This window comes from Lagopus leucura, unplaced genomic scaffold (genome assembly GCF_019238085.1).
Source record: "Lagopus leucura isolate 7727_CA_CO unplaced genomic scaffold, USGS_WTPT01 Super-Scaffold_100009, whole genome shotgun sequence".
NCBI lineage: Eukaryota > Metazoa > Chordata > Aves > Galliformes > Phasianidae > Lagopus > Lagopus leucura.
Window position 1 is genome coordinate 16,965,186 of NW_024962266.1, and position 72,089 is coordinate 17,037,274.

Here is a 72,089-nt window from a genome sequence, read left to right on the forward strand (position 1 = left end):
TCAACATATCCTGCAGTGAAAGAAGATGACCTGTGGATTTTACATGACTATTTGCTATTCAGTGAAACTTGAGGGTCCTACTCTCCCACTGCAGGATGCATGTAATACCCATTGAAATCAATGGGAATTACTCTTATGTCCTGCAGCACACCAGGCCTCACAGCTACAAGTCATGAACTACGAACACTGGCAGGTAGACAAAGTGAGAGATGTGTTTGAAGACCAATGCTCACTTGAAATTATCCCTTTTCCTCATAGCACGTAACTGATTCAGGAGATCATGGAGCTTTTCTTCCAAATCTTGAAGTATTTTGTAAACAAAACAATGAATGGAATGAAAAAAATTTGTCTAGAAATGAAAATGAACAACTCATCTCTTCTGGTTTTTACTCTTGTTTGCTTTTTTGTTCATTTTCTCTCCATCTTTGAAAATTAAGAAAACAGCTAGAAAAAAAGACAAAAAAGCCTTAAGAGGACAGAAAGGCAGAGGTAAACATCTGGATCATGTTTGTTCTGACACTTCTTTTCAGAGCCTTTTCTACTGCATTGCTGCAGGGGGCAAAGAGGAGATGTTTCTTGTGTTATGTTTGAAATCAGGTACAAAAGTATTCAGCCATCTAAATTTAATCAGTGTGTTGCAGCTTTCTGTTTGGTTACTGATAGATAGTGCATGTATCTTGTATATGATTTCCACACTAAATGTCACTGGATGTGTATCACCTTTTATCTCATTATTATTGTTATTAAATGACAGCATTTCTAAACAAAGAAAAAGGAAAATACAAGACTGGAAGTCAGTTTTAGACTACATTCTGTATTTACTATTGTCCCTCACTGAATAGCCTGCCTCTGGAGCCTAGGCCAAACCATAAATCCCATCAGCTATGCTGATAGCTAAGGAATATATTCATAATTAAAATTCATCAGAACTGCTCTGCAGGGCCGGATAAAACTTCTGAGAGTCACTGTTCACCATTGTGAACAGGCAGTGCACAGCCTGACCTTTTAGTTTTCCGGCCTTCTCCTTGGAAATAAGGCAATAGCTTTTCCCTGACTGCATGGTTTACTCCATGAATACATTCCTCCGTCAGGTAATAGTCATGGACACAGTAAAAATGAAATGAAAAGGACTGTTAGATTTCTGTTTGAGAAGATTTGGTTGATGTTGACAATTTCCTATCAGTCTGTGAGTGACAAAAGAAACATAATAAAGGCAGGAGTGGTATATGGATGCATTAACTGTGTAATGTGTTTTCAACTGGGCTTTGTAAGAATAACGTGAGTTTCTTATAGTCAAGCTCTAAATTTAGGTTGTTCATTAAAAAAAAAAAAAGTTATAAATAGACAGATTTTATAAGGTCTGGTGCAAAGGAGGTCTGCTTACCACACAGACTTTGTACGGACAAAGACATAAGCAGAGATTTTTCAAAAAGTCACTAAGAGTATTCCAGCCTAGTCTATGAATATAGCTTATTCCTATTGGCACCAATGTCCCAGACAGGTAATATACCTCACATCCCTATGGGAGATCCCATGTTTTTAACTGTTCCTGTCTTTTAGGAAGCATATTAGGCAGTTCCCATCGCACAGATGGCATGCAGTGCCTGACTGAACTAGCAGACTTGGTGCTGTCTCAGTGCCTTTTACTGGCAAGAATTGATTGAGTAGCCCTGATTGATACTCCTAATACTAGCTGGACAATCTGCCTTGCTATGTTTAATCCAAAGACCATGTGGCTGTTGGGAGACACTTTTTTTTTTCTTCTTTTTTTTTTTTTTTTTTTTTTTAATAAAAACAGCTTTTTAACAATTTACTTTGGTGGTTTTTTTGGTAAATTATCTTTCCTAGTTTTAACGTGTTGCTGTCTCTGCACATCCTTTGGCTATGACCAGATTTTCTATAGAAACCATCCCTGGTGTCTTAGTGTATATTTTCGGATTTTTGAAGTTTTAGAATAATTCAGAAATCCTGTATAATAACTTAGTGAAAAAGTGTCACGAATGCAGTCATGAAAAAGTATGGATACACATATCACCTCCTTGTCACTGAGAGATCACATTGCTGAAAGTCTGTAACAAAGGATAAAAGCCTCAAACAACACATTAGAATAAATTAAACAGACTAAGGACATCCAGATTGCTGTTTTGGCCCACCTTTACAAATACTCTAAATTCACACTTAGGCAAGACCTGACTGTCAGAAGTGCCCATATACAGACCTTTTAACACAGAAATTAAAGATGAAAGTTGCCTATCTTTCACCATTGCTCTTTGAAAAAGACTGAAACCTACAGCATAGTTTTGAACTTGTCAGACAATTGTTTTATTTAATGGAAGTCAGAAACACAATCACATTTGGCCTGCTGCACAATAAGCAATGTAACCTGCATTTATCGCACAGCTAGGAAAATTATGTACTGCTTTTTCTTTTAGGAAGATACTCGGGTAGAGTGAAAGAGACAAAAAAAAACCCTGATCTTTGTTATCTCTGTTTTCCACATTTACAGTCTTCATGGTCTTACCTGCTCTCACCAGGTAATTTCCAGTTATTCACTAGTTCCCCTTTAGCCTCAGTAAGGAAATCTTCAAGTAAGGTTAGCGCAGAAGATTAAGACTGCATTAAGATTAAGTCTGAAATGTTCTGCTACCAATTAGCCCTCTAGTATTTCTGTAAGCCTTGAATTTTTGATGCGATCAATGACACCAAGTGGAGCCATCTTCTGTGGAGTGGTTATTAAAGATATAAAAATCAATACAAAGATGATACTTGGAAATCTATATCACAAGATAATGAATCACCATGAGAGCCAACTAAGAAGGAATGTCAGCAAACCAAACAGAAGGTTTGTGCATAACAAATTATTTGATGCCAGTAGAGTTTAAACTAAATTTTGCATGAGACAGGAGTCTTCAGGCAACACTTATGATACATTTGCATGGCAAGACTTTAATGAGATGAAGACACAAGACCAACCATGCAAGGGGCTTTTTATGCATTAAAGAGACAGAAGGAGTAGGAGATGATTGAGACATATGGGATTAAGGCAATAATGCTACAATTTGACTTTAATGACAAAACAGCACCAAAAACTTTCTCTATCAGTAATCTTCATTCAATTTCTTTTAAATGAAACATTATTTGCCTGCACCTTAAGTGCTGATTGTTATTGGAGCTGTGTATTGGAGCTTCACAGGATACTCCAATTTAATTTAAACTGGGGATTGATTTAGTTGGCTTCAAAGCCAGCTTTTCCTTTCCAAAATTGAGCTAGTGCATGACTTTGCAAGTTCATTTGGGTTTACTGCTTGACACAATTGTATGAGACTTTACAGCATTTATGGTATGTTTTGCCCTGCATGATCTCTTGTTCGCTCACATGTACAAACACACGCAGAGAGAACTATTAAAACAAATACTTTTGCTCCATCTCCCTGGGAAATACATTTCTTACTAAAAGTTACCAATTCAAAAGACTTATGCAGTTCAAATCCATATTATATGAAAAATTCTACCGCTTTGAACTTCTGATATATCACTAAGAAGGCTTTTAAAGCATTTTACTATCATTAATTATGCTGTAATTTTCTGAAAGATGAGAACAGCACACTCTCATTTTAGTGAAGAGGGTAACGAAACTAATATAGGACAAGGAGTTAGGCAGCCAGAATTGTTTTCAGCTAAGGGACATTTACCTGCCATTTGCTTATCTTGTCTATTTAAACTGTGAGATCTTTGGTACATGGCTAGATTACTATGAATGAGTCTCAATAAGGTCCTCTGAACACTAATGGTATTCAAATGAATTATATTAATAAAAATCAGGTAACAGTATCCCCTATGAAGTCTCTCAAACATTCCAAATGACAGCCAATGCTATAATGCATTTTATTCTGCTGTAGCTACAAAGCCAATCTTACTCTAACGTTCATATAGTTCTACTACTTCAAAAACAAGGAAAGTATCAATAGGAACAAACTATCTCCTTTTAGACTATTCCTTCTCAAAAGTTATCTGCTCTTTCTTAGCAAAATTAGTGCACCTAAAACACCTGTTGTGATATCACAGAATACTTGTTTCCTTGTTTTCCTTGACACACACTGCTTTCACATTTGCAGCTGTTAAGTGGTAACATAGATAATCAGACTCACAATCACAGCTTTTTGTGCTTTTAACAGGGCACTAATTGTAAGCCCTGTATTCTTTGTTAATCAGTAACTTTTTGTTGTTTGACAGCCATTAGGTATTTCTTTTGCAATATTTTTTTCTTTCAGTTTGCAGTGTCTCACTTATGCCAAATTCCTATCTCCAAATCGGAAGATTAAAGAGCAACAGCAGCTCAGATCCTCAGCAGCTCAGATCCTCAGAATCGTATGCGCATACCTACAAAGACTCCATCATCTGAGGATTGGCCCTTTGTCCCTTAAGCAAGATAAACACTGAAACATTACAGTAACTCTACAGCTATCTGCTAGAGGTTGGCTGGCAAGTTCATGAATCAACCATCTAAAGTTGTATTGCAGAACTACTTCAAAACTAAATAGAGAAAGAAGAACTGTGACATACTTTGTGCAGTTTTCACCAGTTACTGCAGTTTGGACTTAATTTGTTTCCCGACTTCTTTGCATCTTGGGTCTTTGAAGGCAAGTGAACCATTCAGTGTCATAAAACAAGAAGAACTAGAACAGTCTTCAGTAAAAACAAAAACTAACAGAAAAAGCAGATGCAGGCAACATTTCATATGGCTCAAAATGTCTTTGCTGCAGTTTAAATTCTGCAGCCTTGAGATTGTTCTGACACCTCTTTATTGTTCCTTTTAAGTGCAAATGCTTAGGTAGCATCACTATAAATGAAACAGTAGTTTTCACAGATTGCATTCAACGGCTGTTAGAGCTCCCTCTCCTTCATCTGCACAATTTGCATCTATTACAGACTCAGGAATATAGTTTTGCTGCTGCTCAGTGGCCTCAGAATGGCACAGGATCCCCCCACCACTTCAGGACTGCAGTGAGGCTGATCTTTAAAGCCTTTCCCAGAAGCAGGCCCACTACACTGCTTCTTCTAGGTGAGGGGGGGAGGGGGGGGAGGTTGGGATGGAGGAGCAGCTGGTGCTGTGAACGCTGAAGGACACCACTATGATGTTTAAGGCAAGTGCTCCGAGGGATGAGATCTCGAGATTGTAACCACCACAAACTTTAGGGTTTTTAACCTGAGTTGCTAGTAAAGATGCTGGGCCCTAGACTGAGATTCTAGTGTGGGTACTTGTGCCCTCTTGAGCATGTCTCAGCAAGGTTTTGCACAATGATTTGTTCAGTCCTCTGCCTCAGAGGTGCAAGAAAGAGCTGAGGGAATACATTTCTTACCTATAAAATTCACATTTTTTCTTTCACGGCAGCTCAGGGAAAAAGAGGGCACTGAGAACAGACAGTCATCTTGCTTATTTCCTTATTATTAGTTAAGTACTGTGGATGTGTTAACAAGGGGTTCCATCAAAAATTAACCACTATGACCTGAGCTAAACCCCTAACTGGTAGCAGGGAATTGTTTCCATACAGAGCAGTATAAAATGAAGTTGATGCTTTGGGTTTGCTTTCTGATTGTCCAAGCCAAAAGAGGAGACAATTGCAGTCCTACTAGATACAGGAAGTGCAGAAGAAGCCTATGACTTATTTCTGAAAAAATACTCAGTCTCATGGTGGTTTGGCTGCTCTTCTTGGACTGAAGAAAAAAATGTTGTAGATTAGATCCAGAACCCTTTGGCCTTTTGTGGAAATGTTTACAATAATTGACAGGAGTTGTCCAGAACGGCACATTCCAAGAGCTAAAATACTAAAAGTTATGGTAGTTATGTACCCAGAGTAGACTTGAGTTAGGGAGATCTTTAAGTATGGTAACAATTATAACTAAATTAGAGGTGAATGACTATCAAATGTGTTTTTACTACTTTCACAATTATCACCACACAAGTCCAAACTTTCACTACAGAATTAGGCTACAGTTTGTAATGCCAGTGCTGCTCAGGAGATACACAGAACCACTGTCCTTTCCCTCGAGCAACTCCAGCGTTACAATATTTATGTTAAGATTAAAAAAAGAAAAAGACTGCTGCTATTATAATTTTCCTTTGTTGTGTCTCTCAGGAATCAGAATATGAGCCAAAACCAGAAGAAGGGAATTCAGTGTACTAGGCCACCCTGCTGATAAACTAAAACAAGAAGTTATCATGTACTTTACCTCACTGACAATGCAATGGGATTATAATATTTTATTCCACTAGCAAGATACAATCGTATACAGCCTCCCCACGTAGTATGCAAAGTATCGAGTCTGGGAATTTGAAAAAAACAAAAAAAAAAAAGAAAAGAGCTGGTGGATGAAAAGACTTTCTCCACTCTGATCAACAGAATGAAAATCCAAAGAATCACTGAGACACAACATATTTCATATTCTCATTCTTTTCTTAAGTAGAGAACATATTTCACGTACAGAACGGAACTATTACAAACGCAGTTGGAGCCTACGTTATGTGTCCTTTAAACCATCACCTGTGTAAAATCTTTGTCATATTTACTCCTTTTAAAAGTATTAGGTAGAATCTCTGCAATTACCGTAAGAGTTTCTAAACAAATATTTCATTTGTGCATCTAGCTTTCATGCATTACAGAGTAAATCTCTCTTTAAGCACATTAGAGACACATTTTCCTGAAGACAAATAGTTGTTTCAAAAAGATGAATCTTCATTACATATCCATACAATCTTGGAAAGAAGTAAGCTAAGTGATTACTCACTATTCTATTTTAAATTGACATGTGTCTCTTACTGCCTTACATAGCTTGTAGCATGACTTCACTATAGATATTCCATCAGACACATTACTATTATTCCTCCAAATTTTATAGCAGAGACAAAAGAAGTACAAATCACATTGCCTCGACCTCCTAAGCAATGGTTATATACAATACCAATTGTCAACTACACTGAAAATTTTACAAATTCGTTTTCAGCTGTAATATTTACTTTCTTGGCACGCAATTAATACATATTCTTTGAGCATCTACATAAACTTATGTAAAGACACTTTTTCTTCTATTAACACAAGAAAACTCAAATATATTGAAAATGAAATTACAGCAAGATGCTATTAATAAGCAATCTAAAGAGAGTACTAATGTAGCTTACACAAAACTGTAAAACCTCTTCAGAAAGAATTCAAGGCCTACATTTACACCTAAACTCACTTGCTGTGCAGTTGTCCCTGTCCAGTGACTCAGAGATTGCTCTTCATTACTACAAAACTACAGTTGAGTGCAGACATCACATGACACACAAAATGAGTGCAGTATGCATTTATGTGTAAGGCTCAATTTCATTATAATATTTGCCTGCATTTACCACTAAACCAGTATTTAAATCAAAGTTATTTAATAAGACCACTGATGGAACACCAGGAGAGATTATTTCATTCATGCTGAAAAATCCCTGCAGCTTCACTGTTACTCAGTTGCATCCATGCAGCCTGAGAGGTGAATACAGAATAAACATGCCAGAGGAAAGAATAACTACTTGCAAAATTAGCACAGTACCCAGGTAAGTACAATCATCCAAGTAGGTTGGGGAGCACAGAAAAAGGTTAATTAGGAACCTCTGCAGAGCTTTTCAGCCCCAGACAGCACTCTTTTCAGCTCCTTAACACCAAACTTACTGACCTATCTCTCAAAAGCAGTGTGTTTAATTGCTACTCTTAGTGCACAAGCAGCACTAGGAGCCACCCCTCTCACTTGCCTCATGCATCCCACCACCTGGCAAAGTTCCATTGGCAGCCAAGTCAGTGGGATTTCACGTTTCCTTGAAACTTTTACAAAGGGCACAATGTGGGTCCTTGTCACCATACATATAATCAAGTGCTTAAGTGGCGGCATGTCACACTGCAGTGCTGGGATCTGAGCCTGTGTCCTGGGCTAACTTGCAGGCTCAGAGAACTTACAGTAGGCATTGCATTAATTACCAGCAGTGAAAATTGCCAAAAATAGAAATAATTCAAGTTAATTTAGTGGATAAATACATATGTGGAGTTTAGAAGGGCCTAACTTAATCTCAACTTGATCATAAATGCTCTAAGAAAAGAATAAAAGAAAATAATAAAAAGTCCAATTTAACTCTCCCACAGTAGAATCCCGGTTTCTTTTCAGATTCTCTTACCTAAGCTTAGGTCTCACTGCTTACAGCTTCAGGTGAAGTTATGTCCTTTGGGTGCAGCCACCTGTAGGATGAATAAAACCAAAACCAAATGAGTGCAAGGTGACAGTGGATTGAAAACACAAGCATTAGAAACTAATCAAACAAAAACAATCCCTAAAAAATACCAAGGTAAACTCAATCATATTGCTAACCAGAAATCAATTTAAGTCTGTTGGGCAAAGAGAATGATGTGGGTGGACCTTTTCCTTGGCCAATGAACCTTAAGGGTGAAATGGAGGAAGGAAAAAACAGCTGACCAGTCCAGGAGCTCATTCCGTTAGCTGAGAGGAAGCGAAGAATCCCAAGCAGCAGTGAAGAGAGTTAATAAAACAAAGCAATCGATTCTTAATCTTGAGCAATTAGTTACTTGGAGAAAGCATTGTTGCCACCTGCCTATATTGATCACGAAAATTAAGGTCATTCAGTGGAAGGCTACAGCTACCATCATTAAAACTGAATTTCTTTCTCATCTAGAGGGAAAGTGGCTGTCTTCAGAAACTGAAGAAAGGTCTCAGTTCTTCCTCTATGGTCTGTTCTTCCCCAAGCACGTAGTCAGTGATAAAGGTAAACGGTTTATTTTGATTTGCACACCACTGCTTCCTTTCATGCTTTATTTCTTGAAGTGGCATGTGCTCCTTTAAAGGCAGCAGGCTCACTTTCCCATGGGACCCCATTGTTTTACGTGTGAGTTAGAAAAAAATCATGAAATATGTTTGTTTTTTCTTAAATTTCAAAGTGATGGTCAACAGTGAGCTGCAAATAGGTTCAAAGTAATTTTAGCTGTTTTTTGTGAAATAAAACACAGTGAAACCTCTCTCAACATCATAATCTGTGAACTTCTGGTCATGTTTTCATTTCAGAAATCCTCTTTCAAACCTGAAGGCGTTCTCTCAAAAATCAGCTCAGCAAGCACTAGATTCTACCAGGTAAAGCAGATAAGAAAATTTCCCCTGGAGTCAGCATAGTTACACTCCAGGATTTGACTCTGTGGCTAAACCCATTGTTGCACAGCATCCCCACCCCTACATAATAATTAAATTTGCCTCCTTCTCTCTCACTTTCTCTTCCACTCATGCCTGGTATTTGATAATAGCCTCAGACTTATTCTTTGCCAAATGAAGCAGACAAGTGTTTCATTACTCATTTTTATTATTTTTAAATGTGTTTATCTTATTTGTGGTTCTGTCTTAAATAATAATAACAATTAATAAATAATAAGGTACTTTGAATGTGTCTGGGAACCAAGAAATGCTTTCAATTCTTTCCAACATTTCTGATCTGATGAAAAATATTTTATTAGAAAAAATCACTAAGAGAGGGACATGAGGGAACGGACCACAAAAGTGGAGTTACTAATAAATGAATGCTCATGAAATTCTCTAGCCTAAATTGGCTACAAGAACTTGATTCTAATCTGAGACAGATGATCTTAAATATAATCAAAGGAGGGAAAAAGAGAATAACAGCTTTGTAGGAAAAAAAAAAAAAAACACCATGAAAAAAATAATCCTATTTTGGAATTAATATTCAAGGTACTAAGACACTAAATTACCTTCACAGCTAAGACACAGGAGTTTACTTTTGTATCAGTTTTGATCACTGTGTGGACCAAAGAAATGTATTTAATATGTGTATCTAATGGATCAAATTGAGATATTGATACTGTTGCCTTTCTGAGCTTTGACATTCTCAATGCTAAGTATTATTATTATTGCTTGTCTGGATCTGCAGCATGATTTCTGAAAGCAAAAGTTGCTGGTTTCCAGCAGAGAAGTAGCATATGTTCAGTTTAAAATTCAAATGTATTTATAACTGAATACTAATGGCAATGTCATTTACACACTTAACAATTCTGCATTAGGCCATATGAGGCAATTCATTTTTCAATACATTTATTGGTACCATACAGAGAAAGAGGAGTTAAGCCGTAGCTGAGATTCATCAGTTGCAGCGTACCATAACGTGGTGAATGCTGCCCTCTGGCTCAGGTTGGCAATGGTCACTTATTTAGAAATCTTTTTTTCAAAGTGTAGTGGCAGACAAAATAAGGTTGGTGTTCAAGAGTTTTCCTTAATACTTTGTTCTTTAATAATTAAACTCTAAATGATTAAAACAATATCATATTAGAATGTTACTTTATCACGAATTCAAGATTGTTGATATTTTAGAATTATGTTTTGCCAATATCTGCAACACAGAAGAACTTTTTAAATGCATTTTTATCTTGAATGAACCATATAAAAGAGTAGCATCAGCATTAAACTTAGAGGTCTGTAGAGAACAGTTTCTTGAATCTTTTTTTTAATTAAATCCATAAGGAAAAAAAAAAAAAGAGTACGTATAACTTGTTTTAGCATGGGATACTACAGATTTAGGCAAGATAGAAAAACAAAGGAAAGCTATAGCAATCTTCATTCATTCACAGAGTAAAAGATTATTTACTCCATTTCACTGAAAGACAGCATGATTGAGATGTTTATATTTTTGTCTTAAATGTAACACCTTATCAGTTCACTAAAGATTATGCTTGCTTTATTCTGCTATAGACACAACATTGCCTTCTTTAAAAACCTTTTGTGAACAAGTCTTTAAGAAATAGAATAAAATGATTTATTGCACTCACAGATCTAGAAAATAGGGGCCACATTTTCCCTTAAAAGCTGCAACCTACCATGTACTGCCCATCCCCCTAGTACTGGAAATGCTCATAATAGAAACGACAGAAAAGTAGTGAAATTAAATGATTATTTCTACTACAGAAAGTAAATATTAGGCATTGCTCCCCTGCCACTCTTCCCAAAGGGGATCTGCCCTACAGGAATCCCACAGCCTACCTGCCTTGCTGATGGATTGCCTGGCAGCTTGATCCCCAGTAAAGAATTTTCAGCAACCTTTTGAGAGCAAGATGCAGTTTTATTTTCATATCTTCTGCCTAAATTAGGCATTGCTGAGGGTAACAGAGGAAGTGTGGAATACAGGAGATGGTTTCAATCTAGACACACAAGAAGTAGAATGTTTCCACTACCATCCCCTGCTTTGGTCTTTTATAAACTCACCTTACATTCAGACCAATACGGTACAACCATTTTGGTATGGTAGCACTCTGCATCCATATTGCACTCACGTAAATGACTGAGTAGGGTTTAGGACAATAGGAAGTCCAGCCCCGTGACTAAGTCGTAAAGCTCATCTTTTCAGAATAAAAGCTGGAAGACAGACTGAGTGTCTGTCTCTCAAGATGATAAAATGCAGTGTTCTGAACACGAGACAATATTTCTTTAGGGAATATTTCATTTTGGATAAGAGAACAGTAATCCAGTAGTCATTTTTCCATAGCTTTCCATAGCTTTCCACAGCTGAAGGGAAAACGTTTAAAGCAGCTTTGAGAACAACCATCTTACAATTAAATTGCAAACATAAATTGATAGGGCTTTTTGTTCACTGGTCCTACACACTGATACAATTTAAAAAAATAATCAAACTTTTAATATACTAAAGAAAAAAAAAAGAATTAAACCAAAAGTCCAAAGGAAGGATTTTTAGAAGCTATGAATGTGATACTTGGATTCAAAAGACCCAGTGGAAGCAGGTAGGAAGAGCAAAGTATCCTGGGAAAGCTTATAATGTGCACTCAGCTGCACTTAAGAGTGAAATTTGCACTCCCAAATTGAGACCTAAGAATTCCTTCGTATAAAAATGTTAAAAATCAAGGCAACTTTCAAATCTAATTTAAATTTTTGTTTCTGACAAAGACAAGTGTTTCATAATAATTTCATATCAGTGTAAATAAGATACAGAAAAGATTTTAGCATGCAAGACAGCGCCTTTCCCTAGCTTTTCTTCCAGCAGAGCATAGACAGAATCAAGTGGAAATTACTCTAAGTGAATCTGTGAGTTTTCAACAACAGAAACAGCTGCTTGGTACACTTATTTTCCAGGTCTTTCGCAACTTACATGGCTTCTGAGAAGGAAAGCACCTGTTTTGAGACACCAGGTAATCAGAACTGATAGGAATGTAGAAAATCCTCACTGCAGCAACACTGTGGCTTTTGAATTTCCTGCCTTGCTTTGAGGTCATAAAAAGCCTTTCAAAGATTTGCAAAAACAAAGTGTTAAAGTAGCTGTTACGAGACTCAGTGTAACCTACTGGATATGCTTTATTCTGACCTGAGATTTTTTGTGCTGTATTTTGCAGAATATAAAACTGAAAGTAGGTTACAAGTTTCCCAGTGCAGGTCTATAAGATATAGAAGTTCCTATACTGGGATAGAAGTGCGTGGGTTTTCATAAGACTGCATGTATTAGCTTATTCTGCACATGATATAGGGTCCTTCAGATCAAGCTTTTCTTTAGTGATGAAGACAAGCTCAGCCAGGCACTGTAGGACCACTGGAATATCTGAGGTGCTGCTTTACTGAAAGATCAGTGTATGCACGTACCCAAACTGCACCACAGTGGTTAAAGGAGCCCTTGGAAAGCATAGGGACTTTGGAGACTATACAGATGTGTCTTCTATTTTCATATTATTAAAGGCAGATCTTCCTCATGTCCCTTCAAACATGCAGTACTTTCTTCTATTTCCTTCCACACACATATTTTTTCTGAAAAACACAGGGCTCCTCCACCTTTTTTTGCTTCTCTCCAGCAGCCCAGATTCACTCGTATACATCTCAGTTTCTGAGAAGGAAAGACATCGAGAGGGAAAAGGGAAGAGAGAAAGGCTAGGGATTTGACAGGTAGCCAGGGACAAAAGGGTCAGTAGAGGGAAACCTTCTAATCCTAGTCTGCAGCCAAATGGTGAGATTGCTGCTGAACCCATTGTACTTGTGTCTGAAGCCAATTACACACAGTTTAATTCAGGAATGATACAGACAAATGATAAGTCTCTAGGGGACTTCCACTTCTGTAAAAAGCTACCCCTGTAATTTCTCCCTTACAGGCAGAGTTGCTGAGCATTGCAATGGAAGAGAAAAATGACACAGAAAACCCTCTGCAAAGTATATATTTTTCATCCAGTTTCTTCTAGTTTTAGTTCACTGATAGACTTTTTCCTTTGTGGAGGTCATAGGTGAGAGAGGAAAGCAAGGGGATTAATATTTTGATATATCAATTTCCAGAAGCAGCCACATAAAAATAATGAAGGAAATCTTTTTCCTATCTCCAGCACCTTTATGCTCCAGCTGGAGACTCTCCAATCTTCTAAATCAACCCAATGCAATTTATAAACAGTATATTGCTAGAAAACTCTTATAGTAGATTTCCTTTCTAAAGACAAAGGAATAACTAACTCTCAAGGAAGAATGATGAAAAGTGCTGCTGTCATGTAGAGTTGGTGCCTATTCTCACTTCACGTTACATATTTCTACCATCAACTTGACAATTTCACAGCCATAAGTGCACAAAATTCACATAGCGGCAATTTTCCAGAGGAACTGAGTGGCAAGGACCTCATCTCCTTCCAACCAATTAACCAGAAAAACATTCCAATATATTTTTCCATTTACTTGAATAAGAATAATACAGTCTAAACTTCTAGCATCTCCTATGAAAGTTGGAAGACTCGCCCTATCTACAGTTGAAATAGAAGGCAAAAGTGAAAAATACATGACAAATAAAAAACCTTGATTCGTGGTGATTTTAGAAGCTGCAGTTCTTTCTCACTGTGAATCTTCTCACAAAGGCATTAGCAGCTCTTTGCTTACTGATAATACCTATAGGATTGAGGTTTCTAGTGTTTGCTTGTTTGCTCTGATGTAGATCAAATATGATCAGTTGTAATCTATCCAGGAAGTATAAAATATTTCACTGAGAGAAAGCAGAATTTCAAGTATTTTTCATTAGGAATACTTGTGAGCTGTATAAAGGAAACTACTTCATCACAGCATCAAAAATTGACTGTTGTAAATTTTGTTCTGTAACATTTTTTTGAGCAATTTTGCAACAAGTTCGAACAATTTCCAATTGCAGAAATTGAAACAGTAAATTAGACTACGAAAAATAAAGAATACTACCTTTGTTAATGAGTATCAGTGAAGGGTACAATTACTAGGAATTTTCATATGCAAGTCTGCTTCCAAACTCATGAGATTCAAAAATCTGAGCTCTGAAACAGTAGGGTAGCTTGAATATATGAACTGTATCTGTCAGAAAGAAATGTTGCGCATCTTATAGATGGAGATAAAGCTTTTAATTTCAAACCATGGAGAAGAGATAACACATAGTGAATTACTCATTACAGTGTCAAGGGAAACTGAGGACATTTGCTTAAATTATCAACAGTGTCATGACGAAATGTTGAAAGTGCTGGAAGTTGGAAGTTAATAATAGATATTATGGTCCTTATAGGAGTTTTTATTTTCAAAATATAGCATGGTTCAAGGGTGTACTTTGAAATGAGAGTAGTAAGCAAGTAGATAACACCATTTAAATTAGATGATATTAAAACAAGTTTATCTGAAGTGAAGAAAAAAATATGCATTAATATCTGGGTAAAAGAATGTGGTAAAAGACAGCTTCCTAACAAAGATTTAACCCCTAGACTTGAAAGGAGACACCATAGTCTGAGAAGACAGAAGAAAAAAAGCTTGAGACATATCCCTGTTTGCTGTGACATTATATCTAAGTTGGCCCAGGAATACTTGGCTGAAAATTAAGAAAAATTTCCTTTTAACAAGATGGCAAAGGTTGACTGACAGGTAACTGAGCTAAGAGAAAATGAAAATAAAGAGAGGAATCACAGTAAGCATAACATATATTAAGTATTGTATTCACACTTTAATATCCATTATAACAATTATCTCTGGATCAGTATCTGGATTAATACTTCAGGACCAGGTCATGTATGCTAGTAATAAGAATTCAAACGAAAAACGATACAAAAGTGTTAATGCTTTCCCTGTCTGGGTTCTCTACCTGAATCCATATTACCTTCACTTTTATATAATACCCCTGGGTGAACTGGAGACTTCTGGGACATAGAGTCACACCTACTGAATCCACAGCAAACATGGAAAACTGCTGCAAGGAGTGGTACCTTCCCAAGAAGGACAGAATATGTTGAATTGAGTTAATTTTATGCATAATTATCCTGCCAAAATCATATGGTGTCTGAACTTGATGTAAGGTAAACATGGATGGAAATTATAGTGTCAGCCAGCAGTTGCTCTGAATCAGGTATGATGTGAAACTGCACTGTGAGAAGGGAAAAGTCACTTCTGGGCTTCATAGAGAGCAGTGAAATGCCCTCCCAGCTTAAGAGAGAGGAATGAGGCTACAAGCCTGTCAGAAGAAAAGAATTTAAAGTGAGGTTGTGTCTGAGGGGAGGGCAAATTCAGTCAGTGTAGACGCAGAGTTTGATCCACTGCTCTCTGAAGTCAAATGTTTTAGTTTACGTCAATGGCCTTTGATTAGGCCCAGAGAGAGCTGTAAGATCCAAGGGCTGCCAGGCTTGGTTACAGTCATCAATACTATAAATCCCTGAGAGAGTTTCCTTGCTAAACTCCAGGCCTTTTTGCTGCAGGACGCTAACTAAGGGCATGATCCTGAGCAAACTTAGTACCACTGACTGCAAAGGCTATAAATTCTTTCGGCCATCTTAGAGCACACATGCAGATCCCCTGGTTTGCTGCAGCAGCTTACTGCAATCACTAAAATGGGGGAGAGTAAGAGACAGTTCTTATCAAGACAGAACTATTCCTGTAGCCAGAATCGGGGCTTCCTCTGGCAAAGGGTGGGGTTGAGTAGGCCCAACCTGCTGGAGAGGCTGGGTCCAGGTGCTAACTCAGAGGTTCAGCCAGCTGCAAAAGGAGCCTTGGCCAGGGCTGCTGGAGCCTCAGGCCTTCCCAGGGGAAGCCTTGAGATGCTCTGGTAAGTCATTTTGCACCACTGAGGCCAGCAAATGGATCACCGACTTCATAGCCTAAGATGGTTTGCTTCATTTTTGTAGCATATTGCAAAAACAAACAAACAAACAAACAAAACATAATTGCTGAAGTTACTAATCCTTTCTGAACAGGGACATTCTCAGATGGAAACACATTGTCCGAGAAAACAGATGCTGTTACAGCAAGGAGAGTTACGTATGATCATTATCTTGTTGTACACTTGGGAAATCCTTATCTGCAGACTAACCTGAAAGCTCCCCCTCAAAGCTCAACTCATTACTTAGCTTTTTTTTTAATTTTATTGGTAAATTTCAGAAAATATTTGCAGGATGAACATAAAATAAATCAACACTGCCAGAAAAACAACAACTTGATTGTTTCCCTTTGCTTCTGAAACAAACAAACAACATAAAAATCTCAATTGTCCTCCCAGGACTCCTTGGAAGTCTTAACAAAAGTCTCTAAAAAGAGTCTAAATGAAAGACCAGTGAGTTAGCAGCAGGGCAGATCCATCACAGACAAATCAGACAAAACTCTTTCCTTCTGACTGTATCTGGACTTAACTCTGATCTCCTTACTCACACTGAGTAATAATTTACACCATAACTAGCCCCACTGGCATTGCTAAAATCAGAATAAGCCATAAACCTGTTAGACAAATATTGGTCTGAAACATTAAGACTAAAAATTGTATGAGCTAATTCAAATATTTTTGTTATTATGTGCCCTGAAAAAAAGGGTTCTCTTTGTTGTTGACACAGTTTGTTGGTTTCCAAAGAAAGATAGAAGTTTGTGATTTTTCATAGTTACTTTATTTTCTATCTTAATCCAACTAGAAAAATCAATGTTTTGTCTACCCTAGAAAATGCAATGAATGTATAAAGATGTATGAACTACTGGCACCTTTTTGACAGAGATATTAAAACAGTAAAACCTGAGGCCAAGTCTATAGTACAAGCTTCTGTCTGGAAAGGACATTAGTCAGCAACATAATAGGACACAATCTCAGCCATTAACCCAGGCTGCACACCTTATTCAGCCTACACTGTGATTAGCCTGATGCAAAGTCCTCTTTTATTTACTGCGTCTTTGTGTTATGTCATCCACCCATATGTACAGGACAGCAATACAACACTGGCAGTTCCTGTGCTGCTGCAGAAGTGCATGCTATAGATGATGTTTGTTTATTTGTTTGTTTTTTAAATACCTTTGTCTGCCAATCTCTTACGTTTCTCTCACTGAGTTGCAGGAGAGCTTATCCACGTTTCTAGACACATGAAGCGCAGGGACTGGAAAATACTAGAAGACTATTAACAAAGTTTTCCTGCATTTCAGTTTAGCAAGGCCAGGCACTAGCACAAACAGAGGCACTCCTGAAGCTTATCAGTATCCTCAGGAAGGCTGTTCTGCCTCTGTTCTGCTCTTCTTTAAAATATCAAATTCCTGTGAGTGGGTTCAGTGCAGGCACAGAGCCCAAGAAAGTCCCTACAGTGCCAGCAGCAATGCTGCTTCATGAATGCATTGCACAACCTGCCCAGCCACCCAGCCAGACTCCTCCTCCAGCAGGAAGCCTGGCAACGAGGCACTTAACCAGTTGAACAAAAACTACAAGCTTTGCACCAGGCAAGCAATTTGCCAACATCCAGTAGCCTGCAGGCTGGATACTGTTACCTAGTTATTAATGAATGCTGTTGATTAACCTTTTGAAAGCACTTTGCCCACCACACCTACTGATGGGAACTTACTGTGTTAATGCTCAAGGGACATCACAGTACAGACCTTAGGGGTAGTGAAGACAACACAGTGACTTTAAGAGTTGGATAGGAATTTGGTAGTTTTTTGAGAAGAGGGGACATGAAGGATAAACTCCCTCAAGTACATAACTCTAATAAGAGAAGAGTATACACATTACTGCAATGTCTGTCTCAGGCTGATGTGCTCATCTGTGAATAAAGGCTCCTGCAGTAAATTTAGCACAGGACACCACTTCAGGTATGCTCATCCATGTTTGAAGCCCCAAACTTTTCAAAGTAATGCATTGGTGAAACTTAAAAGAAAACTTGAGCACTCAAATATCATGTGCCGGGCTCCTAAGAATCATGAGACAATACTTTAAAACTCCAGCAACAACAACAGAAAAAGCTATTACATGCACACACATGTATATACAGAAAGTCAGTCCTTCTTGGTAGCATGGCCTAAGAATTTTTGAGCTCACTTTTCTTTAGGAAATATCAAAAAAGCAAGAAGTCAAAGACTCAATGAAAAGGTCATGAAATAATATGAATCCAGTAGCAAGAATATCAAGAAAATGCAAAATACTCGAATAATACAGAAGTTTGCACTAGGATAACAGAGTTCACTATAGAAAGGGTGCAGGGATGTAAGCAAATATGAAGGAACAGCCTGAATTTAATCATGGAGAGACATGATGGAGAAAAAGCAATCAACTTGAAAGAAAAGAGTACAGAAAGGACAAAAGTGGATTTGCACAAAAAAGCATAGCATAAAAAGAGTTAAATAAAGCTAAAGTCTCACTTTACCTATTCAAAAAAAAAAAAAAAAAAAAAGACTGTTTACACACACCTCCACTGAAGGAGCTGCAAAACGAAGTTGCTCTGTTTTCTCAGTTTAAGAAAATTGTTACTTTTTAAGCTAAAAGAAAAATATATAAAAAAAATCCTGCCTAAATCATTTTTTTTTGCTTGAGATTTCACACAACAGTTGAGCCAGTTTGACAGCTTGCTGCTGCTGCTGCTGACTGGAGAAGCAGCCTCACTCCCCTGCTTTGTTCCCAGCCATGCAGTCTTTCTTCTCCCCTTGTGCTGAAACTGGCACTTGTCTGACACCTCAGTGAAAGTATTCCACTCTGAGCAAGAAAAAAGAATTCCCACAGAAATTTATTTGTTCTTAAGGAAAAATGTGTATATATATATATTTTTTTTTTTGAGGAGGGAGGGGGGAGACTTCTTAATAGTCCCATGAAACCTCACCCTTAAAATATCCCTGGAACTGCAGGGAAGACAGATGTTAGTGTTCTGTGACTGTTCTGCTCACTCTCCTATTATCCATTTATTTTTATTAAATGCACATATTAGACACAGTGTCATTCTCCACAAATTAATTAAAATGATGTAAAGAGGTAGGTTATAGCCCCCCTACCCAAACTGCCAACAAAAGCAGAATGCGAGAACTAAAGCTGAGTCTCTCTGACACCACACCGAGCACAGATCAAGACAGGCTATCAGGCAGAATCTGGACTAAAGGCTAGGAACAGAAAAAATTACAAGTGACTTGCCATATTCTGCTTTCATTTACACTCTTGCAGCCTGGAACCTTGACAATTGCTGCTACAGCTTCTCCTCCAAGTTGACTTTGGGTTGGTGTATACAGATCAATTAGGCTTTCCCTATTTTCATAGAACTGTTTGGGAGGAGCAGATTTCTTTTTGAATCCTTCTTTCACAGGATGGAAAAATCTGTGCTTGTGCTATAATTCGCAGATCACAAAAGGATGCCAGTTACTTTGCATAAAAGTAATGCTGAAAATAGAATTCAAACTGAATTCTTACACAAGTAGTCTCATTACTATCCATGGTACAAACAGGACATGGCAGATTTCAGGCTAATTACAAACAGATCATTCAAACATTAGCACGTTTTCTTATTTACAGAATGGAACAAAAGGGAGCACAATTCAAATAGGCCATTTAAATAAAAACGGGTATATTGTCTGCATAAATAGTATACTATGTAGATACACACGTGTGTGCACGCTCAGCCACAGCATCCAACACTGTCTGCTGCTGTTACTATGTACAGGAACCCATAGAACCCCCAAAAGCCCAGTGTGTATGCTGTGATGCTCTGGGTATCCAGGCTCCCCAGACCAACTGGAGTCACCACACAAAAGAAGCGTTTGTTAAGATGGAGCAACATCCTCAGCTGCGATTGAGGGAATGTGTCTGTGTTTCATCAAATCCAGCGTATATTCCTCAGAAATATTTAAGGGTATTTGATGAAAACGTTTCCCTGATCATTTCCATTATTGTTCTCCTTTTTAAGAGACAGATGAAATTATTTAGATTGCTCATTAAAAGAAACAAACACAGGAAATGAAACTGGATGAAAATAATTTCCTAATTTTGAGAGTGCACTAAGGGTGGAGCAGTCCTTACTGAAGATAACTGGAAATGTAAACACACTGATTTCAATCAAGAGCACTTTTCATAAGAATATTTCGCTCACTAGTTAGTACTGATGGCTCCCTGCTCCTTTCAGAGGTGTGTTACCCATTCTGGAATACATGCACAAGTTCAAGTGTTGCATAATTACACAAAACAGGGCCTGTACAAGAATATCCTGTTTTGCTTCCTGTACACTCACTGGGGTGGCTCAGCTGAATCCTTGACAACATCTAGCTCCACGAAGAAAACATCAAGACTCCTTGCTGATAGAAGTTTTTTTACCTAGAGCTTCTCAGCAGTTGGGCTGCTTAGCCCCAAAGTGTAAGCAGACAATCACCCTATTATTTACTTTCTAGTCAGAAGGAGCATTACTGCTTTTCTTCACTGTCCACAGCCTCTGTAATCCTAGCAGTCATGTTCACTCAGCAGTAAGTCTAAATATGTGCTTCCCAAAGGAGTTTCAAATCCATGACACAGATTAGCATCGCTGTGGTTCAACGCTATCTGACTCCATAGTAATTAACATTTTAAATCATGGTCAATACAGAAATTATTTAATGAAGACTCATTCTATTCCCAAATCGTGAGAAATTAACAAATTTAAGCGGCATTATTATTATTAGAGTGAATAGGCTGCAGAGGACAATGCGTCTTTCAAAAACCCTGTCAGCACTGCTTTATCTCATTACATATCACTATATCTTAAAAAAGGAGCGATTCAATTGTGTGATGGTGAATCATGAAACTTCACAAACATTCAAGGAACACATGCCACTACAAATTAAACATTAGCACTGCATGGTATTCATCCTTTCTGTCACACACTGTGGGAAGCACGCCCTATTAGCATGGAAGCATGGAGCAATAGTATCTCAGTGTGCTTAACATTCGCTTACCTTGGAAAAAAGAGCATACAATTGCAGCCTTAAACAAAAAAAAACAACCACTCAAAACATGCAGCTCTGTTTCTTTCCACATTTAATTCCAGGATTTAAAAAAAATTACACAATTCTAAAACCTTTTCTTCCCCATCTTCCTGTTCACTGTTTTTCAAAATAATACACAGCTTTTCCATTTTTAATCAGCTTTAATCATAAACAAGGCAGGCATCACAATTGCTGCAGTTACAGGGTTCCCCCTCACACACTAGTTTGGTTTTGAATTTCAATAGTACCCACAACTGGGGGTCTTCCTGGATCCCAGATGTCAAATTACATGGTCTGTCCTATTCTTCTCATGGCAGCAAAACAGTTTCTTGTTCAGTTTCACAGGAATCTGAATAGCTGCTCTGAAAGTACCCATTCCTTACTAAATTATATTACAACTGAACTTTCTTTTGTTATATTAATAATAAAGAACTATTTCTCCTTTACTTAACAGCTTTGTAGAGATAACTGCTTTTTTTCTTAAACCTATTGAAATGTGAAGCACCACCCCACACAAAACTAAAATATCTACACTTCGCATCAATGTTCCTGTCTGAGGTCCTGTGCGGTCTATAAAATCTTGAGAAAGGGGCCCACTTCCCATACCTATCCTACTTACATGCTGTTTTATTTAAGAATCAAGAGTAGGTTTTACAACCACTTCGCCATGTTAAAAAAAGGAGAAACATAAAAGTGACTTCCAGGAGGAGGGAAGACTTATGTTTTGTTTTACAAGCTTCTTTCAAGGTAAACTTGTAAAATAAAAAGTTAAAAATGCCAAACAATTTTGTAAAAGCTAATGTAGCAGTAAATGAAAGCCTCCAGCTGACTTAAAAGCTGAACTAGTATTTTAAACCTGTTTTACTTTAACAAGCATATTATACATATTTGATTTTTTTTTCCTCATAAGTGTAACCCAACACTACAGCATCACACATCTCAGAAATTACTCCTACCCACTCTTAGTTCAACCAGTAACAGGTTTGCTGGCAGATAAGACATTGTGCAAGGAATTTGAACTACCAGTGTAGTCTAGATATGTAACACTGCATTACTAAGCTAAATCACAGACTTTGGCACCCTTGCTCACACCATTAAGAACTATGCATTTCCCCACCATATTAAGGTTCCAACGGATATAAAAAATAAATAGCGCTGCCCTAAAGGATATTATAGACATACTACAACCTGCTTTCTTGCTGGGATTGATGACAGAGGAACCAGACACACAAGTGACCTTTGGCTTGTACACTCTCAAGACAGTAATGTTTTTGGGATAGATTACATGGACAATTGTTATCTGGCTTTGGGAGGGATAATTTCTTCAAAGATGTTGAAGACCCCTTTGAGCTCACAAAAGAATTCTTTTGAGGCTCAATCATATCAGCAAATCGAGTTTATTCATGAATCTCAGGCTACCTGTAGACTCAGGTATACCTGTGTTCATTACATTGCGATTGTCAACTTGCTTTTAAATCACAAGAGACTAAAATCCCTACATTGAACATAACTGAATTTTCATCATCTCATCCAACTTAGGAGCTGAAGTTTCTCAAAAGTTCTCCAAATTTGCATGTGAAGTTGTTCAGTTGTAAAGTTATCTGAAGTTGAAAAAGAGTCTCAGTACCTTAGTTTAAATATTTTCAGTGACATCTTTAAGCAATTCTGTTTCCCAAGTAGTATTGTTTATTAGCATTCTAGAAGGATGAACTAAACTCCCATTGTTCACACTGTAGTGGTTTATAGCAACATCTGCTGGGTAACCTAGAGCTGTAATAACAGAGACCCTGACATACTGAAGTGACAGAACAATATGAGACATAGCTATGGGAAGGCAAGGGTTAGATAAGAGGATAAAAGAAGGCTTTCACATCAAAGACTTTGTTTCACAATGACACCTACCCTTTGCTACTGCCTGTGCCATTGATTTCATGATTTGTCCAGGTTGCCAGTTCATCCAGAACTCCTCAGCTTATGAGAGGTTGTATCAGAAACAAAGTTAGATAGTATTTGTGTATGCCTTGGGCAGGGGAGAGGAGAGGGAAGGTAGATCCATATACTAGAGAAAACGACAAAAACTAGAATGATTTATTCTACACTCATTTAATGTTTTAGCTGGCATTAAGCTTAAGTGCTCCTTATAGGGTTAGTACCTCAAATTTGACAGCTAAGAATTACCTCCTCTTTAAGAGAAAGAATGTTTAAAAACCCCACATTCACATTAGTTAGTCAATAACAAGAACAGTTGCTTTGATAGTCTTGTTGACATACAATAGTTGAAGAAGTTTTATTATGGCCAGAGTATCTTTAGGGCAAAGTCTCTGGGGAAAAAAAACAAAAAACACACCATTAAATACTTAGCCAGGACAAAACCTTCTTGCAGAGGAATTTTCAATTGCTTTTCAGCTGCACTGTGGTTTACCGTTTGCTTTAAATCAACCCTCAATCTAAGCTACATACCATAGAGTCTGTTAAAAAAAAAAAAAAATCATTATGGTACAATTAAAAACAACATTAGAAGGTGGAATCCCACCCTCCCTTCTCTCTGTACAACTGCTGGTATGCTTCCTCTGTGCCTTTTATGATTATCTACACCAGCTCTGGTCAGGAGATACAGCTGTCATGAAACACTCAACAGATGGCAGTGGCTGGGTGATGCTTCATCCATTTTTGGATGCTCTACTGACATTTGAGCTCATGCCTTCTATAAATGCTGTCATGCCCCTGACTCCTTTTAGCTAACACAAGCCTACAACATGCAGTGACAATATTAATCTTTCCAAAGGAATAGAGATAAATTGATCTGCCCTTATGAAAAAGCAATATAAAATACTTAAATTTAGTGTCCTTTAAAACTTTTAACCATTATAGATAGATATGACTAGAAAATAGATAGACTGATAAATTGGTAGATGGATCTCCTTTCTTACTGCTGTTTCATCCTTAAGCTATTTTATTCTTATAAGACGCTTCAGAGATTGATTTAGCTTACAAAGAGCAGCAATTTCTCTCTAGTTTTAGGAAACTGCTAGGAACTAGAGTGCTTTGAAAAGAAATTGATTAGCACAACTTCTTTAAAAAGAATGGAAAACAGCTAAAAGATTTCCAGTATCTTTGAGCTTTTCAGGTGGCAAAGACTGCTTAGTGCTCTATCTTAAGTTTTTAAAGCTCACTTTATTGCAATTTTGATAGTCAAATTGGAAGCAGTAGCAGCTTGTAGAATAAAAGAAAGAATTGCTTTTTTTATCCTCCTCCCCCCAAGGCAGCTGTGTGATAGTACTATCTAATATTATTGTTTGCTATGGACAAACTGTGACAATAACTGTATGCATCCCAAACCGGCAACACCTTTTGTACTTCCTAAGGTTCAATCCCTGTCACTGTAGTTCCCAGTGTTAAAAACAAGTGAGAGATAAGAGACAGAATAGGTGGGTATATTCAAGTACTTAATCATAGGGATTAAGACAGACTTATTGGGAATGGCTAGTAATGGTATTTTGTCCGGACACAGGAGGGCTGGCTACATTCTCCTCATGCTGTTTCCAGCACATCTTGTTCTAAATACAGGACATTGACAGATTAACACTGCAAGCACAGCTTATATGTTTAATTTCTCAAACCTGATGATGCTCTTCACTATGAGGGTTTTTTTTTTTTTTTTTAATGTTACTGAAATTCCAGTAGTTATGGAAGAACACGCAATAGCTACACCATTTTGTCAATAGCCCCTGCTGAACTGCCAGGAGATGTTTAATCATATATTTAGGTAAGGAAGCCACATCTTCTAGTGTGATGAAGGGGAAAATGAAAGGGAAACTAAACTTGGAAATTATGATCTCGTTCTTCATGCCTAAGCTCAGGTTTAACACCGGAAATAACAGCAGGAGACTGTGATTGTACAAGGATACTGTCAGAAGTGGGACTCAGTTCTTATAGCACAGTAGTAGATCATGTTCTGAGTGAAGTTATAAAGTTAATTAAGATCTCTTAAATGATCTTAATAGAGAAGCTAACTTCTACAAACAAATTATCTACTAGCACTAGCCACACCTGGCTATCACTGAATATAGCTGGGTGATGTAACTTCTTGTAGATTTTGAATTCATCAAAGTGCCTTCAGATCTGCCTTTTTTGCTCTGCCAGGCTAATAGGCAATGACTGGTGATAGCCCAATTTCAACCAGTTTTCATACTGTATCCTTTGTTATTCTTCAAATGTAAGATAGTAAGGGAAAGAAACACTCAATCTATACCTAAGTCTTTAAGTGATCAGTAAGGTTACAGACACTTTCAACATAAACTACATGGATTGCCTGTAAAAAAAAAAAAAAAAAAAAAAAAAAAAAACCAACAACGTAATTTGTTAAACATTTCATTCCCAAATAGTAGCCTACTGTTTCTGGTGTACAAAGAGAATCTAAAGCATCATTTCAACTTAGCAGTGCCTATTTTTTATCTATTCATAGGCAACAGTCAGACAACATCCCTGCTGATCAGTGGATAGTCAGAGATGACCAACTAATCAGCACTAATCAGTTAATAAGCCTTCAGGCCTCAGAAACATACATGGTTCAGGCTGAGCAGGCACACGTATAACTGTATGTCTGAGCATTAAAAATTTAAGACTAGTGCTGAGACCATGTACCAGAGGGTTAATCTTTCTTGCTGCTTAGAAGCCCACTGGATTCTATTTTGCACCCATGCCAAGAGCACAGTCAGCAATTCCTATGACTTTCTGCCTTTAAAACAGCACGTTTCTCTGATACTTCAGTAAGAATAGAATAACTAATATCTGTGCTTGCCACAGGCTCATGCCCCTTTAAAAAGCATTTACATCATGCTCCACAATTGTGTGTTCTCTACTCATAACCATATCTTTTTAATTTTCTTTTAAATATTTATGTATTTACTATTTTGTGTCATTGTGTTCAGTAACTAGTATACAAAAAGTGAAGGGGAAAACACAGTTACCACAGCACTGGCTTCTGCATGTAGAGGACCTTTTATTCTAGCCTCAGAGCCTGGGATTTTACATCAAGAATGTTACATCAAAAAAGAGCAGATTACGGAAGTAAGCATAAGAGGGCTTTGAACTCTTCTCCTGCAACTTATAAACTTAAGTTACAGAGAAGAGTGCAGTTTATCTGCACATCTGTAAGTCTGGATAGCATTACTGTTTCGTGAAGCATTTTCCATCTCATCTGTTTATTCCAAACTGTTCCGTGGAGCTGTATTAATGAGTGGAACATTACTAATGGTTATGGTTGCAGTCCGAGTTCAAAACCCAGGAAGAACCTGTTATGCACTTATGCATAACACTGAAAGTTTTCACGCAAATTCTAGCTATAAATCACTTCCTAAGACAATTTTCCTTGTAAGCAGGGTAAAAGTAATCCTTTTTATTTTACATGTATATGACTTTGCCTGATTTCAGGCATCATTAGACAGTGGGCATTTCATGTTTTACTTGGCTTTCTCATATAAGTATAAATGAGAATATGGAAGTCTGAGTTACAAGCTGCATGGTAATGCAGCATCGTTACTCCTTTTGTTACACCATTCCTAAGTATATGACAGTGCAAAGTGATAAAGGTCTGACAGCAAAAACACTGGAGAAAGCAGTAACACTCACACTGCAAACAAGCAAAACAGCAAAGCTGAGCAAAAAATTCTTGCCACAAAGATTCACAAGCCACAGTTGATCTCTTTCAGCACTAAGCGAATACACACAATAGGGATCTTTCCAGCACTAATCTGTTCTGACATTTTATAGAAACTAATTCTTGCAGACAAATAAAGGTCTAGTTTAGAACAATTTTATTCAGGCCATCAGCATCCTTCCTGATTTGATCTGATTTTCAAATAGCGTATGTTTTTTTCCTGTTTGTGGATGTCACAGACTACAAGAGAAAACAAAAATGTAGTATTCACAATAAAGCTAAGATATGAGGCAGGTGCAACTTAAAATTTTATGAGGAGAGATCAAATAATGGAGAGAAAGTTGAACAAGAACAGAATTATCAACTTCTACATACCTGATAATAAACATTTTTACTCATCTGCACGCAGAAACACCAAGAATTTTAACAAAACATTGTTTCCTATATTTTCTAGCTAGATATCATCAGTCACCCACTGGCTGAAACCATAAGAATGCTACTTGAGGGTTTTTTTTTTTGTATGGCTTGAACACTGGCCATTCAGTGTTTCACTGCATTATCACAAAAAGCAACTCTCTGCATGAAGAGACAAATGCTGGTGGTTTAAGCAGGCCAACACACCACAGTGCTTTTACTCAGCGATATTAAATGATTTACCATTTGATACAGTTCATCTTTCATAACCTGGAGTCAAACAGCAGCAGCTTCTATTAGAGATGCAACAATATTGAACTTTCAACCAAATTTATAGGAGAGCTTCTTTCCTATCTCTAGTTTCTGGACCCACCTGGCTCTACACTTAAGAACTACAGATGAAGAGAAACACTTTGCTTCCCACCAGTGAGGTCCTGAGAAGAATGCGTGATCATTCCAAATAAAGACTTTCCAGACAAAAATCAGCTGCATTAACAGCATGTTCTCAAAATTTGAAGGATGATCACTTCCCTGTGGAGCCTATTCCAGTGCTTAACCACCCTTTCTGTGAAGAAAGTTATCCTGATATCCAGCCTAAACCTCCCCAGTGCAACTTGAGGCCCCTCTCCTGTCACCTGTCACTTATCTAAAGAACTCTAACGAAATTAGGACCATTTAAAAAGGTAATACATTGGTATAAAAAATGATTTTGAGTACATGTCCAAAGATGTCAGATTATGGAGAGTCTTAGGGGCAGTGTTTCTAAAAGAATTTCTTCTGGAAAAAGTGATTTCTTGATTCACCTTCACTTTGAAGCAAGCAATAGGAAATAAGAAATACCGAGCATTCAGGCTTACAGGACATAGTAGAAGCTGGCATATGATTTCTTTCTAGTAGCAAGCTTGCATTTCCAAAATAGGATGCTTATTGTTCCCCAGTACCTCAGCTGTGAGTACAGGGCAGTTGCTGTTAAGTAGTATTCTCTAGTAACTTAAATGATATTCATGCATTCAGAAGGTGCTTTCAAGTTTTCTTTTTCCATCACTTAAAAGCAGAAAACCTGGAAGTGCTTGAGACATTTCATAACAGGTTGCTTTAAAAAAAACAAAAAACATTTTAAAGCAAAATCCTCTCTTACACAAGGATATTTACTTCCATTTTTGTTCTTGTGGAGACCTAACAAAGTAGAGTATGGAAGGACTACATTCACCTCAAATTCCTATCATCTGCAAATTAGGATTTGCAAGAGAAGGAGTACATTATGATATTTCATTTAAGTCACAAGGCTACAGACAATTGCTCCCCAGTTATGGTTATAGCTAATGCTATCAATGCCTGCATCAGACAAAAGAAATTTTTATATATCATCCGTAAAAGAGGCACCTCCTTCTATCAGTAGATTTTAGAGCCAATGTGTCCACATACAATGCAATTAAGAAATAACAGGAATTTATGTCAGGACTGGTGTACAACTTTTGTTTAGTTTCTACATCTAAGAATATAAGCTCAGTTTATAAACAGTACAGGATTCATTTTCAACATGGAATGTAGTTTTGATGATGCTGTTTTTCCTACTGAAACTCTTTAGACCATAAAACAGCAAGCATCAATAGAACTCCTAGATGCCAAGATGAATTCTGGATACATTATCCATCGTTTTTCCTACTCATTATTATTGCTATAGCACATTGGAGAAGTGGAGCCAACTCACCATCTTGTCTGTTATTTATGCATTTTCAGTTCTTCCTTTACCGCACAAATGTTAATTCTAAATAGCAGCATTTAACTCAAGGATATAAAAATTTAAGGACTTGGAAACAGTTCGACTAAGTCAAAAGTTTATGCTGAATAAGCAGAATATCTTTTCTTAGTCTAAAGAGGACCTTAAACGTATTACTTTATTTCCCAGTGTTGATTTCTTTTTCAAGTTAAACAGAATAACTGCATGTGACTCCTTCCAAATTCTCAGTTTTATATTTCTAGAAACAAATTATGCTAAATCTTAGCCACTTTCTCTGTATGTTGTAAGCCTCTCCTTGTCATTTTTTCATTGGAATGTCATTCTTTAAGCACATATGCCCATGAACAACTGGGGGTCAGAAGCTGGATTGTTTAGAAGCTTACATTATGTTTACAGGAATCCCTGAGATGCTGGGTCATTGTTTACTTTCAGACTGATAAAAACCCACATAATCTTTTTAATGCCACTTGTGAACCAGGTCTTTTTAAAAAACAAAAACAACAACAACAAAAAAAAACCTGTTCTAGCTGAAGTCCTCTGGTTGCTTCCAAAAGGCAGAATTGTGTTAATGAAATCAATCATTTGATTTTTTGTGTGTGTGACTAGTGATCTTCAACTTGATATTTGCAGTGCAAGAGACTCTGACACTTGCCAGTGTTCGTAAATGAACAATGCAGAAGAAAGCAGATCCTTTTCTCCTTTCTCCTGCTATTGTTTGGCATCCTAAGGGTGTTACGTAGCCAGTTCTTCCATGCAGAATGTGCTAAAGAATAGTTTCAGTTCCATGTTAGTTATTCTTGCACGAACTATTACTTCTAAAACCTGTACAGGTTTTCTCTAGCTTAGAGCACCAAGTCCAGAAGTATTTGCAGGTTAGGCAGCAGAGCTAAACAGATGTCATAAGTCTTTCCTTGCATATGGCAGTAAACAGCAAGTCCAGACAAGGATTCTGCATCTTTCAGGTTTCTAGTCAAGGCAACTCATGAAGCTCTTCCATGAAAAGTTGAAAATTTAGGTTGATAAGGACTTTAAAGCAACAAAACACCCTCAGTACAAAACCAATGCCTATATCCAGAGCGTTGGAAACTTTGATGCCAGAATTCTTGTAAGGTAAGCAGACACCATGTATGTTTTGCCAGGTATGACTTCATTAATTGATATGAGCTTTTTCAGCGTAGTCACTTCTCAATTTCATAGCTGAGCAGGTTAGTCTTTGAGAAGTCACTTAAGAGTGCAATAACAACACTGCTCCAATTTTAACAGTCACCAAGAACATGTCAGGGGGCAGTTTAAGGCCTCCGTGAAGAAGTTCATACCTCTGACAGCAACTCAAAGAGAACTTAAGATTTTATCCAGAGAGAGGATAACCTGAAACTACCAGCAGGAAAAGGTTGCCGTACGCATGGAATAGACTTGCTTCTAAATCTATGGCCTAGCCACTTCATCCCAGAAGATGAAACAAAGTTGCAAATCCTATCTGGAAATAACATCTGAGATCTGGATTACCTGTTGCAAGCTAGGACGCAAGTATGCCCCATCAAATGAGTGCCTAGGCATTCACTAGTCACCTGATTTGACAAACATACCAACTGCTATCCTGTGACAAGAATTAATACACATCATTCATCAGGATCTCCTCCCACGAACATTTTATTCACGGAATCATGCATTCATTTCTGCAATAGCAACAGTTCCTACAACATACTGGTGATGGGGAAGATAGGTAACATACCACAGGCTATCAGCCTGGAAGAATAACTAGTCCAGTCCACAGCTTTTCCCCTTTCTTTCCTGTGAACCTTTCAAAGAGCAGGCCAGGAGGGTCTGGAAGGCAAGGCAGTCTATAATGCAGAGGCCTGAGATATCTGTGATAGAACAAGTTATCACTAAGCATGCACAAATTCTCCTTCAGATGCCTTCTCATTTGCTAATGTATTTGCTGTGTTGATTAAATAGTTTGGTAGCTGTAACAGACACTGTCACGCCACACAGTCCTTCTACACAGATACCCATATGTGGGCAGGAAGAAATGAGTCACTTTGTACTGCATACTCAAGCCTAGGTCACTTTCTACCAGCATGAGAACATTTCTTGAATCTTTCAATACTCACATTTTACATGTTATATTTTTGGCAGATCTAACAGCTTTAGCACTGTTTGAGTTTGATTTTCTGTCTCAAAAGATTTTTGGCCCTTTAATTTCCATCCTTACCAATATTCATGAATTATTTCAGTGAATATGTATTAATCAATTCAGATTATGGTATTGTGCTTTTCTCTAGAAAGTACAAGCAAATTAACACACCATACTTGTAGAACCTTTCTAGAGACTTCAGCATAACCCTTTAGCAAGATCTCAATGCACAAGTTTTACTAAGTAACATACATGTTAGAGAATACTGTTGAACGATATACTTTTTGATTTTTGTAAAATACACTCAAAGGTCCTCAACAATAATGCAAGCATTAGTAAACAAATATGGTATGGCTTTATAAAAAAAAGAAGTCGTTAGTTTTTTTTTCCCTTAAAATTCTAAGCATGTTATAGTCATGACCGCATCCATTGCTTCGCTACTTGTTAACTTGTTTTTCTATGATTAGACATTAAAAGCAAGTTGTAAGAAAAAAATTACTTAATGGTATACTTTTTATTTTCTAGAAGAAAAATAAGTCAAAAGTCAGCGTAGTAATTTTGTAATGTAATTAATGCCCAAATTGTATATCATCTTTATATTTGTTCAAGCTAAGATACGTTCTAAGAGAAGTTATCTTACGCGCTAAATTTCTGCAAACACTTTAATTAGTAAGAGTTGTGTTGATTTTATAGCTTTACCAAGAAAACCAGATAAAACTCTGTTTAACATTTTGGTGACTGAGCAACCTTCCATCCTCTCCATCTTAGCCTCCTCAATTAATTTATTCTGTCAAATATTAACTACTGCAAATTCGGTACCTCTTAACAAGGAAATGACTCAACAGTAAGATTTCTTGGAATTAGAAAGGGAAGCAGCAGTATTATTTTGGCAATATCATATCTTAACATCAACCATTTGGAACTTGAATCTAAAATAGAATTTGGCCTATGCTTTAAAAAAAATAAAAAAATAGATCTCAACTCCCAAGGAGGATCTCAGTTCCATTGTTATCCTCTCCAAACATTATAATCAACCTGTGGTCTCATTAAATCTACTGACATCAGAGAAGGCTATCAATTAAAATGGATGGTGAGAAAAATCTTTTTGTCTTTAATTATACTTATGCAAAGCATTTACAGGCCAAACAGAAGTCATACTTGTCTGTTTCTTATCAGATTGTTTCTAAGGAAGAAGCTAGAAATATTTGTTTGGCAACCACTTATTTTGTAATGAGGTCAGCATATGCATTTCATTTGTTTTTCTTCAAGTAATACTTAGTCCCACACCTTCAGCTAAAGGACAACTACTCTTGCACAGCTTTAGCAAGAAGCCCATGAAAACATGAACAGAGGTTGTTTAACATAATAATGAACAAAAGCATTTGACAATGTTGAAAACTAAAATGTTTGCAGATGATGTTAGATGTTTGATTGCAGAAAATACATTCTGTAAGTATGTATTAACTACTTTTGTCATAGTTACACTTGGAATCACTTTTATCTACTATTTGCTGTATGCTATGAATAGTAGAAAACACCTAGTATTGTTTCACTACATTTACAATTGCAGCAATTTGGGAAAACTGTTTGCACATCTGCCTTTGTTTCATACATACAAACTCCCATCATCAAGACCTCAAGTTGTTTTTCTCTCTCAGTGATGAAAGGACAGTAAGCTTCCTACTACATATATTCTTGCTGTAGACAGAAATGACATTCTACACATTTTTATTTCTATCTGGCAAGGCATTACCTTGGAGATACCACAGTGTGATAAATACATTATTGGTCAATAGCAACTGGATAAAAATGATATTGTCAGACAGGATTTCAGATGTAATGTAAATGGTAAAATGGGGAATCCAAAACCAACTGAAAAGACTCTCCTTCCTTTGCGCATCAGGCGTCAACCTCAGTAGGATGATAATGGGAGCTACCTTCTACTTGTGATTAAGTAATAGTGATAGACTTATTTAGGGTCCTTTCATCTTTTTAGATAAAGTTCTTTATATGCTGTAGATGAAGATTATTCCTTCACATTCACCTACTACTGCCAGCCTTTGGGATGCCAGCAAAGAGGGCCAGCAGTGCCACATAGCAGGTTCCAGAAAGGGAATTAAAACAAGAATTAATCCATCTGAAACTACAGGGGAACAGCAGAAAGGACAACATAATGACCCAGAATGGAAGTCAGCCAAGATACCAGGGTTAACAATCATGCAAGAAGCTGAGCAACTGTTACAGTTTTGTTTTGTGTCTCATCAGCCACTGTAATCCGAGCCAAAACAACACTGCTGAGTCCTGTGCTGATGAACTGATTCAGTACTCCTCTCGCCTCTGTAAGAGGCAAGAAGTATCATATATTAATTTGCCAACACCCCAACTGTAACACTCAAGTCTCCATTGTTCTCCTTTCCAAACCACAAACAACCCAGTTTACTTAATAGAGTATGACAAAGTCGCAAAGCAGTGAGACTAAAGAGACAGGCATTTGAGAGGATAATGATCTGTCAAGCAGGGCTGTGGCAAAAGGAATTTACATGAAGATTGATCAATGTTTACAGCTCTTCTCATTTGTGCGAGCAAAGTGCTTTTCTTACCTGCCACCAGCTTTGTGAAATTCAAGAAAAAAAAAAAAAAGAGCATCACTTTCTAGCTGTATGTTATTATAGTTGGATATTATTCTGTATCCTCTGAAAGCCCCAGTCTTAGCCAGTATAAATCCTCTTCTATTCCATTTCTGAGGGACCAAAGTTCAGTAGACACTAGATGCAGCATTTACACATTGCTTGAAACTACTTGAATGTTTCAGTACAGCAGTTAAACTGAAAAGCACACACTAGCAGTTTCCCTTCATGAGCTACCACAGCTGCCATGATTCACGGTGATTCGAGAATTAAGTAATCTGTTCTTTCAGATTATCTGTAATTTAAGAAAGGAAGTGAGTGTCTTTTTTAAGATGCAGCGTGCAATTAGAAGTGATATGACATAACACAGTAAGATCTGTACAAAGTATGATTTGAGGAACTTCTTAATAACCTGAGAACTGGAACACAAGTTAAAAAAAAAAAATCAACTTATTGATTTCTACATCATATTTACAAGAGCTAGTGTTGTGAAATATGAATTATAGCTTCCTGTGCCAGTGTAAGCCTTCAGCCCCAGTGGGATCCACCTAATGAGAACAAGTGGGATAACGCTGCTAGCTTCATTCAGTCTTTTCCCCATAAAGCTGATACTTTATAGTCCCTGCCCAATGAAAGTAACTCTCAGTTATATTCTTGTCTCAGTCTTTCCTGGCCAGAACAGAGAGGCTGAACTGATCCTCCCCATCCTGCTGACAACAGGCCTTAAAGCTCTTTTCTCTCCCTCCTGTCAGGAGGAAGGCTCTGCCTCAGGAGCCCCGCACCACATACCAGCCTTAGGGTGGAGCACACTCTTAATAGCTCAATTACAGATAAAGTTACTCTGGATCTGCCCAACTTTCATTAAGACAGGAATCCCTCTTAGGACAAGCCAGAATGAAATGGGATGGATTTGGCACAGGTTTAATAGATGAGAATTATGAGTTGGCAATTTCTCTTTTCTTCTCTGGCTCACAGGACTGCAGTGCCTGGTGAGGAAGGTGGTTTCCCTGTGCCTCCGGGAAATGCCACTGCTGTAAGCCACACTCAGCTGCCTCTCAGAGGACCAGCCCCACTACCCGCCTTTCCTATGATAAACTCCTGCACAAACACGGAGTCAGTGCAAAACACTGGCAAGTGACAGCGACTGAACTGTAAAAACACGCTGACAACTGATTAAGCAAAAATAAAACAGGATTCAAATAGCACTTCTGCATAATTCCCTATTTGCATAACTAAAAGGATGGCAAGACTCCAGCCACCGTTTGTTTCCTGCAGCAGTGAGAATGATGTTGTTTGGAGTGCTCCTTTGCCAAGGGGACTTCAGAACTCAGCAGTGCACAAGAGGGCCTGGGTGGCCTTCCACACACAGCTGATCTCAGAGGCAGCCAGGCCTTCTGTGCTGGTCACTGGTGCTGGGCTGAGCAGCCTCTCAGCAAACACACTGGAGAAAAGGCAGGCACAAGGCCACAGCAACAAGCAGGGACGGCACAACTAATCACAGACCTGAACAGGTGACAAACTGCAGTGCACCACCCATGGTCCGCACTTCATTTATGAAATTACCTCAGCTAAATCAAGAAGGCATCCCAAGGTGTAATAAAGCAAAAACTGACATCCCTTGCTAGACAAAACTCAGTGAACTACTAACCTTGAGAGGAAAGGTTACTGAAGTTATCTAATACTACACTACTACTTCTAAAGCATCTCTAAATTTTGGGCAATTAATTGTCAGGCCTGCTCCTAAACAAACAAACAAACAAAAACCCTAAAAAAACAACAACAACAACAACAACAAACCAGTCAACCTGAGGCACAGTTAATGATTTGCCTTCACCATGGTCTGGGCTGTGCTTCTCTGCAGTCTTCAGCATCTCCTAGGCTCTTTACTAAACCCGAACCCAAACATACTCAGTCCACAAGGAGCTTTGCTTTAAGGTTTGTCTGTTTTTACATTAGAATTTCCAAATGATCCACTACGGAAATTAATGTTCCTTTAAATTAACATATTCCAGTGGGTTAATTTACTGAATCATTAACATCCCTGCACCCAGACAACAGCAAACCAGTGCCAGCAAGGGAAATATTGTGGCACTATCATGGCCGGAAGAAATTCTTGCTGTGGAACTGGGAGTGTTGCAGGTTGGTTAATAAGACTTAGGTTGCAGCCATGCAGAGTTTGGTCTGATATTCTATAAGAAAGCAGAATTTTAACTGTTTACATTTCAAGTCAATTAAGCTCTGAAATATGACCTTTATGTAGGGTGTGGGTGCACACACTGTTCAGCCAAGTTTTCATTAAAGCTATTTGAAACTCTAAGAAAACTGGGTTTATTAGAAAGCTATTGTTAAACCAGTAGCCCTGTTTCCTGTAAGAAGATAGGGACATGTTCCTGCTAATACGGTAGAACATGTCAGTTCTACAACAAAAAGTCTAGATCAGGCCAGTTTCTGCTATTTCTACCATGGCAGCTACAACAAAACAGTCTTGCAAAGTCATGACAGCTTGTCCTCTCTGTATCCTATTCTCATTAATCAAGTTCTTCTGGACAGTGAAAGGATGACTTTTAAATATTTCAGTGATCAGACGTGGCCTTGGTTTCACACAGACTTTCAAGACATCTTATGTGGAAAGGGAGCTAGCCTGCATTATCTTCTTGAGCTAGATGAAGGCTGTAGAATTCCATGCCTTCCCACTCCCTAAAAGCTGTCAGAAGACAGACTTGGATAGGTTTCCCCCACCTGATACCAACTATGCTGTAACAGAAATAGTATTGGACTACCTGCTTTCTACCTGTACCTCTGTTTTGCCTTCCAGTTTCTATATTTTCAGGATTTCTATTATAGTAATCTACTAAAGGACTTGGTCAGTGATGTTCAATGCAGTACTGTTTATTGACCTTCTCTTCTACCTGTTGTGGTTTATTTTCTTTATTTTTCTCTCTTCCCCTTGTCTATATACTTCAACTCTTGCATCTGTGTCTACCCTTCCACAAAGGACTTCCTACCCCTACTCCTTGTAAAGTGAGTTCATCAAAACTAACCCTGCATTGTATAGCTAAGCATTTCCCAGCCCTCCTTTTCCCTATAGTGCTTAGCTCTGTTTATACTGCATCTTCCCTGACTAGCTGATACTGTCAGCTTTGGTGGCAGCAACAGCAATTTCTGAGAAATGTTTTCTCTGGGCTTGCAAAAATAAAGAAAAAGATATTATCAAAATGAAGGGAGCGGGAGGAAAAAAAGAAGGAGGGAGAAATAAAGAGTTGTGGAGCTCTTTGTCACTTCTAGTATCCGGATCATGACAGTTTCCAGGTCTTCTGAAGAGTTCTATTGATTGGTGTCAATTCTTAGTCCAACTGGGAAAAAGAACCTCTGAAGTAATTCAAATAAACCTATGAAATAATGATGGTGATGACAGTAAGGCTAATGAAGGTATTTCCACGAGAACCATGAAATATAACCAAGATTTCCTGTTTAAAGTTAGCATATATGACCTGTATTTCCCATGGGAGAGAAGGACAAGATGACCCAAAGAACTGAAGAAAAACATTTGAGCTCAGGAGAACTCTACGAAGCTCTTTAGTGAAAGGTCTTTCAATATCTGAAGGAGAGACTAACAACGGGAGGAGAACCTGAAATAAGACGTGGCAAAACCTAGTGATATTTACATTGTGTGTGTATGTACATTAACTATCTGTAGTACATGCATACGCATTCATTTACAAACACCTAAAGCAACAAAGCACTGATTTGGCACACCTATCTAGAGAATAGATTTCCCCTCCTAGCTTTCTTAGCTATATGCACATTCTCATATCTGATTACCTATGCTGACACTTTGGTTTTAACATTTAATTAGCATAAAATCTTTGGAGTGCTGCTTTCTTATCGGTTATCCAAACTGTGGGAATGAAGCTGACAGCATGTCTTTTAACAGCCAAATAAGTATAACCAGTACAAATAACTAGAAGATTTCCAAGTTCTTTGAAAAGCAGAATTACTGAAAGAAATTTAAATTAATTTTCCTCCAAGGAAAACATTCTAAAGACAGGAAAACATCTATTGTTAAGCAGAGTGAATATCTAATTTGGAGTAGAAGGGTTTTTTTTGTTACCAAAAAAAAAAAAAAAAAAAAAAAACAGAGATGAGAAAAGTTACTGGAAATTCTTGATTTGATAAAAAATACTCCTTCTATATAGACACTAACTTATTCTCTATTTACATATCCACAAACACATTCTACTGTTGCATCTTGCTTTGACTGAAGATATATGATCCATAATATAATTTGCTGTGGCTTGACATACCACATAGATGAATACTTTGATCTGCATTAGCTAACCCTGGAACATATTATTGAAAGTTACTGCTGACTTTGATATTCTGCCTTTATATCTTCTCCAAAGCCAGCACTAGCTGAAGTTATTCATAGAATGTCCTTGTATAATGTGATAGATCATACACGAATTCAGACTATAATCATTTTGGAGGCAGTAACAACAAAAGAAGACAGTCCAGATCCTGGACTAATAATGTCTTTTTTTTAAAGACATTAAAGAAAACTGGCATCCAGTGTTCATTTTCTCACTGCTCAAATAGCCATGGAATAAATCACAGAAAGCTGCAGCCTGGCTGTATCTGTGATGGAATGCATTTACTGATCAGGGTTCATAATTTGAATCCGAATGTACTCCAGCCCCATTAGTTAAACTTGGAATGAAGCAGCAAAATGTTACTCCAATTTTGTTGATAATTTAAGCACTACAGTATCATAGAAAAGTGGCCTAGTCTTTAGTTTAACTGGAAAGGAAGATACAGATCTTGGTAAGTTACTTTCTGCAGCCCTTAATACCTGTACAAAGGCTCTTGGTCCATCTCTGAGCCTTTTAGGACAGGCAGTCCAGGGAGAAAGAAGGGAAGGAGACTTTTTTTGGCACACATGAGAAAAACTAGTCTTACAGAAAGCTGTTCAGATTTTCCTAGTGCAGAGCTGCACTAGCTCACTTAGATTTACAGCAACTCTTGAGGATCTTAGAAAGAGCTCCCCACAATTTTGTGGCCTTTGTATCTTTACAAACATCCATCATACCATCAGTCCTAGACTAAGACGAGGATAGTACAGCTTTTCTCCAACTCTGCTTTACCTTGAGAATACCAGAAGCAGTTTAGTTCACAGAGTAGGTCTTTTATAAAGGTATGAAGGAATAAAATATTAATACCAAGTAAACACTATCTCTGCTTATAAGGATTACACATACAATATAGAATTTTAACTCTTTGAGTAAAGATACCACAATAAAGTTAAACTCATCCCAATAACTTCATAAGTAAACTGTAAGACAAACAAGACAAGCCTTAGAATGCTATATGGTGAGACCGTAATCTCTCCACCCATCCTGAACAAACACATTCACAGCATACGGGGAAAGGGGTAGAAAATATGGTCCTTTTCTTCCAGATGTCTTAGAGAAGAAAATAATGAGGCAGAGGAAGACAGATTTATATCGTTTCATGAAAACAGTGTTATTTCTCCCTTCCTTAAATTTCCTTTATTTCTAAGAAAAAAAGTCACTGAACATGAGGCAAAAGGCTGCTGTCTAGATACACAATCAAGGAACCCGTTTTTTACTCCTGCTATTTGCACCTTTCATTTATTTATTTTTTGTCTCTCCATGCCTCTGTTTCCTCAAAACTATAAAGGAGTCTTATAAAGTTGTTTAACATTCAGGGAACTTAAGTTGTTAATATATTAAAATTCACTGACTTTGCTCCACCTGTTAATATAAGTCAATGTAAAAAAAAAAAAAAAAAAAAGAAAGAAAATTGTTTATTTGAGAATGGCTACTTCATACTATTATCATCACAATAAAAATACAGAAGCAAAGCCTGCCTTTGATACTTGTGTGGTATTACAATCCCTTGTTGCTGATGGTATTTTTTCTAGTGTTAAGAGCCTGTTGGTTAACTTATGTTTCCTCTGGGTATGTTCCCATATTCTTCTCCTCTTTAGGAGGCAGGCTCTTGCTGCTGCTCAGATATGTATCCCACATCTTGTAATCATTAATGTACTCGCGGGAAAAGGAGGGGGCAAGAGGACATTGTTTCAAAGTATGTTTCTGCCCAATTCATTTTGGCTTAATTTGCAGACCAAAGCAGAGCTCTATTGAAGCACGTCCTTCCTCAGTCATTCATCATGCTGCCCCTTCCCCCCCATCCTCATTGCTGAGCAGATATTAAGCAGTAATTCTTTGGATAGATTAGGAAACTAATGAGTCGAAAAACTACCAATTTTGATTAGATTTAGAAGTTTTCTTAATTCTTGCAAAAATCAGTGGACTGTCAACACAAAGGTAACAGTGAAATTATTAATTTATTTCTTTGCACTTCAGCTAAGAGTTTAGAAAGGGAATAACCAACTACAGTCTTCAAAGAGAAGGCAAAAAAATCTAATCTGAGGCTTCCCAAAATGGGAAGGAGTGGTAAGGGGTGACGGAGGGAAGGTAGTAAGGATTATTTCCTTAAGAAGAGAAAACACTTTCCATTCCTAGAATGATGAAATAGGATTATTGCCAGCCAGCCCAGCCCTGGTAAGGGTAACAGCACATCCCACAGCCCAGACCATGTTTTCAGTGACAAGTCTGTTTCCTAAGGACTCTGGAACAGACAAAACAGCAGCAAGGCCTTGGCTTGTTTTGCTGCCTCTGCCATCTAAACAAGCACCTACTTTGACTTCCTGCCTCTGTCTCCAGGAGGAACAGTAGGAAGGGCTAGGAGAGTGGCTGGTTACAACTTTCATGTCTGGTACCAAATTGTACAATAGGAACATTTCAGAGAAAGGTGGGGCTACCAGAAACAGGGCACTAACCCAGGCAGACCTTCCTCGTTTCTCACATTGTGCAGTTATACAAGAGGGCCTTCTGCAAACATATTACTCCTTTGCCACTTTCTACTTTTGGTTACACATATCCATAGAAGTCAATGCATCCTTGTCATTAGGCAAAGAGATTAAGTAGTAAGTTTGAAAATATGAAAAGTGACAATTTAAAGACAACAAACTTCCTCTCTACACCAAAACTAATGCACAATAAAGGCTGAAAGTTCCTGTTGAAACAGGCCTCTACTTGTTTGCCAATAAATAGGTATTTTAGTTTCTGTTGTATTATGTGTTTATCCCAGCAACATGAAATGTAATCAATAAATAAACCAGAGGGAAAAATTACAGTTCTTTAAATTAAGCCAGAAAGGTTTTACTGATTGCTTATGCACTGTGCGCTGCGTCACAGGAAACAGGCAGCTACTTACAGATCATGACTACTCTGAACATGTAGCTATTAAAACTGATTTTATTTCCTCTCTGCATTTTACTACCCAAGTGCATTTTAGAGGGACTGACAATCAATTCATGCATCTTACCCCAGAAGATCTTTAGAAACTAACTGCATGCTTCCCATAAAATGTCTTGACTATTTCACCATGTCTTTTATAGTTGCAGTGATTTTAAGACAATAAGTCTGCATTTCTCCAAATACAATCTGAACTCCTGATAATTTGAGGAATCTCCCACACTGTTTCTGTGTTCACTACTCGTGCCAGATGCTCACTGTACAGAAACTTGCTAGCATTAGACTGTGCTGATTCCAGACAGAGTAAAACAAAGCAATAGCATTGTAGAACTGTGTTACTGCCTGTTTTTGCTACTCCCAATAAAAAACACTAGCTGGCACTGTCTGGTTCTACTAATGCAGGGTACAGACAGCTGCCCAACCCCCCTTTCCTTTTTCTTCCTGCCATTATGCTACACCTATCTGTATATCATCAAGTGCTTTGGACTTTTAATAAGATTTGTACCAGACTATGTTTCTTGGCTTGAATGGTTAGCTTCCTTTCCAGAATATACACGCTGCTTTACACATACTTCTATTACTGACATCATGAGAACACATCTCTTCTATGTTTAAATTTGGGTGTTAACCTGATTGTTTCTTCCATACACAGATGATGTGAAACTCTAAGAAAGCAAATTTTGAAGTTGTTACTTGCTTGAACCATTTTTTCTTGCCCTTTCACAGGGAAAGTGATAATCATCCAGAACAGCAGTCAGTCTGAAGCCAGAACAGTTTTCCAGAGATCTGAGTTTCCATATATTTGTATCATGTCCCTAATGCAATCATTTTGACTTTGCATTTTATTACATCACTGCAATACTACTAGGCACAAAAAGAACCTCCCAACCTTGTTCAAGTATCAAATGGCCATACTAATAAGTCTTTAGAAATAACTATTAACAGTTGTGGATTCTTGCTGAGATCTGTCTCATTAGGACTAAATAACAGATGCGTTCAAATGTCAAACAAGCAACGCAGGGGGTAGTCCCTATTAATCAGAACACATTTAAAAAAAACTATTGCTCCCTATAAACTTCTCGCCCTATGAAAGTTTATTTTAAAAAAATGGTAGGAAATAGGCAGCATCTTGCATAAATCCACATCTACTGAATGAATCCAGATGAGGACTCAGGCATTCAAACACAAGATCCTGGTGTTCTAAACGAGCCATACAGAAAGGTTTATTTAGTTTATTTCTACTCAGCACTCTCAACACAGACTATTTCTAAGAACTCCACTATATTTGCTAAACTGAACTAGGATCTAGTTCCTGGAACAGAACCTTTATACATCACACCACCATCTGAAGAGTTCTACCTGTGTATTGCTCAGACCACATGATTCATGGCATCAAAGCTGGTTCAGCCAGTGGAAGACCTAACTCCCACTTTCTTATAAAAGACAATCTGCAATCAGAATTCATTAAAAGGAGGAGATACTCTTACACTGCTGCACATGTACTCCATGAATAAGGTAATTAGCCATTCATAGGTAAATAAAGTTATTTCCAACATTATTTGAAAATATGAAGAGGTCTGTAACAAAAAGGGTTTTGTCATACTTTTATTAACCTTCCCAGCTTTCTGTTGCAAGAAAATTCTGTTAAGAAAACCTAGATCAGTTCCCAGATCCAATTCTCATATGCTAGCACTGATACAGCTGAAGGGGCACACTGCAGGGGCATAATCAGACAGCAAATAGCTAAAAACTGGTTACCCCAGTATTGGCTCTGAAGATTTCATATCAAAGTACAGCCTATATTTAACTTCTAATTCTGGCTTTAATCGGAACCAGCCACCCCTCTTGTGTCTGCAAAATTACTCAGGAAACATCTAAGATTAAATTACTCCCACAGAATTCTCAAAAATCTCTTGTTCTCTTTAGAGCAGAAGATCTACAAGAACAGCTCTTTTGATATTTCTTTCTCTAGTAAAGTGCGGCAGTGAGAGGCTTCAGAAACGTATGAAAACAAGAAACATTGTTAAAGAAAAGCAACTTCACTTAAAAATGAAGTGCAGAGTTATAGCATTGTCACTCCTGCTCTGCCCTCCACTAATACTTGGGATTTTTCCTTCTATATGCACTTTTCTTTTTTGAATAGCCAATTTCTCAAATTCATCCAGGAATTGCTGCAACTCATCAACTCATAGGTAGGTAGGAAAAGGTATAATATGAAATACTTAAGCCAAATATTAATACAAAGATAATGTTTGAAGACTGGACTGAATACACAATTAGAAGCCATGTTATGATAGGACAATGTTTTGGTTCACGTGCTGTTGGCTCTTTAATTCAAGAAAAAGCTGAAGCCGGTACTAGCTATGATACGGTACAACCTTTCTCTTCCAAGAAAAGTCTATTTCAAAAATCAGTCTGGACTTGAGTTAGCATTTGCACCCAATTTAGGAATTTGTCATAGAACCAGAAAACATGTCAGAGAGCAGCATGTAACCTTGGAGGTGCTACACTCAGGCAATATTGATTACTATACAGACTGATTACCATAGATACCTCAACATTCATTTTAATGGAAAACATGGGAACCACAGTTCAGGGAACCATGTTTGAAAGGATAATGTTAGATAATTCTTCCTAGCTATAATCAGTGCACTGAATCTCAGCTTCCTTACCAGGTAGGCGATTCCTTTCTCTCTGCTGCACTGTCAATAGAAAACAATTCTCCTATATCTAAATTCCCAAATCTTGCAGCTTTAGAAGACCTCATCAGTTTATTCTTTCTTATATTACAAACTCAAAGGCAGAACTAATAAAAAGAAATCAAACAAGATGATGCTATCTGATCCCCACTGGACTTAGAAGTACTTCAGCTCACCCTCAGACCCACATCACATTACTGGACAAGGCTTCTCAAATAACAGACTCCTTCAGGGAGGACAGAATAAGTCTTCTGTTGCAAATTTACCTCCTGCTTATTTAATGCAGATCTCTAGGCCCAAATATGCCACTTTTTGGAGTGTGGGATTAGTTCTGAAATGCCACTCTAATATAGATAATTCTTTTTGCTTCCTTGAGGGTTTATCTGCCAGGCTAGACACTTTGTTAGCATTAAGCTGGTCTTCTGGCATTTGTGAGTGGAAGCTGGTGAAAATAGATGAGACTGGGTTGCAGAAGAACCCTAGGGGAGTAAAGTATTATTAGATGGCATGTGAAAACTCAATTAATTTTACACCCAGTCACTTTCAGCATATGAAAGGAATACCTAGAGCCAAACATATGAACACAAGTTCTCTGGAACCATCTAGCTTCTGTGTTAACTATGCTTCCTTTCCTTACACTATGAACCTACAATTCCTCTATGACCAAGAGAGGCTAGATACTATGTATCCAGAGATAATGACTAAAGTTAACATGCAAATAAAAGACTAATAATTCGGTTTAGGGGCTACTGTCATGGCTTAGATTTTATCACTATCAATGATGGAAATTCATACAAAATAGATACGTAAAAATCTAATAACAATCATATTGATCTCTGCCAAATAAGACCCATTTGCTTTATCCAGAAACAGTGATATTGCCCTTATTTGGGTACTGCAATATTCATATGTTGGTTTATTTTTAGGCTGATTTTATTGTGGTAAGGCCTTAGATGTTTTTTTCTCTCATAAAAATAACACAATTATTTTGCTATAACAATTCAACAGCACTGATACTAGCCTGGCACTCAGACTCTAGTCATCAAAATTAAACAAAATATTGCATACATTTTTTTCTCCTCTATTTATGCACAGATTCTTAAAGGCCAACAGTTATTTCCAAAAGCAAAACAGCAACATAATTAGCTCTAGAAGCTATCCATTTTCACTACTAGCAACTGTATTGAATATCACATTTACAGCATATTAGGGAGTTGGTGATAGAAATACACTTTCGGCAGAGTAAGAAAAATGCAGATAAGTGATATTATTTGTAAATCCTGGTAGGTAAGAATAAGGTGAAACATTTCAAGATATCTCAAGTGTTGTAAACATCCTAAAGTAGCTTCAAAAAATAGACTGATATTTTAGTTTTGTTTTTTTTTTAACTTGCATTTATGATTAAAATGTTGAATATGCAGTTCAACCACTAATATTTTCCAGTAATTAAAGACTTTTAGAAATAACTTTCCACAATTTAAGGTGTTTGTTATAAGCCTAGATCCAGGTTTAAAGTTGTATTTGAATTCAACTCTTGCCTTAACTCCTCTTCAAAAAAATAACCATTTGGTATTTAATTTCACCTTTCATGCACCTGAACCAACCAACAGAAGAACAGCTACTTGACATTGGGTTCATCTATCTGACAAAGCACTTCTAACCCCTTCCAAGAAAATATCAAGAGCCATCCAAACCTTTGCTTCTCAGTATCTTTCAGCCCAGATTTTGGTCAAGTTGTACACAAGGAGCTCTAAAGAAGACAGGACATTGCATCTATGGCACCACTGAATATCAGAACATTTGAGAAAGTTGACCTTGATCTTTTAAGGGCTGTCTTTATGAAGTCAGTAAATGAAAAAGCTTGCACTTCTTCCACAAGAACTGAAGTACTTGGGATCTATAAGTCATGACTAGAAGTATCATTTCAGTATAATCTTACAGCTAAAGACAAAGCATCATTAATATTCTGATATCATCATTGCTATTTCTAATTTTCAGTGAAACTTGCTTGGCAAAGATGTATCATTCTAAAGCTTTAAAATTATGTTTAATGTAACTACATTCTGAATGCACAGTACCATTTTTACCTGCAAGCTACATTCCTCAAGGCCCTGCACCAATCCCAGGCCTCTGTCACATCCTGGGTCCTTCTTGCAGCTGCCTTGAAATGACAGCAACAGCAGGAAGCGTGCCAGTCTATAGCAGAGGAGGTAGAACTAGATTATCCTTAAGATCCCTTCCAACCCAAGCCGTTCTATGGAAAGAGCAGAGAACACACACAGTTCCAGTCACTGCAATGTATGATTTAAAAAAAAAATTAGAAATAAAGCTCCTCCAAAACTCAAGACTATTCCTCCTCCTTCCCTTCTCTCCCCTCAACAGTTTTAAGGAAGAATTCTACTTTAGCTTAATAAACACTGTTTTTAAATCATTTAAACCCTCTCTAATAGCCTTAACCTCACCTATAATAATTTCAGCATTCAGATAATGAAGAAAGCCCTTGTATACCATAAAGCTAAACTGATTTGCTTTTGTAAGTGACACAGGCAGTACCGGATAAATATTTTATAAAAATATCTACAATTTTATGCAGTGTCTGTAGTACTATTGAAGGCAGAGCCATACGAAAAGCTGGATAACAGTCTGTTCCAGGCCCTGCTAGAATCCCATTCAGATTGTGTTTCCCCACTATGCCCTGCATTTTTATTTTGTTGTGTCCCTCTTTACAGCCAGAATTAGCTCTGCAGATTCAATAATGGAACAAAGCAATTGTTGATTTCATGTTTAAAAACATTCAAAGAAAGCAGTTTTAAGGAGGCATACAGGGAGCAAAATCATAGTTAATAAAAACGATTCTATTTTGAGCTGTTCAAAGGCTTCTGTAAAAGTGTCATTTAAAAAAAAAAAAAGCTTTCAAAAGACTTTTGTGGCACAACATTGCTGAAGTGATCAATTTTAAGCAGCTTCGCTTGTGAACTACAGATCAACTTCCTCCAAGAAAGGGATGCTTTTTAAAAGAAAAAAATTCTAAGTTACCTAAGAGGACTGGAACAAAGAGGTTACAGAAACTGTAACATTTCAGAGGAAACTAATAACATTAATTTCAATCTACTTAACGTGCAACAGCATTTTAATGGATAGTTTTACTATGACATTCGATGTTTTAGATCATACAGCCAAAAACACACTACTAAAATTGAAGTATTTTTCCTTTAATATTACTTTTTCCTACCCCTCTTAACAGAATTTTAACAAAAGCAACCTGAAAAAGGCTGATCTAATTGTTTCACCTATAAAAAAAAAATATGAAGTTCTGTTAGCTTCTTGTAATTACATTTTTATCTGCAACCCAAAAGGGACATAAGCCAGTAGAAGTAATATATTGCAGGAGATCACCTAAATATATGGAAGTATTCAGTTAAAGGCTTCTCTGTTGTTTCTGGCATGTATTGTACAAACTGTGTCTAAACCACCTTGTTTCACCACAGAAAAGTAAGCTATGGCATTTCTTTTCTTGGCAGGTAGAAGTAGAGCTAATACTGAGAATATATTTTTAGTATCAGATGAAGTGCAACAGATGCACTTTAACCAATGACACCCATATTCTGGGGAAGCCATCCAGCATGCCATCAGCTCTGCAAGTTGAAACAAGCTGCTTTTAGTCACCAATATTGTAACAGCAAAAGGTACAGTAATAATAGCAGTGAGAAAACTTAATATGCTATGCCATTTCTGGTCCAGTTCTTCTTGTATTATCATATACCCTGCACATGAATTATACACATCTTAGTGATGCCTTATTTAATGCATTTTTCTTCCATGTACTCAGACACTTTCCTCCTCCATCCAGTCCCCACCCTTTATTGAAAAAAAAAAAAAAAAAAACAATATTGTTTTCCTCCTAGAGAAGGGCACAGGCAAGCTAACATTCACACATGAACACCTTCTCTTCCCTGACCACCTTCCCCGACAACCTCGTGTCCCAGCACCTGGCTTTTTAGATTAACTGACTTCAAAATAAGCTCATCCATGGGGGAAAACTGCTTTCAGTTTTCCAGTGTAGTATCTTCTGGCAGAATATGTCCAACATTTGAATCCTTTGCAAAATTATTACTATTTTATTAATAAATATTGCATTATTACTAGTAATAATAGCAATAATAGTTTCATTCTAAATGGGTACAAGATTCAGGTAACAAAGCAATTTGCTAGTCTCAAGAACAGCTGCACTTCACATGGGATGTAACGTTACTTTATCTGTAACCCTTTTATAAAGGTGTGACAAATGCTACAAAAGAATAGGTTTAGTTGAATGCATAAATCCTGCCTTTTAATAAAGTCTGCCATAACTTTTAAATTACTTTTGAACAATAACTCTAATGGCAATCAACTTATCAGTAAGTAAATTATGATTTGGAAGTAGACAGTGTAATAAACACTACTGTAGCTTTGAAACATCTGTCACCTTAACTGAGATGTCTCTTGCTTTTTAAAGCCTCAGTTTAACATCTCATTCTGCAAAGAGCCAATGCTAGTTGCAAATTTTAAGAGGTTTATAAAATGTGACTTCAGTTTAAAAAAAAAAAAAGAGTAGCACAATTATTCTTGGTCTCTAAATACACAGTTATGGTAAAATGCTAAATTAAATTCACTGGTTTCCTCCTTATGATCTTCTTTTATGTACAGCATTTGTATTTTAAAGTGTCTCTGTTAATTTTGTTGAATAAAGTAGTGAGAGACTCAGATGCTAGTTACTGCTGTAAATGAGAACCAAACCTCTAACACTACAGCTCTGCTTGTACGGCAGTGTTGACAGGGCCAGCTGTTATCCCATTGACTATAGCAATACAGTTGCTGCTTCTTCAAATTAGAGGATGCTTTCACTGACAACGGATTCTTTTCTTTTGTATGCTAGCACTAGGAAACGTCCACAATAACTACAAATCTGACCTAGCAAAGGAATTGTTCAGTGTTGAAGTGATTTCTTCAGCGCTCTCTGTTGACAGCCCCACTGCCCAAGTCCATGCAATCATTACTTGTGCCATGAAGTACCAAAATATATTTTAAAATGTGCATTTTTAGATTTATAAATATGTTTCTTCATTTTAAAGTTCTCATTTCTTTTCAAAAGAATAGTAGATATGATACAACTCTCATGTAAGTATCACAAGTGTAAAAAAATTCCTTTACCTTCCTTCCTCCTCAATTTGGTGAGGAATCACAATACACATTTACAGACACCCTAAAGAGATAGTACAGTTCAGCAGAGCATCGTAAATAAGGATATATGTAGCTAGAGCATAAAAGGATACAGCAGGATGCTGCAAAATCTGCATGACTCCAGGTGTATGATTTCTACCAAGATTTAACTATTGAGATCAGGAAGGCTTTTGAACATGCTCATGTCTATGTAATTTCAGAGCTTCAGAGTTTACATTTAAACACAAGGGTGTTTGTTGTGGAACAAAAACATCTGCTTTTGTACATACAAACAGACTCCAAAGTAACTGCTCTATTTCTGTAGACTCAGCCAAACCTAGGTCCAATTCCAATCATTCTTACCCCTCTTGATGTAATCATCATGCTTGCAACAGAGTGGGAATTTCTGAGCACATTTATAAATATGTACTGTTTATTTTTACAAGATATATTACTAGGCTTGCAGACTGAGTGGCTTTTTATTGACATTTGTTATTTATTCATTTTTCCTTGATGATGCAAAGCATAATTCTACAATTCTGTATTTTATGGATTGTATATTCAGAGCAGTTTCTCTACTTAGAACTATTTGCCCAGGAATACTAGCAACATAAAAACCTGCCTGCTAAACATGACTGAAGGTAGCATTCTTGAAGTCTGATTCATTGCCAAAGAAATATGGGTTTTGAACTTAAATGCCAAAAAAGGACAGAATTGAGACCAAAGGCTGTTTATTGCAATGATGCCCTGATATCAAATCAGCTCAAGCACTACTGAATGTTATGCAGAATTATTCAACTACACGTTTAAAATACATTATAATATTTGAGGAGAAAAACTCTACAAGAAGCTTAAAAATAGAATTTGAAAAAGCAAAATGTATTGCAATAAACTTGGGAAGAAAGACAACTTCACCACAGCAAAGAAAAAACAATATACAAACTAAGAGACAGCAGAGATGAATTTGCCTTTGGTGCAGAGGGAAAGAATAATAAAATCAATTAGGAGTCTATATTACAAGGCATCTTGAAGTACCTGAGTTCTGCAAACAGCTCATAGGACTGTTTTTGCCTGCAATTAATTGCCGATACTAAAGAAAGTACTGCATACAATTTTAACTACTGCATCCTCTCACTTTCTACCCCTTTCCCAGAGTCATATTTCTATATGTTCTCAATGCAAAATCCCATCTACAAAACTACAGGGTGTATTAGGATGCCTTTAACTACAGCTCAGGACTGCAGCTAATCATTTTATTAGCAAGCTAGTAACAGAGTCACAAAGCTTCCAGGAGTTTTAAAAAAACCCAACATCATACACCTTTTATCCCACCAAACATATATTAAAGTAACAAAAACATTAAGCTCAATTGCACTGAAGAGAGAATTATATTAGTACCCAGTAAGATTATGCAATTAAAGAGCAAACTTATTTCCTCTTAATGCACCCAATCAGAGATTCTCTAGGCCTTTAAACGTATTTAAACATAACAAATGTTAAAGTATGGGAAATCAGAAAATGTAGTCCATCTTTCTATTCCATTGGCTTTACAATTGTGACGCCTCTTAGGGAGATTCTTGTCACATGCTGGCCAAGTGTTATGCCTGTGGATAAGCAAGGAGTTTCTGACATGGACAAAGAAGAACAAGAAGTCCTTAGAAGAGTTTTATCACTGGTCCCTATATGTAAAATGTTATTTACATCTAGCAATCAAGAGCTCACAAAATTCACATTCCCATTAGAGGAAATTAATAGTGTTCCAGCTTCCAGACTCTATAAAATAGAATGCCAGATTTTCCTAGCACTCCCAAAGCAACACAAATTTGAATATCAGTCCTTGAGTCACTCTTGAAGTGCCTGTATACTGCACTGTAAAATAAAGGCCTGCCCCAAGAAGTCTTGAATATGAACTACACTACAAGTTTAATAAGCACCAATATATTCAGAAAAAATTTTATCTTCACAGAAATCAGCATAATACAGGTGCTCAGGAAGAATCCAGGTGCACTGTCAACTTCGGGCCAAATACTCTTGCCAAAGTCGCATATCATGGCTAAGGGAGAATCAGAATGAGAACTCAGTGCCACTTCCTTTTTTTTGGTCAAAATCAGAAAAAAAAGATTGTAGCAGATTTCAAGGGCACCATCATTTCATCCAAGACTATCAACTCATCTTGGCTTATTTCCCTGGGAAAAGCACTTGTTGCTTTTATTTATTTTAATGTTATCATTCAGATTTCATTGGCCTGAATTCTCTATGTGCCTGATGTTTGAAATTGTTTGGACACTCTGAAAAGCTTACAGACCACTAGCCAGAAATACTAAGCACACACAGAACAGAGCTGTCATCTACTGGGCCATAACACACATCAAATACTTGGATTGTATATGCATAATTTAACTTCTCTTCTTTATCCAGAGTAAAATCCTCCCTTTATGCAGATTTAAGCAGTTAAACAGTTATCGTGGATTATTTTGTTCACCTTTTTCTGTTTCTCTAAAGAAACAGAAGCAGGACTCAATCATCTTCAGATTATCTGGGACCACAGGGGAGCCAGTCAGCTTTTGGTTTTGTTTTCTACCACTACAAGACTACATATTGCAACCTATTTCAGCAGATGAGAGCTTTTTTTCCCCATGCTGGTTTCATTCAAAGGCAATTTTTCCATATAGCCTTCATGAAGGTGGTAATGCACTGCCTTTCTTTTTCCCCTTAATAGGTCTCTGAAGAGTGAAGTTAATCCACAAAAAAGTTTAATTGTTTCCAAAGCAAGTGTAATCATAGAAATGCTCTGGTAAACATTTTATTCTTACCATTTCTGTAGAGTGCCAGTACATGCCATAAAGAGAATAATACATTTTGTTGGAATTAGTGAAGCAAGAATTCCTCTTATTTCAGAGAGGCTTGCATAATCAAATGACATATTGAAGTACCACATGAAAAGATACTGCATAATAGCAGTGTATTTAATGATGCTGTTGGACTTTCCTCCTTTCTTAAGTATCAAAAGACTTGAGCGCTTTTAAGGGCAATTGTAACTCATCATCATTTTGATCTTGAGCAAACACACATCTGAAATCCTCAGTAACTCACTTTTTCTGCCACTTTAGAAATCAAAACAAGGCAAATGGATTAAAACAATCTTTTGGGGAACAAACATTTTAAATTGCACTGCCAAAAACCACACTAGTTTTCAGATTATGTGATTTGCTACATATGAGAGCTACAATGTACCAAAATTGGGTTTATTAATAAGAAAATACATGGCCTAGTGTACTACTGTAAGGAAACAAACATCCAAAAGTATCATTGGTTTGTTAAGTTCAACAGTTTTTTTTTTTTTTTAACCATCTAGAGGTATATTTATTAGTCTTTTTTTTTTGTAAGTAAATTATCAGCACACATTTTATGGAAGAGAGATGAACTTTACAAATCCAAGAAGAACAAAGTCAGAGAATTCCACAGATCATTGTATTTTACGCAGCACCAAGCTTATAATTTGTGTTTTGCTAAAGCACAACCTGCTAGAAGGGGATGTACTCCTCACTGCACACATGAAGAAAGATGCAGGGCAGCTAGCAGCTAACCATTTTGTAGCTTCATCACTGAAGGCCTCAGCCCAGGATATCACTTTAAGAATATTTATTCTTAAAGTAAGTGGCAGAGCCAAAGACCTACCTGCCTGCTCTTTGTTGGATTTTTTTTATTTCACGTATTTTTTTAGCAGACTTGTTTCTTCACTGAGGGCTTGGCAAAGTAAAGTGAGCCCAAACCACCACTGGCATAGCCCTTCAGGAAGGAATGCATCCAACTCTCACCTTCAAGGGAACACTGAGGAATAGCAGAACGTAAGGAACACAAACAGCATTAGGGAAAAGAATGATGGTGACAGGAAGCCTAAAACTAATGACAGCAGGTCCCTAAGTTTATCTGACAGAAAGGGCGAGTGTTGGGGAAGGGTAGAAGAGCTGTGTGAATCCTTACATCCTCAGCTAAATACCTCAGTAACAGATGGCCGGGCATAGAGCAGTAGTTCACCAGGAAGAACTTCCTGTGAACTTGCCTTCTGCTCTTCAACTTCCTCCAATACCTTCCAGGAAAGCGTCCTACACAGAGAAAATACCAAAGTTTCTAGTTCAATTGATTTGGTCTTCCTGCAAGCAAACCACCTCCCTCTGCTCTCCAGACAGGCTGCTGTCCCATGTGAGGACAGCAGCCATTTTGTGGCCTTAGGAGTAACTCTACCTCCCACCACCCCATGAGGGCCCACCTGGAGGACTGCACACTGGCTGAGGCACCCAGCACAGAAGAGATGGGGAGCTATTGATGCAGGTCCAAAGGAGTCCACAGAGATGTAGAAGGGGCTGGAGCATCTCTCCTACAGAGTTAGGCTGAGGGAACTAGGCTTGTTCAGCTGGGGTAAGAGAAGGCTCTGAAGAGACCTCACTGTGGCCTTCAAGTTCTTAAGGGGCACCTACAAACAGGAAGGTGACCAACTTCTTTGCATGGACAGATACAGACAGGACAAGGGGGAATGGTTTTAAACTAAAAGAGAGATGATTTAAGTTAGATTTTAGGTGAAAACTTTTTACTAAGAAGGTGATGAGGCACTGAAACAGGCTGCCCAGAGGAGTTGTGGAAACTGGAGACATTCAAGGCTGTTTGGATAAGATTGAGCAGAGCCCAATCTGGTGGGTAGCAACCTTGGAACTAGATAATTTTTAAGGGCCCTTCCAACCCACCAAGCCATTCTGTGATTCACTCCTACAAGTACTCCCCCTAGGCTAATACTTTCCACCTAGACTGGAGTAAAAAGAAACAAAACAAAACAACCACACACTCACCAATTTCTATGGAAACATCCAAGCACAGGAAGACCATAACCATCTAACCCCACCTGGATACTGGCAACTGTGTCAGCAGGGCCAGAAACAGACTCTGTGCAAGCCCCAGAAGCTAGGCCACAGCTGTTCCTTTTACTCCTAATTACTCTTAATTACTGCCTCTCTCAAACACTCCTGCTGAGGGTAAAACTGAGGAGAGAAAGATGATTTTTCAGTGGGTTCAATACTAAAAAATGCTTTCTGTGGCTGTTGTTGGCAGGTGCTGTTTATAAAATATGACTTGCCTAAAGTCATAATCCTACCTTAAAGCACTTTGCTCTCCCTGACAAATTTATACTAAACTGCATTGTGGTTAATACAGCTCAGGTTCTCTGTATTGCTTTGCTTTCTTGTCTCAAGGGTTGGTTTATCCCTCATATTTGCCTTTTGTCATGCAGCCACATAGTGGAAGACATCAACACTTCTACAGTAATCACCCAAACCACACTATCAGCATTCTGTACATTTTTGCTGTTTAATAGACTTTGTTATTTTTGCTTGTTCTGGTTTACTGCTCCTAGACTCCATATTTTACAAGATGTGTATTAAGCTTCATTTTCATTTACTAGCCCAGATGGCTAAGAGATACTGCTATTGCACAGTTCCTCATTACTTAAGACTGATGGCTACTAAAATGTCAAATTGATTTTACTGCTTTAGCAAAACTACCTAGGTGGAATTTTCTGTATTTAAGTACAGTGTGCATTTTAGTGAGTTGCACAGGAGTATCCACTACCTGAAATAGCGAGGGGAGATGGGAGATATACAGAGCAAAGCCAATTTGTCTTGCCTACATATAAAGGTTTGCTTGGTACAAGCTCACAGGTACATACCACTCAATTACATATGATTCAGAGAAGCTGTTCAATAGAAGAAAGCATGTGCTAGAAAGTGCCGGCCATGCAAATAAGTACACATGCAAATAAGTAATAACACCAAAGCTAGGCATGTTAACTGACACAAGGCATCTAGATTGACAGCTTGAATAAGTTTCATATTCACACTGATACCCTGCTTTCACTCAAAGCTGTGCTTTCAAACTGCTCTTTAAAGCAAATTCTTATTTTTTTTATTGCTAGATTTAAGGCAGTCTCTACTGACAGTACTAAGAATTTGACAATTTCTGCTGGTAATGGTGATAAACTTTTACGTTGGTCCTGGTTGTGCAGTGATCCTGCAAAGAATTACAAAAGTGCCTAATCCAATACATAGTATATTAAAGAGCCCTCCTAACTTCAGTGGACCCCCACAATATATAAAGATAAGCAAATGTCAGAGTTGCATAAAATCCAGATATTACATGAGAATGGTACAGACAGGAAATAAGCTCCATGAAAACTCAAAATCACTACAGCAAGAGAAAAACATCCAAAATTTCTGGACAGTCTTTTGAACAATATCTACTGATCCTGGCTCTAAATGCCTGCACAAGAAGGAAGGTCCTCAAATTTAACATGCTTGAGGACTTAATTTAGTCTTTAAAGAGTGCAATGGGTGTCAGCTCCTGCAGTATTTCTGAAGTGAGAGCAAAAGAGACTCTTCTGTTTCTTTACCTCTTGACTTTGACACCAAGTCAGTGAATAAAAAGCTGAAGAGGCCAATGGGACTTCTCTATCTATTGGTAATTTCACAGAGCACAGAGGTGCTGACTTTCCCTAGCCACTGCTGTTCTATAGGGCAGCCTGAACTTTCACGTGGCAAAGGAGTTCTGTGTTGTTCTCCCATTTCCTTTTCTCATTTCTGTACATTTTGCCAGTCTCCACTGCATGTCTTTCAAATACTTTAGCAGTTTATGCTATCACAGTATTTTATTACTAATCAGTGTTGCGAAGGAATCAAATGATGGTAGTCATCATGTATCCAGACCTGGAAGAGAACATCCATCAGAACATCCATTGTCTGTACTTTCTTGCTCTCTTTTAATACTTGTGAAACTACAGGCCACTATTAGATTGACACTACTGTTTGTTTCAGAGTAAAAAGATCCCCAACAATTTCCTTAGGACTATTGCATGCTTCCACCTGTAAACATTATTCGTCCTCACCTTCTAAACATGAATGTCAGTGTCTTCAGGTAATGGGAACAAAATGTTGATATGACAAAGTCCATCTTAAAACTGAAGGTCCATCCCTCTCCTAAATTCCCAGTATCTTTTTCACCTCTGTAGTTATACAAAAATTGAAGTTGTCTAAGACAACTGTGCTGCTAAAATAAGAAGAGATAAAAAGTTGGTCTCTAGATCATCATGTTGTTATTCCTTAAGTCAGTTATGGATTTTGTCAGGCAAAATACACAGGAAAGAGTGTAATTGAGAACTGAAGTCTATTGGCAAACTGAAGGAGTGTTTCATTTGGTTCTCTGATTGAAAGAGCTTTCTATTCTTGTTCCCTTTATTCTCTGGACTGTCAGCCCTATCCAAAATGGGCTCTGGGACTTCAAGGGACTTACAACCCGATGTGGCAAGTTCCACATTCAATTAAAAAGATATATTGACATTTGCAATCTCTGTTACGTGTGAAAGCGTTGATTTAACAGTAAATAAGAAAATGTGTTTAGTATTGCAGGAGATTCTCTCTCAGCTGCTTGGGAAATTGAAGGACTGTGAAAAGCAAGGAAAGAAAGCAAGACAAACAAATGTTTCACAGTGCTCAAAGTCACAAGCAACTATGATGGCATGTTGAAAGTATTCCAGCTAGAAGCCCTTCCCCCACCTTATTCTCCCAGCTGCATTTTCTCTTCCAAATGAGTCATTTACTCTACAAGTTATCAGAAAAGCAAACAAACAAGGAAGTTTACACAAAATCAAGGGAATGGAATGATAGGACAATGACAGAAAACAACAAAAGCAAGGAAATACACAGATAAATGTCAAATGTACCCTCTGGACCTTTCCATTTGTTTTACAGCAGCTAATTTTAAAGACTCCTCCTTCCCCACTTTCAGGATGCTTCCTGCTGTGTCAAGGTTTGAAGTCATTTGATACTATTTACTCTTAGTATCTAGTGTGGATTTCACCACCACTAATGGATTCATATTTAGGAGTGGGTTCTCTTATAACAGTTCTCCCATCACAGAACTGTTAAAGACAGAACGGAATACATCCATGGCAGGGAATCAGGTATGTTGTCCTGCTGCAAAAATCTATTCTCATGTTTTTAAGACTTAATTTTACCACAGACTTCCTGCACAGAGCAGGATAATATACTTCATCCTTTTCTGCTTCAGCTCCCAATCTCCAAAACAGCAAGATAATATATTTGCTAGTTCTTTGTGAGCAACATTTTTCAGTATCACTGAGAATTAGCATGAAACAGAGGGTAAAATCTCCTTGGATTTCAGCAGGAGGTTGTTAATTGTATGCTTTCGTTTGTACGGTTTTCCCCAACTGCATTCTTAGATCATAAGCGCTTTGGGTCAGAGGCTGTATTTCAATGTTAACCACAATTCACACAGCAGAACTCTGATTTGGGGTGGGCACTCCAAATGCCAATGGAAAACTGTAATTGAGTGTGGAGTGTGAGCTACCACCTTCCAGGCAAGAATATGGGTTGCTTTTATGGGATGAATCTGGACCAAATTTGGATAAATTCAGCACTGGATTCTTCTACTTTGGAACAGGAACCAATATATTTCTAGTGCAAAATGCAGGCACTGACTATGCAGATTCATCTATTTTTGTAATGGTAGAGTGAAAGAGAAGAACAACTTTGTGTACAAAGACAATTAATGGTTTTGGAATGTTATTTTTAAATTGCTGTAAAATATATTAAAACAACACTTCTTTTATGATTTCTTTAAATAGCCCAATATTATTCTCCTCTTTAGAAGAAGGTCATGTAACTATATGCTGTCTCTTAAATTCAGTGAATGCAAAACAGCTTCTGGTGTTCTAACAGGAATCATTAAACAAATTCATAAATCAATGACGCACACCAACGCATTACTTTAATTATCATTTCTGTTCAGATGGGGAGATTATGTAATGCAATTGTTTACTATGTCTGAGTATTACACTAGAGAAGATTGGCTGGATCCTCAGTTCAAACTCTATTCTAATTTCTTCAGCATTTTTATGAAATTAACAATTCTGAAGAAATTCCATTGTAGTACCTCTCCTCCTTTTGGCATTTGCTCTGAGATAATTTCAAATATTTTTGTCACTCTGGGTGTTCTCTTGGAGAGGAATGCTATCCTTAGATTTGTCAGTTAAACCTACAGTTTTTAGAGATCACAGACTACTAGATATCATTAGGTAGACAGAATTTATGAGTTGTGCAGTTGACTTCAACAGTACTGTGCTTAAGATACTAGACATGACAAAACAAAAAATGGCAGATATGGTATCATGAAAAGCACTAATATTTTTCCTTGAAATACATGGAATAATGAGTTTGAAATGAAATATTATAATTAATTTTCTTGATAAAATATTTTTCATAGCAGAGTCGCACAGAATAGCTAAGCATTTAACAATCCTGATTTGTGCTTCTGGAAGAATCAAGGGCTTGTCCCAGAAATAATGAGATTAAAACCCCTTCAAGAACTAAAATTTAGATTCTTATTTATTTCTTGTGTTTGTAGCTTCTGAGGTTTGTGTTTTCACTGAGAAATGAAACTCCCATAATCTGATAACCTCAGGCACTGAGGTTTTCAGAATAAAATAAAACTAAGAATATCATAAAGTCCCTGTGATGGGATTTAGAAGAGCCCAATGGCCTGGATGAAGTTAACTCAAGCAGCAAATTAGGGCCCTGCTCAGGGTATTGAGCAGCAGGAAGCAAGGATATTCCTCAGCCAAATAGACTTTGAGAGATCTGAGTCAAAGACCAGGATTTCAAGGGAGCATAAAGGAGAATTCTGGGCTGGAACAGAGAGACTGAGAAAGGCTGTACACATAGAGTACAGAAAAAGAACTGCATTACAGTAACAGATCACCTGGCTGAGAACAAGCTTTACGTTTATCCCTGAAGACAGTATCAGCAGAAGTCTTTTGTATCCCTGTAGTCTCTCAAATTGGCTACAGTAGGACATCTGTGATTTACAGGCCTTCAAAATGGAATGAATTGGAAAGAATCTGTGACTTCTCTCGCCACATAGCTTATAACCTATATATTCCTCTCATGCCTGGACATGAGAGTGCATATTTCTATCCTGTGCACTTTTGAATAAATAGTAAAAGGTCTTTCATTTATCCATGTTGCATGCAAGATGTTTAAACAAGATATGCTATCTAAGTTTTTCATTACTGTTAAGATGAGCTACATGTGTATGTATATATGTATATCTATCTATCTACCTATCTATCTATATATATATCAGATGCTGGTCCCCTGAAGCGCATATCTCTCAGTATGCTGTACAATTCATTATGGTATCTGAAGCTAATAAGTAGGTAATAGGACCATCATATGAGCTTCACTTATTTACAACTGTTATTAAAGGCAAGACTGATAACAAGAGTATATTATACCATATTATTTTATAAATGAAAAAGGCTTTCATACAAGGTGACCAGAACAATAAGATATCATGTTTTATTCACCTCAGGGTTAGCTCTACTGAAGTCAGTGGAATTTCATCACAAACTAGATTATTGTGTTGAGATTTCATGGAGCATAGGGATTCAAGAATGAATAGCATAGCATTTAAATAGATTAAAAACAACAACAACAACATAACAGAGAATGTTTTAAGTAAGAGCCATAGAAAACAACTAGAATATTTTTAGTTAAAGTAATTTGCTAAGTTGCCACAAATACTGTACCCAGATATACTTTCCGAAACCTTCAAGTTAAATTACTTATGGGTGTATGTTCTTTGTATAAATGTGGCATTTGAAATAAATATTTAATTTTGTGAAAAAACACCATAAAACAATAACAACTCATCAGTGTTAATGTAAGGATAAGCAGAAAGGTAGCAGTTACAATCCAGTAATAAAGAATCACTTACCCCTTTCCAAGAATTAGGGTTTACCAACCACTCCAAAGCAGGCAACCACCAAGTAGAGATACTTCCCTTACAGCTCCCAGCCCTTAAACAAGCTTAGGGAGAGGTGGAGCCAGGACATACCCCTTCTGGTACTTCCACCTGTGCTCCCAGGGCTGACTATCACCAGGTGCTTAATTACTGAGTCAAGCTGTGGCCTAATAGTTCCCATACAGTTAGTAATGCATTTTTTCCAAGATCTTAAAAACGTCTTCTGTTACAGATATGTAATGTTTTCCTCTACTAGTACAATAGTGCTTCATAGTTTGAATTATACTACTGTGTAGGCATGAGATCTCAAAATAGTCTCTAAATGCTAGAGACTGTTTGTCTTAAAGTACAGCCATTAGCACAAGTTGGTATATAAGCTATCCCTCTTGAACCTCTGCAGGCCTTATGATTTAGCAGTCTGTTGAACTTGCCATTTTCTTCTCACTGCTGGAGTATCATTTTTTATGCTGTTCTGTATCAGAACAAAGTTCAGATGCCCAAACACATGCTAATAGGAAAAGAGGAAAAGTCTGCCATACCAATACTCATCTGCTCAAAATGTGAAATGACTGGTATGGTACAATTTCTTTGTCTACTTAAACTTGTGAAGCAGTGTAAACGGGTTCTTATCATTTTTACTCATTTGTGGGAATCTATAATCAAAATCACAATCAGTTCCCAACTGCTCCATACAATCACTACTTCAGAAATGTGCTAGCACTAATTGTATTTTGGAAGCATTATGAAAGGAATCTTTTCAGCATATATCAGGTTGTGTATATCGAGGTAGTTAAGACCAATATAAAATAACATATCACATATTCACTTCAGTGTGCAGTTTTGTGGTGGATATGCTTGTAATGTGATGTATATGTTGGAAGCTGGACTTGATGATCTCTAGAGATCCCTTCCAATCCCTACAATTCTTCAATCAGTTCTGTGATAGAGGGATTTCAAATTTCTTAGTCAAACATGAAATATGAAACATCTCTTGAGATGATGTTGCCAACTGAATAAGAACAAAAGCTATACAAATAGGAGAGAACATTGTCAGCATTGAATTTTCCAGTGACTTTTTTGTTTATAAAACATATACTGATATCAGATGTCAACAGAATCCATCCATAGCTCCACCTTAGAAAGATATTAAAAAAAAAAAGTTGAAAATTCATTGCAACTAGAATGAACAGACAGATTTAGTCATATAATTTTACTGCCTTCAGATTAAACATTTCAGTGTTTATCCATGATTTTATACCAGTGTCATTAGCATATGTGGGTTTGGTTCAAGAGAAGTTTGATCTTGTATCATAAATTTACCTACATGGCTTCATATGCAGCGGTTGCAATGAGTACTTTTCTAGTTTAATATGGCCATTGTACACTGCTCTTAGTCCAATACTTTATACTGATGAAGGCTGCTCCATGGGATCTGTGCTCTTAGATTGTGCAGTTCAGGCACACAGAATTTAGCCTGCTGATCTACCATGTCAGAACAGATTTTCCCTCTTCCTTTACCCTGTCAGACTGTAGTTCTTTGTTATCTGTTAAAGGCAGATTCTTTCCTCAACAGACTGGTCAGTGACATCGCTTTCCTCTGCAATGTTCCCACAGCTCCCTGTGGAGACTAACAGTGAACCAACGTGGGAAGAGTTAGCAGACATGATTCATATTAGTATTCATAATTATGGTCCCATCTAAGTCAATAACCATGTTCCTGGAGAAGAAAATGAGACTATGGTGAGTCTCTGGGGTGATCACTTGTGAAGAAAGATTGTGCCCCAGACTGGTGATATCTGTATGGCATGCATGCCCATGACACTGCTGAGAACCTACATCTGGGGAGTTTTCTTCACACTGTGTTCAAAATAGGCCCATGCCCTAAGGGCAAAGCCTGCTCTCCAGATGGAAAATAGTGAGGTAACAAAGCTCCAAGTACAGACCAAACAGCCAAATGTCTTCACCAAAGCTGCTCTGATTTATTTATTTTTACAAGGTTTTGATTCATTTTCTTTGAGTGAAATGACTGCTATTTCTGCCTTCACTCAGTTTGAACATGTTTTAATAGAGGATTAGTTTCCTCAGGCAGGTGCAAGGAAAGTGCTTACAGGATACGACAGTGAAAAGAACCGGCCGGTAGGGAAAAAAATCTCAACATGTTGTGGTATAATGAGCCCATTTAAACAGAAGTGAATGTTTGACATTTACATTTCTCTGTCTCCTGTATGAACGCAGAACAATTCAGAAGATATAAAAGTGGTGGAAAATATTTTGCATTAGAAAAATTTGCTTTAATTAAGCCTCCAACTTTGACAACTTGCCATAGGGAAAACTGGGTGTACTCCATCCCTAAGGGCAACCCTGTGCTCAGTTGTTCCATGGATCAGTTCTGGTGTCGCTCCAGAGACAGGACACTTGCTCCTTTCTCAGCCAGTGGTGACACAACCATAGTATTTTTTAACAATTAACAAAAAATTAGAAGGAAGAAAAAAAAAGAAAGTAAAATTAATGAAAATTAGAGACTGGGAATAGGAGAATTACAAGAGAGGGAAAATTAATAAAGCCTATGTTATTTACTCTAACTTTCTAAAGCCATGACTAATGCATAATTTAAATATGTTTAATTAATTAATCCAGTAAATGGGTACCTAGCAATTTCAAGGAGCTAGCAAATAAGCTAAAATAGATTACATTATCAGAATAGGCAGAGATCATGCCCATTAATATCAGAGCTAATTTGTGTGTTAAATATCACATCATTGTACCACTTCAAATTCCTCCTTAAAACCTCTTTGCTCTGATGAACCTGTGAATGATAAGGCTTATGCTTCACAAAGAATACTGCTTATTATATTGGTGAATTTTTTGTCATGTCTTCTGTTTTGCACTATTTGTATTATCTTGCACTTAGATCTAGTGCAGGAATTTTTCCAATCTGTTTAGAAAGAGTTTAGGATTGTGAGCTTCTAGTAAGAATGAAGGTTTGTAGACAACACGCTAGTACTGTTTTATAACAAGAATGGCACCATACTTTGGTTTATTCTCATAAGTTACAGTCATAATTAAAGATAAAATTTCCAATTATTTCTTTTCTAAAAAAGTAAAGCATAAGGCTGACCTTTCATCTCCAAATAAAGTGACAAAAGAACGTTTTACATCAAAAACCAATGGAATATAGGTAAACAGAGAAAACTTCACAAAGAAATCTGATCCAATATGCCTCTGTCCCAGAAAAATTGAGATAACTTCAAAAGTGGTTTTGATCCTTCTATAAAGTCTTAAGCCTTCTTAATATAGCCCGGAACCAACCTTGGCTTAAATTCAAAAAGCCAACGTGTATTTTTCAATTGCTGACATCTAAATACCTCATTAGTATGTTGAAATTGTCACTCAAATGGCTGTTTTATTTGCCTAAGTACTGATTTAATAGACCGAATGCAAGATTTGGCAGTACTGTTAAAGCACCCATGTTTGAAAATTGAGTGCTGACGTTGAATTATATGTGACTATTTTTTTTTGCCTCTGTTCATTGAAAACGAGGTTTCTATCTATCCATCATGGCAATTCCCACATCAAAACCTGAAGTACTCTGCACAATAAACCTATTAGATACTACACTGCATGCAGGTTATGAGTTTTTTTAAAACTCATTCTGTAGAAAAGCAACACATATTGTTTCAATTTTAACTGCTGCTTTATAATTAAGACTTCAGTTCTTGAGTGTAATAGCTGACGTGAGTTTGAAGAAAGAAATGCAAAGAAACAGCCCTGAGTTAGCAGAACTAGTGAGCTGGTCTCACCAGTTGGAAACTTGAAAGGTCCAGAAAGGATAAACAAAGGAGGATTTAAATGTACCTTGAATAGCACCCTTACTGATGACAAATGGATGATGAGCAATGAAAATATGTCAGCTGCTTTCTTCTGTTGAATTCACATTTTAATATACAAAACTATTAAAAAGATAGATTATTAGATCAAAATATCTCTTCAACATTGAACATGGAACTAACCAGTCTGAGATTTTGGCAAGGCTGGGTCATATAATGCAATATATGCTGCAAATTAAAAAAAAGAAAAGAAACAAAATGAAACAAAACATTTCCTTTATAATAAACTAATCTGATGTTAGTGGAGAAAGTTGTTTGAAAATACAGATTAAAGTGAATGTGGTAATGTCCCTTTAAAGTGAAACAACTCATTTGGTTAATAAATAGTTCATCTCTGTGTGGGTTTTATAGTAGTGCGGGACATGTTTGTTCAACAGAACTAGCCTTCTTCTCTATAGCTTTTCTATTTTTATTAACTAAGCACAGACAAAAGGTGCTATGTTTGAATAATAATAGTTTACAATCGTATCAGTGCTAAAATTCCTTTTTAGCTAATCTGCCCTGAGAACTGAAATGACACACTGGCAATTCTTGAAGAGCTGGTGTTTCATCCAGACAAGCTCTGGCATAATTCTGACAATGCTTCTGACCCTTAAAATGTCTGGCACTTCAGTTAAGAACAGTCAGTCAAACTGAACTTTGATAGATCTGTGGTGTAAGCAAATACCATAGAGAAGCTATGATGCTATCCTCACATTCATGTTACCTTGTTGCTCTGAGAGGCCTTGGATCAAGTCTGCACTTTTTTTTTTTTTTAAGAAAAACTGCAGTTTAAACTATGCATAGTATGAAAATCTCTTCAAAAAGTGAACATATTTGCCTGCAAGAGCCACCAAGATAGTTGGGTGTACAAACAGATATCTGTCTAAATGTGTGTGCAAAAGGAGAAGGAATGAAAAAAGATGTGTTCCTCAGTTAGACGTAAAAAAAAAAAAAAAGAGATAATGCCTATTATGTGCAAACTGTTTTACATTTTTACAGTTAGCAAATGTCAATAAATCCATGGCACATAAAAGGGCACTGCTACTTCGGCAGTTATTTGAATTCTATACTTTGTCAAATATATGTACCATTTAATTCAATAATCTTTACAAGCAATACTCATTGTGGTTTACAGTATGACACCTGACCTTTTGTTAATGTCAAATATCATTTTACTTTAGCATGGAAAATTATTATATTTCCATAAATATAACCATTATTCTTAGAAAAAATGTATTAAAGAAATAGAATAGGAAACTCTGATCAGCTAATCAATTATGTCACAAGATACTGATTTTGTGCATTATTGTTGACATTTCTGTGAGTACCCTACAAAGGCCCATGTAGTGTAAAAGCAAATGACAAATGGAAGTCAAAATTCTAGCTTTAATACTGGCCTGTTATCTGAGAATAGCTTAAAAACAAAATTCTGTTTTGCTGATTGGTAGAAGAATGTAGCATTAAGTTGTTTTTCCAGCCAAGCTAGATAATATCTCAGGCAATAGTTATACAACACAGGGCTTGGAAGTTTTCTTAAAGACATTTAAGTACAATTTACAAAATACCTATTTAGCTGTGATAGATATCTCCAGTTCTGCCTTAAAAGCAAGCTAGCAACAGGGGAGATAAAGAATGCAGTTCCACATCATTAGGAGACACAGAATTTTTTTGCTGTACTAAACAAATACACTTGCCACCGAATGAAACAAATCAGGTAAGCCTGATTCTTTTCCTTGACCAGTGTATTCATGTGTATTATCTATCAATAGATGCTTGTCTTTTCATGTTGACAGGATAAATCTCATTGATTCATGTGGGTATTTGTGTTAGAGACAGAGAGTGGACTTAAAAAAAGACTGAAAATACACGCGTATCTTATTTATATATGTAAATAGAGCTATTTTTCTACTGTTTAGCTGGCTTGTACTGAACATCTTGCACAGAGCAGTGTACTGTCATTTCTTTGGGGATAGTCAAAGGCAGAATTTTGCACTATGGAAGAAAAGTAAAATCTTTTTGTTTATCATGTATCTCCAACGCTGCTGCATGTGCCAGAAAATTGTTCTTTAAATAGCAACTTTCTTCACCTTCCATACTTGGCATTGACATTGTTTTCTTTATGGGGCAAAGTGTAGAAGGATACAACCCAGTCTTAGAGTGGCTTAGCAAGAGAGGAGTACCAGATTTAGACTTTGTTTATGACATAGTTCTTCTATGAATATGCAAGCAAAAATCAAAAGAGTCTCCAGCTTGCAAAAAAGAATTCATTATGAAACCCCACAACAAACCTAATGAGAACTTTAACAATTCCTGATTCAAACATTATATTAGAGGACAAAAGAGTAGCAGAGATGAATCAGCTGACTTACTAATGCATTAAATAATGGAGGCATCAGTTGCCTGAGATTGTTTTGTAGTATTTCTATAGGCATTTTAGGTGCTTTAGCTTTCCATATGTTATTTATATGGAGGAAGATGGGTTAAAAACTGGGAGTCATAACAGTTATTTGAAAGGGACTTTCACTTCCAGAAGTCTCTTTGCTAAAGATAACAGAAGAGTCTACCACCTAGACAGTAATTTTTAAAAATGAACCAGTCTGGAGAAGAGAGAATTTGCCAGAGACAGCATTTTACTACTGCTGTTAGAGACTTTGCTAAATTTGGCCTGGACATTTTGCCCCTAGACATTCAGTAATTGAAATGACCAATAGAGGCTATGGTTACAGCTTCAAAAAAACCCTACATTGCCTACTTGTAATTCATTGGTGGTTGCTTGGCTTCCCTTAAAAGTCAGCTCCTCATTTACAGTTGATATAGGTTTTTCTGTAAAGGCTATAGAGAAGGTAATGTGACTTATGAACTTGCTTTACAGGATACAGATAAAAGTCTTCTTCAAGATCTCTGTGAATTGGTTGGTGCTGTTTTCCATCACACGAGGCTACTATACCAGAGCTCTGACAAAGAAAGGAGGTCATTGGAGTATTTCAACTCATTGAGTTTTCAACTCATTTCAAATCAAATGAGCTGAGTTAGCTCATAGTCACCTTTGACATTCCATTAGGCTTTCCCAGATCATTTTGTTCGCAATGCAAAAAAATGTGTACCATAAACTCCTCCATAAGCAGAGATGGGAGGATGGAAACTTCTGGCAAAAGGAGGTAACAGACCACTGTGGGAAGAGCCACTTTCCACTGCTTGGTCAGGAATGCTTTTCCACAAAGTCAAAGCAGGTCGAACACTACCTTTTATGCAAGTCAAACTAAAATGTAGCTTGAGGCTACTTGAGAGGATTTTATAAAGATAGGCACTCAGTGAAGAATCTGTAGCAAAAGTCAACAGATAGCTGACAGCCAGTTGATCATGGACAAACTGTTAATTCAGTGACAAAAAGTGAATATTTACCTCAAATTTTATTTACCTTAATGTACCTTAATTTACCTTTATGTAACTTAATATGATAAGCAGGAGATCTACCAGCTTAACTGACAAACGTCTGTGAAAAAAAAACCTAAGAACAAAACCCTTTAAAAATGATAGGTAATAAATTACTTGGTAATAAATTACACGTGCAAAGATTCCTGGAAAATCCAACAACTTATCTCTGCCATTCTTTAGAGAGGTGCATGGAATATCTAAGAGCTATGCATGAGTTTATCCACTGAACACTTTCAAAGACAGGGAATGGAGTTTCCTGGATAGATGAAGACAAAGAACCCTGACCATCCTTGACCACAGGCTGCTGAACAGATGATGACTGATGGTGCAAGAGAGGATTCAAATTCTTCAAACAGACTCATATTCAAGCATTTCATTTAACATCTGTTTAAAAATCATCCTCTTTTTCGTGATTTCATGATTTCTTAAATATACAGTTTTGTCTATATGTAATGTTTAAAAGTTGATTCATTTCTTACCTCACACAGGTCAAGTGAAATAAGTGCTTGGGATTTCAGGGTTTATAAACCTAGTTATGAAAATTCTTGAGACTCCAACGTAAAAAAAATATTTGATGTTACACATGTTCTTCTTCGTCACAAAGTAGAGTATGCAGAACCAGATTCTTAGCCAGAAACAGTAGCTAAGAATAATAAATCTAATGGCAATATGTAAGGGGCACTAATATTAAAGTACAGTAATATGCACTTCATGAGGATATTGTATATGCCATTTGCTCTTTTCAGTTGCAAATTTGTCTCTTTTAATGTTAGAGAATGAAGTATGGAGAGAGATAAGAAAGGGAATATTATAGTGGAAGCCTAAGTTATTTAGCTTAAAATGCATCAATGCTTACTGCTTTGTTGAAGAAACTAACTACTGTATATAACTACTGATGACAGCCATCATGACTTGACAGAGGATCAATCACAAGAGTTACAAGTTCTTTTCCCTTTTTCTGATATGTGACTGTTTTGGAAAACAGCATCTCTGATAATCCTTTGTAAAACAACTTTTTTGGATTATCATTAGTAACCCTTGTTTTCCTAAACAAACACGAATATGCTTCATATTATTAGCCCCAGTTAGCATAATAGCCTTGGTAAGAATGAGATGCAGAATAACCAGGGAGCTTTACTGTGTGGCAATAAAGAAAAGCACCTTGAACAAACAGAATAAAACAACAAAAATGCTTAAAGCTACCTGCAGCTGCACTGTGCGACTCTAATGGGAACAGTTTTACTGAATATAAGGAGTTTGATTCATTCCTTACAATTATTCTGTTTTTAGCCAGTAAAACTTTAATGAAATAGCACGTTCAGTTTCCCTGAAAACTTTGCAGACACTTGTTTAAAACTAGAATATCACTACAGTGAGCCAGACCCCTTTTATCTGGCCATTGTTCATCCTGTAACTACATGCATGACTCCTGCACTAGGAAAATCTAGACTAGAAAAGATTTGAAAGATTATGCTTCACAAAGTTTTGAAAGGATTTGCCAGGTTTGACATTTGCACCTGTGTAACATACAAAGGACAAAGTTTAGCCCTTAATAATATTTTATCCTGGTGGCATTTTAATATATCTTGGTTTGATTTTACATCAACTCCTAACTCCTTAACAGTTTTAAATATGGTTGTGAAATACCGCTGGGGTCACTGAACAATGCTAGCTAAACATCCAGAGTGTGATATTTGATTATAGCTAAGCTTCTCCAAAAGGCAGGAGGAATTCATGAGGATAACAGTAGAGATGGAATTTTTTAGGGTCTATATGGCTACAAATGCATATAGTTTTTAACATATATTTTAAGGATATTGATTCCAAAGAAGAAATGCACCCACAAATAGAGACCCAAGATAAAGGCTAATGTGTAAATTGCTTTAAAATGTGTAGTTACTGTAATTACATGGAGCATTTTACAAGCAACTAGGGACTGCTTTGGATAGATGACTTAAATTTAATCAGTATCTGGCACAGATTGCCCTTTTTTCACAGCTCACGTTTCTGAATTACAATTCTAAGGAAACTTGCTAGAATTGTGAGCTTCATTATCACATTAGACCTCTCGACTACTCAGTTTTCAGAAGAATGACTTCCCCACATCTCACAGGAGGTATGGGTCTGAGTCCTTTTGCTCAGGAGCATATGCCTTTCTCTTCGTTTTTGGGCAAACTTCAGTTAGCTATCTATTCTCAGGTTTGTAATCACATGGAACATTATGAATAAAATGCATAAAACATAGGGTTGTTAACGCACCACCTGATAAAGGAGGCATGCATAACCCTTTGCACTCAGAGGACATATACACTTGTGCTAAACCCTTAATAGAAAATGCCTCAATTTTTCTTCAGGCTTTATTTTTTGTTCCTATGAGCTGCCAGAAAATTGTCAGTTAAAAAAAGGGAGATCCAAATGATCCATGCTTTTTAAAAAAGAGGGAAACAGAAAATAATTGTATATGGTAAATGTGAAAATTGATCTATCTGAAGACTCTGAAATTTACAAGCAAGAAATCAATCAGTTTACACCAAACAGATTAAAATCATGTATCATTGTTTTTAATGGTCCAAGATGTAAAGGTCTGAAAGTCTAAATCCTGATGATTACTTTTATTAAAATCCCAAGTGTTGGAAGACATACAGTGGCTGCCTAGATTGATTACTATATTATCTGCTTTATAGAAAAATAATATTCTTGACTTGCTGGTGTTTCTAGAGTCCTCACTACTATGCTTAATAAATTCTATCCCTGGAGTAAATTAGAAATTTTCTTCTTTTGAACTGCAGTGTGCTTAAAGTTGGATTCTTAGCAATACTTGGACAATGCTTTGACATCTGAGTTCTGGAGATCAATTTATACCTGTTAAAGATTATGAAGAATTGCCCATTAAAACAATTAGTATTTCATATAGGACATTGTGTTCATACAGGACATTGTGTTTACATAGGACATTGTGTTTAGCATGGATATTTATCAAACAGACAGAGCACTTATTCCTGATGGCTGAATGAAGGCTTGCTTGAACAATCTTATTAATCAGTTAGTGCTCGGTCTTTACCACCTGCCTTATTTAAACAAACAAACAAACAAACAAACAACCCCCCCCCCACACACACACTCAAACCCCTCAGAGAAACAAACAAACCAAAAACTCAATACTTTTACTTTTGTACATAGATTAAAATTGCACTGTTTGACTAATAGCACTGGGAAGTGCCTGTGGTAAGATGCCATAGCCATGGGCCATACCACTGAAAAACAGTAAAGGCTCTAAATAAATAAATAAATAAATAAATAAATTCTAGAGAAATGCTTACTTTCTTTTTTTTTTAATTGAAGACTATGGACCTGATGGATACTACATGTTTATTATGTTTAAGCATACAAAACGCTCAAGCGGATCACAATTGCTTTTCCTCAGGTACAACAATTCTGTTGTTACTGATCTGAATGGCAATAGTGTTTCTAATCATAAAGCTGTAAACTCTGACACACAGAAATCTTCAATATTTAAAAAGTTTTAAAAAAACTTTTAAGTTTTAAGCTGGGACAAAACCTGAAAATGTTCTTTGAAGTATTTCTTAATTAATTGTGTGTGCAAAAGTTATTTTTTGATTTAGCAAAATGAAAATATTTTGTGTTGTTTAAGATTGTGGTTTCAAAAACATGTAAACAAAAACCATTTCCATAAAGGCTTTTTTCTGAAAATACCAGTGCACTACCAGTTTCCTTCTTAGATTCCCAAAGAAAACATCTGTTAAAATGACACCATTTTGTGGAATTTATCAGCACTGACAGAACTGCATTCTGTGAAAGAAGATGGTTTCATCAAAGCTGTTCCAAGCAGCTTAGTTAGTGAATCCACAGGGAGAAAAGCAAGCTTTACATAGGTTCCAGTTACAAAGAGTCTACTGTTTGTTGGTAAAGGATCAGCATGAATAAAATGAAGAGGTATGGCTAAGACAAAAGTTTCTAAGGAAAGCTTTGTGTTTCATTGTACAACTTAATTTCTCTGGGTATTGTGTAAGAGCTGTTAAAGGTGAATTGCTGTTCAAATTTAACAAGTATACAATTATTTGATTTTTGTTCACTACTCAAACTGATATGAGTTTAAAATACGTTTTAACAGAAAATTATGAATTTGACCTCCATATTTTGTAGTGTGTAGTGTATTATAGTACATAATGCTTCACAAGGATAAGTTCCAAGGAGATTTTTTCAAGAAGGAATGAATAATAGGAATATTATTTTCTTCCATGAATAATTATATTCTTTGTTTGCAACATTTATTTTTCAAAGCTACATACAAGTATTGAAGAATCATCACAACATTCTTGTGGGCCAGGTTTTACCCATAAAGAAATGAGGAAAAATAAAAAGGAGAGATAAAATACAGCACCTAGCTCTTTAGTCTTATAACTGGTGTTTCAAGCTACTAAAGTAATGCAAATAACAATAATAGTATGGGAGAAACCTTTCAAGTTTGAGTGTCTAACTGGCTTGACTTTCATAGGTTTAGACTTCTGAGTGCTCACAGCTTCTTTTGAAGTCGATTGAAAATGTGAATGTCAGCACACATTAAAATCAGACCACTAATTTAGATGCTTAAACGTGGAATTTAAATTCACAACTTTAAGTTTGGAAAAATTGGCTTAGGTGACTTTTCCAAATATTCTTTGCAAACCAGTGTCAGAAGGAGATCACTGGGAGATTCTTCATTTCCAATATTTTCTCTTCACAGAGATTCCACTATATACACTATTGGCTAAATGAATCACATGCACAGTGACAGATCTATGCAGCCAAAGTAAGCTGATGTGAGCAGGGACTGCTGCAAGATATCACAGTCCAAAGATTTGTCTGAGATACCACAAG

General features: G+C 37.0%; 1 long non-coding RNA gene across 1 annotated transcript; it reads right to left on the reverse strand.

The window, feature by feature from the left end:
• Window positions 1-8,204: 8,204 nt before the first annotated feature.
• Window positions 8,205-59,928, reverse strand: LOC122181438. Its single transcript, XR_006179434.1, has 5 exons — window positions 59,881-59,928; window positions 53,045-53,150; window positions 52,723-52,875; window positions 45,924-46,099; window positions 8,205-8,258 (listed from the first exon to the last, which is right to left on the reverse strand). It is a non-coding gene; the product is annotated as an uncharacterized LOC122181438 (long non-coding RNA).
• Window positions 59,929-72,089: the final 12,161 nt, after the last annotated feature.